The sequence below is a fragment of the Bradysia coprophila genome, unplaced genomic scaffold (genome assembly GCF_014529535.1).
Source record: "Bradysia coprophila strain Holo2 unplaced genomic scaffold, BU_Bcop_v1 contig_193, whole genome shotgun sequence".
In the NCBI taxonomy this organism is placed as follows: Eukaryota; Metazoa; Arthropoda; class Insecta; order Diptera; family Sciaridae; genus Bradysia; species Bradysia coprophila.
This window is the reverse complement of record NW_023503456.1, coordinates 1130311-1202399: the sequence shown is the minus strand read 5'-3', so window position 1 is coordinate 1202399 and position 72089 is coordinate 1130311. Positions and strand designations below refer to the sequence as shown.

The following is a 72089-nucleotide window of genomic DNA, read 5'->3' as shown; positions in this document are numbered from 1 at the left end:
TTTTTGAATATGCCAGAACCTATAAATAAGAAGTCTGGATTTGAATTCAGGCGAGAAAAAGATCGCAGAGACAAGGCACATGAAGAAGCCGTGTAAAAAACTGCGAAAATCAACACATTTTTTAAACGAGCCATCAGAACAGTCGGAGCGTTTGCTGCGACTGAGCCCCGTACAAACCCGTATATCTATTGCGTACGTGACCCTAGTGCGTCTGTCACCCTACTTTGACCGTAAGCCTATTGCGCCGGTTAATGTAGTTATAGTTAAAGTTAAATTATTGTGTAATGTGTATACATCTTAGAAATCATTATTTTCTTGTGACCAATGTTGTTGCATCCAAAGTATATAAACATACTGAAGGTAATGCAAATGCTCAGCGGATCACAAATATAAGACTTGTTATAAAAATGCCAAACGTCAGCATTTTAATGTTGGTAGAAATGTGTTGTTCTCCATACAATTTGTTGTGTTGAGTAATGCTTAGTTTCCTCTTACCAAAAAAAGTACTCCGTGTGAGAGACAAAATTGAATTTTTTCAATTTTTCTTTGTTTATTTGACAGTTTGCTCTCTCACGGCGCTCTAACGGCTCTCTCACGGCGTACTTTTTATAAGTGGAATGGGCACTTAACAAAGTGAATGTAACTAGTAGCCAACATTGTAAAAATTATATTCACCCGAAAGTATGGTTCCGTGAGTTTTTGTGGATTTGCATTACCTTCAGTATGTTTATATACTTTGGTTGCATCTGCTAAAGCCAAGTATAAAGTCAGTTGGTGAAATGAAATTTTTTACACAAAATGTATGAGCTATCTGTCAAAATTGTCATATGCTACAAAACGAAAATAAATTCACCTGAAGTATGATGGACCTGAGCGACCTGAAGTATATAAACACTGAAGGCGCTGAAGAATGAACGAATGCAAATTTGTTATGTTGCATCAGTGACGTTTGACGTAATAATGTTGTTGGAACTGCGTCGGTTAGTATTGGCTAGTTTTGACATGCTGTACAATCTAACAAATTCGATTAGACTTGTGGTCAACGTTATACAAATTATATCACCCGAAACTAGGGTTCCGTGAGTTTTTGTGGATTTGCGAAGCCTTCAGTGTTTGAATACTTCGTAAGAATGTACGACTGACCTATGAAGTAGATCAAATCTTTTTGCATGTTCCTCTCAGATTTAGGTGCGGGAAAAAAAAGGAAAGTAGGAAAATATGCAGTTTTTCTTGCTTTCTCGCCAATAGCTACTGATTTTTTTGTCGTATCGTCAATATCTTTCGACACTATTTTCGAGTGAAAAACATCCGGAGATATGCTTTAAAAACTATTGAAAAACAGGCAAAACGAAAAAAAAACACGCTGTTCCAGGGACCTGTCTCCAAACTTCTGTTGCTATTTCGCAGCACTTACTGTTGAGTCTCAACAACGTTTATACGCTAGAAAGTTAGGTGGACACACAAAACAGAGGTAAACAACGCAAAACTCGAAACAGTCGGCATATTTCCCTATACCCAGTTGAAAAGCATTTATCCAAATCGAGTTTGTCGATCAGTAGCTATTGGCGACAAAGCATGCAAAACTGCACATTTCCCTTATTTGTCATTTTCCCGAACCTCTCTAGCGAATCATAAACGAAATGGAAAATAAATTGTTTCTGATCATCTCATTCTTCTTCTTCTTTTTCAGCCTGTTTCTATCCACTGCTGGATGTACGCCTCTCCAACTTCTTTCCACTTCGTACGATCCATTGCCATTTGCTGCCTGCAATATTCTTAATTCCGTTTGTCCATCTCTCTGGTGGTCTACCTATAGCTCGTCTTTTATCTGGTCGCCAGTTCATGATCTTTTTGATCCAACGTTCGTCTGTCCTTCTTGCAATATGTCCCGCCCAGCTCCATTTCAGAGATGCTATTCTTTCCATGACATCAACGACCCTGGTTTGTTGTCGAATCCATTGATTCGTCATTCTGTCTGAGTGTTATTCCAAGCATACCTACTCCGTTCCATGGCTCTTTGTGTCACTCTCAATTTATCTTCGGATGCTTTCGTTAAAGTTAACGTTTCCGCTCCATAAGTGAGCACTGGAAGGACACAAGTGTCGAAAACTTTGCGTTTCACAAGACCAATCCTACGTCTTATTTCTGCAGTCTGGTTGTCCAGACCTAACTTCAGTTTATGTCCTAGCTATACGTAGCTGTCGACTCGTTCAATGACAGTGTCACCAATTTTGATTTCTCTATCGTCCCCGATGTTGGTCATGACTTTTGTTTTCGATAAGTTCATCTTGAGGCCAACTTTGCTTGCCTCTTCACTTAACTGTTGTAGCATAAGCTGAGCCTGACCTAGATTCGCTGCTATCGGTACAATGTCATCAGCGAAGCGGAGATTGCTCAGGTACTCTCCATTTATCTTTATTCCCATTTTACTCCAGTTTAACTTCCTAAAAACACTCTGCAGAATCGCCGTGAATAATTTCGGTGAAATGGTGTCACCCTGCCTTACAATTCAGCCGATTCTGAATTTCTCCGTGCTCTTATGAAGTTTTACACATGAAGTAGCATTGTTGTGCACATATCGAATTGTGTTGGAGTACCTTGAGTCTACTCTACATTCGTCTAATGCGTCCAATATCGACCATGTTTCCACTGAATCGAAAGCTTTTTCGAAGTCTATGAATAGCAAGACTATGTCGATGTTGTATTCACGACACTTCTCAATAAGCGTTCTCATCACCTGCAAATGGTCGTTTGTGCTGAAACCAGATCTGAAAGCAGCTTGTTCAACAGGTTGGTAGAAGTCGAACTTGTTAGTGTTCCTCTTCGTAATGATTTTCATAAACAACTTGTAGAGTGTTGACAATAGGCTTATGGGTCGGTAATTTTCCAGCCTTGTTATGTCTCCTTTTTTATACAGCAATGTAATTACCGCATTTTCCCAGGCTTCTGGTACTTCTTCCCATTGGAGACATTGATTAAACAAAGCGGTGATTGCCTTTAATAAGGAGTCTCTACCCAGTTTAATGGCTTCCACTGGAACACCATCTTCTCCGGGAGACTTTTTGTTTTTCATCTCGGTTACTGCGGCCTTGACTTCATCAACAGTTATGTCGGGCATATCCTCCGATCCCACGTTTCTTATTATTGGTCTATCTTCGGTTTCTTCCGTTGGACTCTGTCTTGCTGAAGAAAACAAATTCTCATAAAATTCTGTTGCAATGTTTAATATCGCATTTCGATCCGTTTGGATCGTTCCTGTTTTGCCTCGTAATTTGAAGATTTCTTTTTTGACGTTTGTCATTTTTCTCCGTAGGACTTTCATATTGCAGTTAGCTTCAATTATGTTTTGAGCCAATTGGACATTATATTTTCTTTCATCTGATCTCCTTGCTTTGTTGATACTTTTAGACAAGTTCCGGTATTCCACCGAATCTCGTCCTCCGTTTTTTACCAGCTCTGCTCTGCTTGCGATCAGGTCTAATGTTTCTCTGCTGAGTTTTGATTCCTTCCCTTGGACGGATTTGCATTTGGATTTCATGAAACCCATTATTGTATCGACGATTTTGGTATTCAATTCTCTCATTGCAAATTTTAAAAAAAATCTGTTAAATTTTCACCCTCATTTTTAGTACCCGTACGTCTGTGGGAAATCATAAGCCAAATGACAATTCTTTAATATTCATGTTATTAAGATGACAGACGATGTGAACATTTAAATTTGTAAATTTCTCTTTAACTGCTCCGATAAACAAGTAAAGCTGTAACTTCAAAAGGAAGCAAATAAAGTTCTTGAGTTATTACTCCTTCTTTTCGTGTATTTACTTCTTTTAGTTATAAAAGCAGCTCCGGTAAACAAACAACCTACACAGCTAATAACATTACTTCACGTAAAACACGACTCGAGATATACCGGGAATTTTTTTTTAAATTTCATTTAATGACGAAAACAAGGTATAAATTCAACAGCCATGAAAGTTCGAGCAAAATATTATCATCATCATCTTGTTTGTCACGATTTCGTGGGTGCGGATGTAACCGCATCAACATCATATCAACATTTATTAAATCTGACATTTTCTCAGCAATTAAATTAAAAGTTATAGCTCTGTGTAGCGAGTATGAATTGAGCGCGAACGAAACAAAGTAATCAGATTTTTGCCAATTAACCATATACCCAGCCACCGCACCGCAACGGATGTTTCGTGTAATTTAATTTTTGTTGCGAAATACAGCTTGTTTCTTGGCGTAAGTTGTAACCTGGAAAAATATCGTTGCAATAGAGAAAATAGTTTCATTCAACGCCTTTTGATGCGGGCGTCTTTCTTAATTCAATAGAAAAATATGTTTTTTTACGTAAAGGGAAAATTCATCGCGAAACGCCTGCAATGTACATTAATTTTCAATATAGCGCATCCAATCATAATTGTATTTCAATAAAGAAAATGCTAAGGAACAACGACTAATAAGATTCAATGTTTTTTTTCGTAAGAAAATCGAATCAACATAGTCTCGGTAGTAAAAAGTTTTTCATCGACCGTTGTGTTTTGCCTTATTTTCTTCCCTCAATAGGCCATGAGAAAATTGCGTTTTCTTGCGAATTTGTCGAATGACATTTCTCGTATGAAAAGTGCACCATTTTCCCTCCTGTGGGGAGAAAATGTATAGTTCGTTGTGGCTTCGTTTGAAAGCTTTACTTTGCTCGCCCCCGGTAATCCCCGAGCTCTGACCCGCACATTTCTGCACGTTCCGGGACCACAGTGCCTATCAAAGTGCACAGTGCCCGACGGGGTAGTGTTACTCTTTTTGAACATTCTTTTCCATAAAGCTTTGCCCATTCTTTTGAACCTATCTGAGCAAAAGGTTATTGGCGTCTTTTAAAGAACGTCCTTCTAAAGCTTAACCTAAGAGCTAATAAGAATTCTGGGATCGTCCTATCCTTGGGCTTCCTGATCGTGTTGTTTCGCCTCAACGTTGGTCCCTTAACCCCAATTCTTTCGGCTTCCAGCTCACGATTCATTCAGCCTTAAGACTGATCTATCTAATCCTATCTTATCTACTGCTACGTCCTCGTTAAACTTCATTCCCTCCACTCTTTTTCAAACTGGCTTGGGACAGTCTTTGGAGGTGTTTAAAGGCAAGCAAAGTTGGCCTCAAGAGAAATCGATTGGGGGCGATAGAGAAATCAAAATTGGTGACACTGTCATTGAACGAGTCGACAGCTACGTATATGTAGGACATAAACTGAAGTTAGGTCTGGACAACCAGACTGCAGAAATAAGACGGAGGATTGGTCTTGCATGGGCAGCGTTCGGAAAACTCAGACTAATTTTCAAAAGCAAAATGAATAATAGTCTGAAACGCAAAGTTTTCGACACTTGTGTCCTTCCAGTGCTCACTTATGGAGCGGAAACGTTAACTTTAACGAAAGCATCCGAAGATAAATTGAGAGTGACACAAAGAGCCATGGAACGGAGTATGCTTGGAATAACACTCAGAGACAGAATGACGAATCAATGGATTCGACAACAGACCAGGGTCGTTGATGTCATGGAAAGAATAGCATCTCTGAAATGGAGCTGGGCGGGACATATTGCAAGAAGGACAGACGAACGTTGGACCATATAAAAGACCAGAGAGATGGACAAACTGGCAGCCAATGGCAATGGATCGTACGAAATGGAAAGAAGTTGGAGAGGCGTACATCCAGCAGTGCATAGAAACAGGCTGAAAAAGAAGAAAAAGAAGAAGGGGAGAAAATAGAAATTTTCTCTTTCAAACTGTCACTTTGTTTATGTTCTCAAAACTGGCATATGTCGAATTAGATGTTTTCGTTTCGTGGAGTAAAACGGCAAAACACAACATGCACGCATGAAAAACGTTGTGTTTACAGAGGGAAGAAATTCCAACTCGAGCGAAATTGCGGAAATTGAAGTAAAGAAATTGTCGTCCACGCTGCAATATTCAAACTTTCAAAACATTGGGAAAGTGTAATTTCCCAAGAAACGTTCCAGTTTTTATCGCTTTGTAGAAATCCCTTTGCCACATCATGGCCCTACGTTAGTGAAGGGCCGTGACGCAAGTCCGTTCACACTGAAAAATTTGACAAAAATTTTTCCGCAGGACTAACACAACTTTTCCGACTTTTCCCCCTTTGCTCCTACTACACCCAAAGTATTTTATTCGTAATCTGGGCGTCCATACGAGTTCAACGAGCTATCACACGCCTCATAAAGTTCAGATTTGGCCGAGATATTAATTTTCAAACTTTGGAAAATCGTATGAAGACATTAATTTTCATACATTTTGAAATTGATGAATTTTACCAACCTTTGTTACTCTGTTATCTGTTACTTTGTTACGGCGAAACTTTTTAATTTACCGGTGGATTTGGCTGAAATTTTCAGGGTATGTTAAGGACGTAATTCTAAGAAACTAATTTGAAGGAATTTTCTTAAAAGCTTATAATTTCGGAGCTATGAGCGTTTTGAGCCATTGAGCTATATGACCCATAACTCAGAAAATATAAAAGATAGAAAGTTCGTTTAAAAGACAATTTTATAGAGTTTTAGATTCTAGTCGATACGTGTTTCATTGTTTCCCTAAAAAGTCGCTTATTTGTGAGCTATGAGCGTTTTAAGCGCGTCAAATTTTCGATTTTCGTCAAATTTTCGATTTTTATCAAATTTTTTATTTTCGTCAAATTTTCGATTTTTGTCAAATGAAAGCTGGAAGATTCAGATCAAAGAGAAAGTTATACAGTTTTATAAGAAGAATATTTTCGTTAAAACTGCACAATATGATTGTCTATTATCTAGGGATGGGAGACGTTCAAAATTATCGATAATATCAATCGAAGGAAATTATCGATAATTGATTAATCATATCGTTATCGATAATTTAATAATTATCGATAATTTAATAATTATCGATAATTATCAAATTATCGATATTTCGATAATTATCGAAATATCTATCGTTTTATAATTATCAAATATAATTGATACTATATTCGTGTCACAGATATTGGACGGGCGAGCGATTTCTTTTCTTCTCAAATTGTTCTCCAACAATCTTGTAATACGGCAAGCTACTCTGTCATAAGAAGGAGGAAAGCACAAGAAATACTCATTCATGTAGACATAAGAATATTGAATAGTTCTAAAGCAGACGTCAGAATAGAATATGGTACTATTGATATTCTGATAATTATCAAAATATCGATATTTTGATAATTGCCAAAATCTCAATAATTATCGATATTTTTTTGATAATTTTCGATAAAAAAAGTCGATAATTATCGATTATCGATAATCGATAATTATCGATTGTCATTTTCATTATCGCCCATGCCTACCAATTTCTAAAAAATCACAACTTACAAAAGAGCTGATATCGCCCAAAACCACTTACAGTGGAGGTGTGACGCAAGTCCTGTTATCCACTTACAAAAGAACTGATATCGGTGTAGGTGACGCTTAAAGATTCGACACGCAAAAAGGTATGCGTCACAAATGGCAGCTGATGAGGAAAGTACGCGAAAGTTTTATCAACAAATCTCTTACCAGACAAATTTTAGGATAATAATAATAATAATAAAAAAGTTTGCGTCAAAAAGTGGCAGATGATTCGGCTTTCTTCCGTTTGAATTCCATTCTTTAAAGGAATATATTTCACAATTATAAAAATTTTCCTTCCTCAACATCTGCCACTTGTGACGCAAACTTTTTTATTATAATTTTCTTCCTAAAATTTGTCTGGTAAGAGATTTGTTGATAAAACTTTCGCGTACTTTGCTCATCAGCTGCCATTTGTGACGCATACCTTTTCGCTTGTCGAATCTGTAAGCGTCACCTCCACCGATATCAGTTCTTTTGTAGTAAGTGGATAACAGGACTTGCGTCCCACCTCCACTGTAAGTGGTTTTGGGCGATTTACTTATTCAACTGAACTGATGAAATTAGCCAAGGTAGTAGCATTCAGTGGAGCTTATATATGAGACATCTGGGATATCCTGTCCATGTATACATTTCAAACGTCTATCAATTCAATCATGTTACGACTGGATCGGCTTCTTTTCGTATGTTCCACTAATTGGGCAAATGTTTTGCTCATTTGCTAACAAACAAACTACTCAAGTCGAAGCTCCGTTTCAGCTTCCATCAAACATGGAATTTGGTAACGAGTGAAAGTAAAACAAACAAAATAATAGCTATTTTCATAATAAGGTAGTAAATGGGATTGTTTTGCGCACTAGATGTGAGATACGAGCGAAGCGAGTTCGGCAACACATCGTGTGCGCAAAACCCCCATTTACTACCGTGTTAGGAACAAGGTTTTATCTCCTGTAATGTCATAATCACCATAAAAAACAAATTTAAAAAAGCAAACTGAAACATAGACACGCCATGACACCGTCACTCATTCATATTCCCCACAAATAAAACACACATCTAGTATACTGTCAAGAATTTGTCAATTTTCAGTGAATAAATGTGAAATTATCGAAGTTAGCCGTGCGCAAATGACCATTTATCGAAATTTTCAGTTAATAAACGTACGTTCTGTGAATGACGTGTTTAAATCTAGCCCATTTTGATTCTAAAAGTGACACTCAAATTGTGAATATTATGACATTACAGGAGATAAAATTCTTTTCCTACGACAATGTCGGTTACGTAATAAGAAAAATATCATCCCACTCAATGTGTATCATCAGTCATTGAAAATGAAAGCTCAAAAACAGTAGAAATGTTATTATTTCCAAATACATTGTAGACAATGTCGTAAAATATTCCGAAAACTTTGAGTATATGAAAGATGCACTTGCACAAACTGCACTGTTTGTTCAAAACTAAAATCCACTCTATTTCCTTTCAGTCCGATTCCATTTCCACAGTTTTCCCGAAGAAGTGTGGTGGTAAAATATTTATATGCGCTCAACCATTCTAGTACGTATACGCTAGCTATATTTTATATATACGTAATGTACGGGGATCACTGTGCATTATTCTCTCCAAAATACATTTATTTTTAATTCGACATAAGAATATGATGTTCGAATGCCACTGTTTGGACAGTTTCACTGTTGGCATTCAAATTAACTTGGTCTACATGTTGGTGTAAAACTTTGAATGGGTAGTGGAGAACTCGACATCAGCACTAACCATATCAATAATTTAAAATTAGCAAATCTGATGCATTTAATATCAATTTTGCATTTTCTGCTCAATAAAATTGGTGTCAAGAAGAAAATGGTCAGTGGTAATAGTTTTGCATGCGTCCAGTGAAAATACTCGTATTCGGACACCGCAAAAGCCGTGAGTGTTACCGGCACTATTCATTCATTCATTCTCTCATTTCTTTCCCGCAAATTAATCTAAATTCTCGCTTCGTCTTTCCAAGGGTCGAAAATAGGAAATTCCAAATATCTGCGAGATAAAACACACATTTGATCATGTCCGGAGCGATAGCGGAGGACTTGACGCAGTCTAACCCCCAAAAAAAGAACGAAGAATTTTTTTTGAGACGCGGCAACTATATATAGCCGAACATTTCAGTTTCTACCCTTTGGTACCACAAAACATATTCTATCATATTCTCGCTTCAAATACGAGCAAAACGAGCTATCACTCGACTATGTAGGTATAAAATTGCCGGAGATACATCGTTTTGACTTTTCATACACTTTTCATACAAAATACACCAAATTGACTTTTTCCAAACAATCAAAATCTTTCAACTTACTCTGTATGTTTCTGTCTATCATGTCCGGAGCGATAGCGGAGGACTTGACGCAGTCTAACTTCCAAAAAAAGAACGAAGAATTTTTTTTGAGACGCGGCAACTATATATAGGCGAGAATTTAAGTTTCTTTCCTTTGACCTGTATCACCACAAATCCTATTCTATCTTATTCGCGCTTCAAATACGAGCAAAACGAGCTATCACTCGACTATGTAACTTTAAAATTGCCGGAGATACATCGTTTTCAAGTTGGTCATTTTGATAGAAAATGCACCAAATTAACGTTTTCCAAACAATCAAAATCTTTCAACTTACTCTGTATGTTTCTATCTGTCTATCTGTCTATCTGTCTATCTATCGACGGTCGATCTCGGAAACTAGTCAGCCAATCTCCATGAAATTTTGCAGGAACCTCAGGGTGGGCATAAAAATGAAAATGTGATACGCCATTACCCCAGGAAAAACCAGAATTTTGTTTTATTGGCCTCGAAGTGGTTTCTGAGTGTGGTTTTCGAGGGTCGGGAACGCGTTTTCGGCTGTAGCTTAGCTGTATTGAAACCTACAGAGGCCATCACACGATTCGAACAAAAAAATAATTAAAAAAATCGGGGCAGATTCGTTTGAGCTAGAGTGATTAGAGTGACCAAATTTTGAGCTACTCGAGCGTAGGATGAAAGGACTAATATTTTTTTGGGTTATGAGAGATCGAGAGTTACTTTCTTCGGCAAAGTCTCAGACTTTTACGAGTAGAACAGAGGGGCGGGCATATGTGAAAAATGTCGAAAGTTGTAAATGGGTGGGTCAATTGGGGTTTTGGAGATATTTCTTGAATGGTGGCAGATAGAGAGTTACTTTCTTCGGCAAAGTCTCACAGTTGTACGAGTAGAGCAGAGGGGCATATGTGAAAAATTTCGAAAGTTGGAAATGGGTGGGTCAATTAGGGTTTTGGAGATATTTCTTGAATGGTGGCAGATAGAGAATTACTTTCTTCGCCAAAAAAGTATGCGTCGCAAAGTGGCAGATGTTCAGGAACAGACCAGCAAGAAAATTTATCTGCCACATGCGACGCAGATTTTTTTGGTAAAATTTTGGTTGTTTCCAGTCAATTTTTTTTTGGTAAAAATTATTTGGCAGATGATGAGAAAACCTAAGCCAGCTTGTTTGAACTAATTGGGTGTAAAATTTAATTTTTGCGTAACGAAGCTGAAAGCGTCAACTCTTGCGATATCATTCATTTTAGAAATTGTACTTCAAAGACTGCGTCACACTTTTCTCGAAGAGATTTTTGTTGGGATCCCAACATTCGCCAGAAAAGGTAAATAGCGAACCCAACTACGGTGAAGTTTTGACCAAAAACAAAACGACCAGAAATCTTTTCCTATACAAAATACAACGCAAGATTGTGGAAATACTTTCGGTTGACACGTTTATTAGAAGGAAAGTGATCGAAGAACTTTCGGCTGCATTTTGTATAATGTAAGGTAATCGATTGAAAGTTGACCTAGTGGAAAAGTGATCTTAAGTTGTCCGTGCAAATTTGTATGGAGAAAAAATTATCGGTCAACTCAACATTCAATAAATCGTGATATGTCCTATGACTTTTGTATAGATAGGACAGCTAACGATTCAATGTGTTTAAATGTGAAATAGGATCACTCACGATTCATATAGGTCAACTCTGCATTTTTATTAATTCATTAACTTTGTTAGACGAAATCGGCAATAATTAATAAAATTTATATTAATTAAGTAAACAAAAGATAAATCTTTAAAATAAAAGTGGTTCCATGTAACATAGTTCCAAAATCGCTGAGAAATTCAAGTTCAAAGTTGAGATTTGTCAAATTAGTAGGCATGGGCGATAATGAAAATGATTATCGATAATTATCAATTATCGATAATCGATAATTATCGACTTTTTTTATCGAAAATTATCAAAAAAATATCGATAATCGATAATTATTGATATTTTGATAATTATCAAGATATCGATAATTCGATATATCGATATTTCGGTCCGAAAATCCGATATTTATCGATATATTCCGATATATCGGTATATTATCATGAATTTTCAGATAAATATCAAAATATCGATATTTTGATAATTATCGCATTTTGATATTTTGATAATTATCGATAATTATTAAATTATCGATAACGATATGATTAATCGATTATCGATAATTTCTTTCGATTGATATTATCGATAATTTTGAACGCCTCCCATCCCTACAAATTAGGTCAACTTTTGTACAAGGAAAAGGTTTCTGGTCGTCTTGTTTTTTTGGTTAAATCTTTACTGTACCCAACCCCCAAATTATAATTTTCGTTTGTATGTTTGTAGACATGAGAACATTCGTTTAATAAAGTATTTAGCCACGGCAGAGTAAATGTAACTTTTACTCTGCCGTGATTTAGCAGATAATCTACTATTATGATGCAAGCATTCTGTCGATACGAATTCAAGTGGGATCAACAAAATTTATTCGGCAGGACGTTGCTGTTGCCGAAACAAAGACCTTTTCTTTTGCATTAGAAATTCTTCCTGAAAAGAATAACCTTACTACAAATCACATTGTTCGCCCATTACTAAATTATTGGCAAATGATTTATCCGTTTTCACGCTTCAAAACAAACGAACTTATTTTCATTTTAACGCCCTCACTTCCGTACAATGTTGAATGCAATATCGAGAGAGCTGCGGGAATCTACAGTCCTTACCAATGAAAATTCTCCAACGACATGACGAGATGACATGAAAAACGGCAAAATTAAGCTACCTTACGTAGATTGATTGCCTAAAATTCAATTTGAAGCAGGCAGCTACAAGCTGAGATTGTTCCGAAAGTTTTCTTCATTTTGCCAAACTATGTTTGCGTGTTTCGAAGCGTTCATATAAAAATACACATCATCACAGTTCGACGGGCACATACATACCATTACGAGAAATTTCATCCACAGAGATGAACATAATCTAAATGTCAACAAATTTCTTTGTAAATTTTTCGTTAAAATTATCGTCAACCTGGAAGTTTAGGTTAAGGCCCGTCATTGGGAAATGACAGGACAGTTTCCCGAAAATGTATGGAAAAATTTATCACAAAAATTCACCGAAAAAATTCAAAGAAACTCACCTCTTATGCTTTCCATTGTATTCGTGCACCATCTCTTTATGTCCCCAAGGCATATTTGAACACTAAAACACTTTTTACTCGATGCAAAAATAAAATTTTGTTTTTTGTTTTGTCGCGACAGAAACACAGAAAATATTTCGACACAACTGTGACACTCCGCTATTATAAGGACTAGAATGATGTATGCTGTGTTCACTTCGGCGGTTCATTCAAAAAAGTGTCCGACACTTCAACGATGGTAGACATTTATTAAAATTGTAACCTCTCCCACTTCTTTAGTAAGCTAACAAGACTTCGCTGAGTCTAATTATGCCAACTCTTTGAATACAAATATCGGCTGAGGTCGAATAATTGTCCGCTGAGCTTTAACAAACCTCCGCTGGGCTCTAATAATTCTCCGCTGAGTTTTGACAAACCTCTCATGAGTTCTAATAATTCTCCGCTAGGTTTCAGTTAGACTCCGTCAGACCTTAGCACGTTGTAGTAAGGAAATGAAGCTAAGCGAACACTCAATAAGCATCAGCGGATACCTAATAATTGTTGCTATGATTTAATAAGACTCCACTTAGCTTTGGCAGATCTCCGCTGAGTGTCCGATTCGCTCCATTAAGCCTTCCTGCAACTTGCTCAGGCCTAACGGACACTTCCTGAAGCCTAGCGGAGAATTATTAGAGCTCAGCGGAGGTTTGTTAAAGCTCAGCGAAGAATTATTAGAGCTTAAGCGGAGAATTATTCGACCTCAGCCGATATTTTTATTCAAAGATGTGGCATAATTAGACTTCGCGAAGTCTTCTTAGCTAACTAAAGAGAAACGAACATTTATTTACGCTCAGCGCAAATTAGGAGAAGCTAAATTTTTAATAAATGCTCTCCCATCGTTGAAAGAATGTCCGCTGAGCTCTCGTAAAGCTTTAAAAAATGGTCGATGAGCATTATTAACTGTATACGCTAGCCTTTGTCAACTGTTTCATGATTTTTATAATATGTCCGACACTTTTTTGAATGAAGATATTTTACCGCCGAAGTGAACACAGCAAACATTCATTCCAGTACTTATAGTAGCAGAGTGTCGCAGTTGTGTCCAAATATTTTCTGTGTTTTTGTTGCGACAAAACAAAAAAAAATGTTTTTGCATCGAGTAAAAAGTGTTTAGTGTTCAAATATGCCTTGGCGACACAAAGAGACTATGCCCGAATACAATGGAAAGCATAAGAGGTGAGTTTCTTTGAATTTTTTCGGTGAATTTTTGTGATAAATTTTTCCATACATTTTCGGGAAACTGTCCTGTCATTTCCCAATGACGGGCCTTAAGTTGCCTTCTGTGGATGAAATTTGACAGTTCAAAATGACCTTGGAACAAACGTCGATGTTACAATTGGTTCAAGTTTTGATTTGTGGCGTTCGTTTAATTTTTGAGGATGAGTCAGAAGTTACGCCGAATTTTATTTCAAAATGTAGTTCATTCAATCTATCCGAAACTGTAATTTCCCGCACTTCCCTGAGAGAGAGAACGACCAAGGAAGAAAAAAAAACAACAGAAAACGAAATTACGTTTATGCCAAATATTTTCTCAATTTCTGATTTATGGAAAGTCATTGAAAGCAGGATGAAAAGAATATTTTTGCCTGAACAGAAAATGAAAATAAAAATAAGAGGAGAACGGAAAAAAAATGCCGAAACGAAAGAAAGGAAATTGGAAAAAAGGTAGATATTTTTTCGTGAAGTGAATTTTAAAATGTATGGATGATTGCTATCCATAAATTTGGTGAAGTGCTATTAATTTATTTAATGTTATCTTATTTTTCATCTTGGAAAATTGATATCAAATTTATTTTCGCAAGATTTTTATTTATTTTATTATATTTTCTTGCGATTTTTTTTGTGTGATTGTTGTTCGTTTCAGGGGAGAGGAGAATATTATACGAAAAATATTGTTTCTAAGTGTGGCACTTTGAATAAATTATTTATTGAAAAGATCTATTTGAGTAATAAAAAACCAATTTATTAAATTGGGGCCTTTAGTGTGCAGACAACGACCCATTAATATATTTCTTTTCTCTTTTTTTTGTTTGTTTTTATCTACACAACGATTTGTGGTGGAAATGAAAAATTAAAAATTCAATTTAAAATTCAACGTTTTGCGTTTACGAGATTCTATGGAAGGAATGGTTGCGGTTATGCATCGTTTTTAAAGTCAATAAAACGTGAAATGGAAATTCTTTAAAGGAAATAAATTAATTTTCTGAGAAAAAATCCTTGTTTTAGTCACATTTGTGGTTCTTGATTTACTGAGCAACCCGCAACGAAAGTGTAAAACAGGTATGGTCTATTGTCCGCCCGGATGACATAAAAATTTGATTTTCGTACTTAAACGCGCTCATTTTCATATTATTTTGACATAAAATGTGAGTGCGTTTAAGACGAATTCGCCGATCGACCATACCTGTTCTAGACTTTCATTGGCAACCCGAGCGGAAAAGCAACATTCACTCCGGCTTGACAAGTTCCGATTTTGTTCCAAAATTGGCATCGAAAACATTTTCTAGTACAAAATACATCAAGTCCGAGTAACTGTAAACTCGCTGTACCGTCTACCATAGATAGCCGTAACCTCAACTCTGTTAAAAAAATGAAATTATTGAGCTGATTTTAATTTTGTTTTTTGTCCGGATCAACAAAAACGTTAAACTGAATGAGGGATTTTTTTGAAAGTGGACCAGGCGCCGTCGGAGATTTTTTTTTAGCGACGCTTTGTTGACTTGCCCAGATAGCTATTGGCTCCAATAGCCTAAAAACGCAGTCGTAAAATTTTAATATTCGTTTATTGGCTAGTAAACTTCCACCAAATGTCGAAAAAGGGCGCTACAGGCTATGGACATACATGTGTGTGGTTCATTGGATAGGTATTGTCCAGTAGGTAAGGGGCAAAGAGAGATATCTTACATGTCCTGCACTATCTACAATAGTACGTGTGATTACCTTTCTAATGATACCCCACACGACCCTGTACGGCTCGCGTAACTGGAGAAATTTGTGTAAGAAAAGTGCAAGTTTTCGGTTTTTGATCACCTTTCACCAGCTACACAAACTTCGAAGAATTTTTTTGAAAATTGTTTTGGCTTCTAGGGTCGAATACCTTTCTAGGCACATTTAAAAAATTCCACTGGAAAATGTGTCCGATTTCGGTAGGCTGTTTTTCAAAAGAATCCCTACCTGTGCTTAATACCAAATTTATTCCATTGACTGAACGTTCCTGGTAACACATGTTAACTTGAGTAAATCTTAACAGATTCCCTAAGCTCAATTTCTGATGATGTGGGCAGCACTGTCACCCTTTGTGGCTAATTAATAATAGGAATCTGACCAATGAAAAATAGCAAAATTGTAACACACATACGAGAGATCAAAAATAGAAAGCACAGATATAAAATAATAATTTACCGATTAAAAATACCGAAATACCGATAAATAATAATAAACTACCGATAGAAAATAATGAACTACCAATAAATAATAATGAATGATCGATAGAAAATAATACATTACCGATAAAAAATTATATGTCATCGATAAAATGAGCAATCTATCGGCATTTTAACACTTTTTATCGGTCAAAACTTATCGGTAGTTTGGAATATTTTTGTCGGTACTCGTGAATTTCGCTATCGGTACTTTATTACATTCTATTCGGCCTTCGATTACCCTTCAAATGTAACAAAAATTACGAAAAATGGATGAAATTTACTCGAGTTATATGCAAGATGCGATAGGGCCCTAGCCTTAGTCCAAGGACCCAATTTTTTTTCCAACAACATTCGGCCTTCGATTACCTTCCAAATCAAATTTGCACAATTGCAATTAAATGCAAAATACACATAGGGCCACACACACTTTAGAGTCACACAATAACACTGAACGGATTGTTGAAGCGTATATACTAAAGGCTAGTACAGAGTTCGTGAAAAATGCATGCAAAATGGACCTCTGCAAAATACTTGCAAAATATGACACAAAATGTATGAGCCATCTGTCAAATATTTTGCAAACTCGGTGTAAACCTGATGTTTACACTGTGCTTGCAAAATATCGCTACATACGACCAAAATGAAAGTCGGCAGTTTGGTGCCACGAATAACTTAACAATGATGAATGTGTAGAGCAAAGAAATATGCAATGAAGAAGGCTTGCAGTTCTTTTCGTATTTGAAGATTAATTGGTTATCACTGACGCAAAAGAAAGACAATTCCACACAATTAAATGAATTGTTTCCATTCTTCTCAAGGTTGACCTCCTCCAACGACTGCGAAATGAATTAATCCTTTTTTGTAACAAAGTTTGAAACAACATCATCTGCAGATATTCAAAGCAACCGCACTATGGCCCTATGTTGTCTTCATTTATTATAGTGGCTGTGCATAGTGTTAAATAACAAACAATTCCATAAATATTTCTGAGTTTTATCCGAATCCGTGTTTGGCTGTGTAATCTGGGAACCATATCCACACACAAAGTGTTTCATGTTCTCCCTAAATAGTTTTAATTGTTTTTGCTCTCGGAAAATAAACGAATTTGAACAAGTAAAACTCGTTCAGACTTTATTTGGTTTAGTGTGCAAACTATTGTTTTTGGAAAATGGATTAAATTTGGCGAGTGTGTTATGCATGAACGGAACATATCAATTTGCGAAATTATAAAACAATCTGTGGGTTTTGTGCGTAATAGCTCTGTTTTGGTATAATAATGATTCAAATTGTTTCGTATAATAGTAAATTTCGTCTGCTATAGTAGTAGATCATGTCCGGAGCGATAGCGGAGGACTTGACGCAGTCTAACCCCAAAAAAAGAACGAAGAATTTTTTTTGAGACGCGTGAACTATAGCCGAACATTTCAGTTTCTACCCTTTGGTTTATATCACCACTAAACCTATTCTATCATATTCTCGCTTCAAATACGAGCAAAACTCGACTATGTATGTTTAAAATTACCGGAGATACATCGTTTTGAAGTTGGTCACTTTTCATAGAAAATGCACCAAATTGACTCTTTCCAAACAATCAAAATCTTTCAACTTACTCTGTATGTTTCTATCTATCTATCGACAGTCGATCTCGGAAACTAGTCAGCCAATCTCCATGAAATTTATCAGGAGCCTCAGGGTGGGCATAAAAATGAAAATGTGATACGTCATTACCCCAGGAAAAACCAGAATTTTGTTTTATTGGCCTCGAAGTGGTTTCTGAGTGTGGTTTTCGAGGGTCGGGAACGCGTTTTCGGCTGTAGCTTAGCTGTATTGAAACTTGCAGAGGCGTGCGAGCCATCAAATGAAAGGTATTCGTAACACGATTCGACGCAGACTTTTTTGGTAAAATTTTGGTTGTTTCCAGTCAAATTTTTTTTTGGTAAAAATTATTTGACAGATGATGAGATAAAACTAGGCCAGCTTGTTTGAACTAATTGGGTGTAAAATTTAATTTGCGCGTAACGAACCTGAAAGCGTCAACTCTAGCGATATCATTCATTTTAGAAATTGTATTTCAAAGACTGCGTCACACTTTGCTCGAAGAGATTTTTGTTGGGATAGTAATCTAGCTAGCACACAAGTGAACGAACTGAAGCCATCGATGTTAAATAAATTTTGAATAACATTCCGTGAAGCGATATGGATCACCATTGGGCGCAAAATGTTTTTTTTTGTGTAGGACTTACGCCCGCTCACTGCCAATCGGTCATGATATAGGCCAAGGTCTTATATTAAGATGTCAGTTGCCAAATACTCACTACCGCGCAAAAACTTTGGCACTTTTGGCCTTGATTCTAGCACTAACACTCATTTTTCCAACGTCCAAAGGCCTCCAAATTTTCAAATATGTATGCGTGTACGATTGCATGTGTGTTTTTATTCACGCCAAGAAATCATGACTCCAATCTTTACGGGAAAATGCAGGGCCAATTTCGATTGCTTAAGAATGAATTTGCAAAAACTTCATCCAGCTTATGTGAAATTGAAATTCAAGCCACATCCGATTCGAATGATCGATTCCTCTATAGAATCGCTAGTCTCCCTTGACAATTTTGTGGAACAATTTTTTACTGGTTGTCTTTTGTTTTTGGCAGTACAGTTGTAAAAGTGAGCTGTGTCTCATGTTGAAAAATATTTATTTGCGAACTAAAAGTTGAATTATTTCGCCAATAAACAGACGATTTATTTGGAAGTGTGCAGGTTTGTAGTGCTTAGAAAGACGCTGCGATACATACCCAAAAAAGGTCGAAAGGTCCGTGTGTGGAAGCGCTAGACATCGAAAATCAGTATATGGTTTTCGGTTTCGGAATCTCTTGGACAGCAGCACTACAAACCTGCACACTTCCAAATAAATCGTCTGTTTATTGGCGAAATAATTCAACTTTTAGTTCGCAAATAAATATTTTTCAACATGAGACACAGCTCACTTTTACAACTGTACTGCCAAAAACAAAAGACAACCAGTAAAAAATTGTTCCACAAAATTGTCAAGGGAGACTAGCGATTCTATAGAGCCATCGATCATTCGAATCGGATGTGGCTTGAATCTTAGTTGTTCGATACCTTGGCAAATTCATTCTTAAACCTCCCAATATTTCTTATGTTCATGCTAGAAGCAGAGCTGTGATTTGTTCCGATTGCAACATCGAAATGATAAACATCATCTGTTTGGCGTTTTAATGGTGGTAGAAATGCGATTTTTCGCTTTGCGGATTGAGTATAAAAAAGATGCAGCCTAACGAAGTGAATTTAACTAGTGGCCAACATTGTACAAATTCACCCGAAAGTAGGGTTCAGTGGGATTTTGTGGATTTGCATTACCTTCAGCATGTTTATATACTTTGGATGTTATGGCACTGTGGATGACGTGCGACAGTAAACTTCACTTTGCATCTGCACTTGATAAAGACTTGTTTGATAAACACTCACTGAAGGTAATGCAAAACCTCAGCAGATCAGAGAAATTTCGGATTCCTACTTTCAGTTGAATTTAGTTTCGTTATGTTGCATACACATTGAATTCGTTTGCCTCAAGTTGTAGCTAGTGGTGAGGTGAATTCGATTACATATACATACTTAGCAGGTGCAACAACATTGGCCCGCAAGAAAATATGATGATGACAACCCGAGTTCTGTTTGTCAATCACAGCAGAACGTTCCAAAATGAAAATTGTGCTAAAATTTTGTTTGAAAATTACAACACGTCAACCGTTGTTGTGAGTTCGAGAGCAGCACCTTATTTAAGTTTTCGTTAAGTTGTCATTGACCTCAATCGATTGACGTCAGAGCCGAACCACATAGAAACTTTCTGTTTCGTAGTGACAGTTTTGACATTTGAAAACTTTCGTCATAACCTCAAACATGGACTGTACACAAAACTTGTCTCCATACAATCAATTTTACTGTGTTATCGTAAACACTACGATAATACTTTAATATTATTAAAGATTGATTGTATGGAGACAAGTTTTGTGTACAGTCCATGTTTGAGGTTATGACGAAATTTTCAAATGTGAAAAATGTCAAAAGTGTCACATCGAAACAAAAAGGGCCGTCAAATAGCATCACTCGAATGGGCTTGCATTGGTTTTTTACTGTCATTTCGTCTAATCCCCTTTTCCCCTTTTATTAACGTCCCCTTTTAGAATGCCGAATTCGTAAAAAGTCTTACTTGACATGTGTACAAACACACGAAAAAAAAATTATGGGAAAATATGCGAAATCCACACATGTATAGGTGGATACACAAACGAGCGACTTTCCAATTTATTTATGTTATATGAAGGATGAACCTTTGCTTTCCTCTGTTGCTATATGGTTTATTTTTTGTGCTGGCTGTGTATATACTCCACATATCCATATATATATATATAACAATAAAAACCGAAAATCACGTTTGACATAACATATGTATGTTAATATTCCACAAACGAATATCAAATAAATTCCGACAAGAGTGTTACAATTTGTATTCGATTTTATTATTTTATTGGCAATAAAAATATGCTTCAAATATTGTTATGGTTTCTATTGCGTGCTAAGCTTAAATTATATTAAATTTTTGCTATTCGAATTTTCGAGTGTTTTCATTTCGATTCGGTGCTCCTTTTTGTAGTTCTGGTTTTTCCCTTTTTTTATGTATACCCTCTCTGGCACATACAAAGTGTAGTTTGAGTGTTCGGCTTTCGATATTTGAATATTTTTTTCAGAGTGATTTTTAGAGTAAATTGGCAAATACTTCAACCCATTCCTGAAAAATGAAATCAAAAAGCAAACTAGTCGAGTGCTTTAAACGGAACTCAATTCTTCCTACGTGCGTTTTATTCGTTCCACTCATTTAATTTCACCGCACAAATACAAAGTATATAAACACTGAATGTAATGCCGACCCTCAACGGATCAGAGAAATTACGAATCCAAACTTTCAGATAAGTTCATTTTCGTATGTTGTCTATAGACTTGTGCAACATGACGGCCCTAAATACTTTCAATTCACCACTAGATTCAACTTGACGCAGACGAATTCAATACGTGTGTAACATGACTGAGCTAAAATTCACCTGAAAGTTTGGATCCGTGTGTAACTGTGGATTTGCATTACCTTCAGGGTTTATATATGTACTTCCCTTTAATCCGAATTTCCATTTTTAATGGCAACTTTTTCAAAATAAAATCGTCAACAACTTGTTCAACGTTGCGACTTTATGCTGTCTTGTGAAGGGTGTTGACATATAGTATAGCAACTGAAGATGGTCAGACCACGCTGGACAGTGACCGATGTCAGTACCTGAGGTCGAAACAGCAATTCTGTCTCAGAATTCACTTAACGTGAGCCGTGGGAGGGAAGAGAATCGATTTCTCTGTTTGTTTTCGTTTGGATTGACAGAAGATGGAGGAGCGTTCTGTCATGTCATTTGTCCACTTCAGCGAAAAATTTTGTATTAAATCTTAAGGCGGCCTCACACTCGTCCGTTTTGCCTTCGTTTAGCTCTCCGTTTACGTGATGTTTCCATTGTTTAGATGACTTTTTAATTCCAACTGTCAACTTCCTTAACTGAAACAGTATTTGGTGTGAAGTGGTATTAATTTGTGCCATGTGACATGAGAAGGTTATGCTGGTCGCCATTTTTTCACTGTATCGTAAAAAAAACATGGCGGCTATCTGTAGCTCTAACTGCATTTCGGTACAAAATTTCAACAATTGATTTTGTATGAAAATTACAGCAAAGTTCAGTTGATTAACGGTCCCAGTAATCAGCTTGCCCTCTTATATATACAACCATGAGAAAGAGAAAGCAAATTTCTTTATATTTTTTTTAAACTGTGAGTATAAGAAGTGAAGTGCACTGACAAAAAAGATAACTTCTGACACGTATAAAGTGTGGTAAGGAAGTTATACACCAGACACGTATGCGTACTTAACTTACACATGTATTTCCATACATTCATTGTATAATATACGATGACTAAGGTAAAAAAACATGACGCTCCTATTTTATACAAGACGTATGTATAACAATACGTGTCGTACGTTAGCACGCTGTCTGGTGTATAACATCCTTACCACACTTTATACGTGTCATACGAAATCCTTTTTTGTTAGTGTGCGGATAGGCAGATAAAGGTAAAGCCAGAATCGCAGTAAAAAGTTCTTTGTTTTCATTCAGTTTACTAAATAGTTCTGTCTCCAATGAACAAACTGTCAACAGAACGGTGAACCCAATACTCTCTCTAGCAGAGAAACTCTCTTAAAAAATCGAATTGAGTGTGTAGAATAAGTACGAGAAACTCTGCTTCTTCATAAAGCTTAAAGTGAAATGCCGAATCGTAAACAAGTAGCACAGTTTCACAAACGTCTTTATCGCCCCAATACATATATGTAGTTTGTTTGCTAAAGAAAGTATTGGTGAACCGGTTTCTAAACGGACGTGACTGCGATTCTAACTTTACCTATTTCTGTCTAAGCCAGGCGTCCCACTAAATTTTGCCTTGTCCGAAATTCGGACATTTCGGACAATTTTATAAATATTTCGGACAATTTTTTTTCAATTTTTAATAAATCTTAAAAGAAAAAGTCTGTAAGTCCATCCCACTAAAAACCCCTGAGGTTTTATATGAGTTGATCAGGAAATACGTAAGTTGAAGTTCTCTAAACTAGAGAATTTTTTCGAAGTTTACTTTGATGTGACCTGCAGCTGTACTGATCAGAAACCTGAATAGAGATTCTGAAATATTTACGAATAAATCTAACCAGGTTTAAAACGGGATGGGTTTCTTCCTTAATACTTTCAGGCGAAACAGTTTTTACCGCATTGGTTCCGTTAGGTAGAGTTTCCATTCCTAAAATTTTATACGAACATTAAACTTGACACACTGACCTCTCAAACATCAGTCGCATGTATTTCATGGAAGCAATAATAGGGAGATTGCGATTTTTACTTTTCGTTACAAGTTAAAATTGTAAGTTGACCCTTCATATACTTTGTATGGAGATGTTACTTATAATTTCTGCTCTCTACGTCAACATTTAAATTTTGATTCCAGCTGTTCGATGCGCCGATGAGGCTTTGTAATTGATTTGAAGTAAATCTATCTGGAATTTATATATACTTTCCTACTCTTGCATTAAAAATTCGAAAGCATACTCGCATCTATTGATGTAATTAAAACTGTTCAGTTGTGCCCATACTGAATAAATGTTTTAAAAAGATATTGGAGTCAGCCAATATGTGATGCAGGGGAGTTAAAGCTTCTTATTGAAATATTTGATCGGATAAAAGCTTAATAACTACTTAATTAGGGACAAAGTATTGATGGAATGAAACTGCAATTAAAAGTACTATGAAGAGCGCCGCAGGCGTTTTTTTATTTAGGGGCATTTATAGTTTCAATATTTAATTCTGATCAAATCTTAAAGAAAATTTCGGACATTTCGGACAAGTGGGACGCCTGGTCTAAGCACCGTCCCAGTTGCCATAATTAGCTTTCCGAATTTTCGTCACAGAAATATAGGTTTGTTCCGAGTAACTGTAAACGCGAATTATCTCTGGCCAAACGAACACGATTTCATCCGCAGAGATCGGTTTTCATACATCTGTTGATGAGGTTCTCTATTGATGAATTTTGACATTTCGTATGGCTTTGGAACAAACCTACTGATAAAAGTCAAACGACCATTGACAAAGGAATGATAATCAGTTGTTTCAACAGCAAATCATTCCTGTCCAAAGTTACAGAGAGGCTTCTGACAGAATCGAAAGACTGCAAACGTTGCGGTTCGATGTTGTTGAATCACAAACAAAAAAGGAAATTTAATATTTTCCATCCGGAAGAAGATACAACATTCCAATCGGAAAACATCCAGCTCGCCAAATATGTCGGTTACGGAGCTATATCGAGCTTCGAGCAACATTATTGCTTATCTTTATGAAACCACAATTTCATTTCGGAACGTTCGTCAAATTCATTGAAAAGCAAATAACTCCAATTAATTGCACGTAATACATTCCCAATCGATACAGCCAAACATCACAAAAGCGATAGATGTTTTTGCTGTGTACACCAACGTAAAAGCCACACTGTTCGGTATCAATATACGTATTTCGTAACCCAAATAAATAACCAATGCAATTCATAAAACCATCGAAATGTAAAGAACGTTTAGTGATGGAGTATAAGGAGCATTTTGTTAAATTTATTTGCCGGTCGATCTACTACATTCATTGTATGGATATATGGCATCGTACCCTTGTATACTTACATCTTTTATATCATCGTCTCTCGAGCTGATGCCGCTCCCACATGGAATGGAAAAAAAAAGGGTAAAGTCCTTCGGTTCCCTGATAACGCAAATTGTCGAAAGTGAGTATTTTGAAGAATAGCGGATCGAATTTGATATGCCCGTTAACAATACGAGACGAGTAGCATTGTGTAATATTTTTGGAGAGGACGGGGCGATTGAAAAAAAAAAGGTTTCAATATTTTTCGGGGGGATTGGATTTTATATGTTATTCACAATTCGTTCTATACACACATTGTATGTTCGTATTGTGCCTTAGAGGTCAACAAATGGAGCCGAAGGTTTTATGTACAGTTTTATGCTTTATATGGATGGAATACTTCGAGATGGGGTGCTTTAGATTTTCGAATACAGATTAGACCAGTGAATTGACTTGAATCCGTATGGAAGTGATATACGGACGGATGAATTTAATGTACTCATTAGATTAATTTACATCTTTTTACACTTGGATCTATACCAAATTAAGTTGGTTGTCCTGGTTTAGTTTCGATTAATTTATTGGCATAAAGAAACGGCGGTGGACGCGTAAGAGAAAAATGAATTGAAAGTATTGTGTGCACTTTGATGATAATTTGTACATTTAAAGATGAGTATACATCTTATTGCACTAAAGTATAGTTTCCACTTAAAAAGAGCACTCCGTTTAGCCTCCGTTTACATGACAGTTGTAAAATAGAACAAAAGAACTGTCACGCAAACGGAGTGGAAATTGAATTTATTTCAATTTTGTACTCCGTTTACGTGACAGTTCCTTTGTTCTATTTTACAACTGTCATGTAAACGGAGGCTAAACGGAGTGCTCATTTTAAGTGGAAACTATACTTAACGCAACAATGGATTCCAAGGCTGTTTTGCACTGAAAACAAAGATGTACAAGATGAACAAAGGAGGTATGTTGATCAAGTAAGTGAGTCATGATTGCCCAAGTTTGAATGTGTGACAGAGTAATTTTCTAAGTATGAATGTTCGTGGAACGAGTGAAGCCGAAGACGCAACTAGTGGAATAACTACTAGGTATCTGTCTCTACATCTACTCCATCGTTATCAATATACAGACTATATGAGGCAAAAATTTATATTTTACGCAAATTTTGAATAGAATTTACATGCACTTTCCATACAGAAATTTTTCCAGATACAAGAGCCACACAGGGTCGTGTGGTGTGTCATTATAAAGGTAATTGCATATAGGGTCTTATTGGGTTTGAAATTCATCCGCACTGAAATATGTGCAGTTGAATTAGTAAGAAAAGTGCATGTCTTCCGCTTTTGATCACCTCCCACTAGCCACACAAGCTTCGAACAAGATTTTTTGAAAATGGTTTCTGTTGGAATTGTAATTCGTACTAGTCATATGGACGTTTGATTTAGGCCTGTTCTGTTGTCTTTATGTAAGTTGAACTTGTCATCGAATAAATCACTCTTGTCTATCACATTGAACTGTAAAGAAGTTTTTATTTACACTGCGAAATATATATGAACAACAGATTATGGTAGCCCAGTTGGCATTAAATAAAAGTAAAAAAGTGAATATAAGAATCGTCTAAATTGATTTTCGTGAATGGATGTTTTGAGATTGCTGGGAAATATTCAGATTGAATTGTGACAACATCGCTGGTCGTCAAAATGTTAGGTGAAGAATCGAGCACGAATCGATCAGTACCGAAGCTGATGGGAAGACACAATTATGATACGTGGAAAGTGTACGCAAAATCGTTTCTAGTCATCAAAGGTTTGTGGACTGGACGTGTACTCAGACAAAACTGGAAGAAAATGCGAGTGCAGTCAACAAAGAAACGGATCTGAAAGCATCTTCTTCTTCTTCTTCTTTTTCAGCCTGTTTCTATCCACTGCTGGATGTAGGCCTCTCCAACTTCTTTCCATTTCGTACGATCCATTGCCATTTGCTGCCAGTTTGTACCTGCAATATTCTTAATTCCGTTTGTCCATCTCTCTGGTGGTTTACCTATAGCTCGTCTTTTATATGGTCGCCAGTTCATGATCTTTTTGGTCCAACGTTCGTCTGTCCTTCTTGCAATATGTCCCGCCCAGCTCCATTTCAGAGATGCTATTCTTTCCATGACATCAACGACCCTGGTTTGTTGTTGAATCCATTGATTCGTCATTTTGTCTCTGAGTGTTATTCTAAGCATACCTACTCCGTTCCATGGTTCTTTGTGTCACTCTCAATTTATCTTCGGATGCTTTCGTTAAAGTTAACGTTTCCGCTCCATAAGTGAGCACTGGAAGGACACAAGTGTCGAAAACTTTGCGTTTCATTTTGCTTTTGAAAATTAGTCTGAGTCATCCGAACGCTGCCCATGCAAGACCAATCCTACGTCTTATTTCCGCAGTTTGGTTGTCCAGCCCTAACTTCAGTTTATGTCCTAGATATACATAGCTGTCGACTCGTTCAATGACAGTGTCACCAATTTTGATCTCTCTATCGTCCCCGATGTTGGTCATGACTTTTGTTTTCGACAAGTTCATCTTGAGGCTAACTTTGCTCGCCTCTTCACTTAACTGTTGTAGCATAAGCTGAGCCTGGCCTAGATTCGCTGCTATCGGTACAATGTCATCAGCGAAGTGGAGATTGCTCAGGTACTCTCCATTTATCTTTATTCCCATTTTACTCCAGTTTAACTTCTTAAAAATACTCTGCAGAATCGCCGTGAATAATTTCGGTGAAATGGTGTCACCCTGCCTTACACCTCGGCACCTCTGAAAGCATGGTCGGCAATAAATTGACTTGTGCATGAGAGTATCTTGTCGTACATCATTGATACCGCAACAGCAAAGGACGCATGGGATAATCTTCAAAAAGCATTCGAAGACAGCGGATTGTGTCGCAAAGTCGAACTACTGAAGGAATTGGTTCACCCATCTTTAGAAGAATGTGACTCAGTGGAGGTTTATATAAATCGATTGACGATGACGTCACTCAAAGTAACAAAAAACCGGATTGAAACTGGACGATGAATTGCTGGCATCACTAATGTTGGCGGGCCTACCGATCGAATGTAAACCGCTAGTAATGGCAATAGAAAAATCAACTGAGAAATTGACGTTGGATTCTGTGAAGACATTGCTTCTACAAGACCCGAAACTAGCTACGAAGAAAAGTCGCGGTGGTGCATTGATGGTGAGATCGTCGAAAAATGGAGCGTTTAGGATTCCGTTGTCATACATGTGGTGAAAGGGGTCACATGGCGAAAGACTGTACGAAGAAACACGAGAACGCGAAACAGAAGAATGGAATTGTTCTACAAGAAAAGAAGTAGAACAGAGAGCGCCGAATTATTCTACAAGAAGAGAAGTAGACTCTAAAGTATCGAAAGGATTTAGAATTATTGAAGACAGTGAAGTAGTTGTCTTACGTAATTTGTCTTGAAATTTTTAACTGAAGCGAATTGACCAGTTTAAGGGAGTTTCCCATTATTGTTTTGATATGACCGTACGTAAATAGTCTCAATACGAACAACACACACTCTACGGATAATAGCGGCAGAGTCGAAATTTTGCTTGATTTTTGCAAGTGGTTCCAGGTGGTTCCGGGTGGTACCTGTGGTCCAATCGAAAAGTGATGTATGGAAGGTGCCCCTTATTTTTGATAATGTACAAGTCGTCCATACATCATTTTGTCCAAAAACTTCAAATTTAGCCGATATAGTTTTGGGTCATTTTGACTCTGCCGCTATTATCCGTAGAGTGTGTGTTGTTCGTATTGAGGCTATTTAACCGTACGCATTAAGGAGGTGTGTTGGAATTGTAATTCGTACTAGTCATATGGACGTTTGATTAAGGCTTGTTCTGTTGTCTTTATGTAAGTTGAACTTGTCATCGAATAAATCACTCTTGTCTATCACTTTGAACTGTAAAGAAGTTTTTATTTACACTGCGAAATATATATGAACAACAGTTTCGGCTTCTAGAGTCGAATACTTTTCTGGGCACATATAAAAAAGTCAAATGCGTCTGATTGCGGTCGGCTGTTTTTCAAAAGAATTCCTCAGATCATTTCAGGGCTTACTTTAGAGAATTTTAATTCTGAAAATTCTGAAAAAGTTCAGAAAAAGTTTCAGAAATTATTTCAGAATTTTTCGGAACTTTTTCGGAATTTTTTCAGAATTTCCAGAATTAAAATTCTCTAAAGTAAGCCCTGGATCATTTCCGTTCCATTATATTATTTAACCGTCTTCCGTTCCACCTTGTCACAAAATGCAACTGATTGATTAGTCGCTTGCATATTCTCAATGCGAACTGTGTGCATTTTGTTGCAACTTTCACAAAAATAATAAATATTTATGAACACAAAAAGGAATGACAATTCAATTGAATTCACATGACGAAATAATGCACAAACTCTACAGCCAAATAGTAAATCCTCTTACTTTAGTATTTTTTGTAGAAAAAAAACCACCACAAAATGAACGTTCGGAAAATTTGAATTTTAAATAAACTTTAAATCAACAATAGATACTGCATTTTAAGGTTCAATTCAAAATCAGTGGTTGGAAATATTCCAAAATATATTTATTTATGTATAACATGTGAACTGTATATGGATATTACGTATACGTACGCTCGTATACAAGTACATGTCATCGCAAAACAGCCACACACACATTCGATATCATAATGCACTGAATGAGAACGATGAGAACAGAACAGTTGAATTTCAGAATAAATGTTGTAGGACTGGTAATGCCCTGTATAACATCAAATATACATACGTACGTACATATATATACGTACAGTCGATAAACATATACAAATTTTCGCTTGTATAAATTTTGCATATGAAATTGTTCAACAATAGGAACGGAAATCTTTGCAAACTCATTTCGAAGTCGTTTGATGCTGGTCGTCTTCTTTCCCTTTTATACATACATACATACATAACACAATGCACAAAACCATGTGGGTAGATAAAATTGAGTTTCCCTTTTAGATTTTCTTCTTCGTCTTTTTTATTATTTTCAAATATTTGGATAAGACTATAAGAAACTCTTACGATGATATAACGGAAAATTGTCTCTTAAATTGAATATTAAGCTGAGTGAAGATTGTATTTAAGAAAAAAGAAGAAGAACGAGAGCAAAGCTAATAGACATTTAGCAGAAGAAGAAGTACCACTTAACGTGAATAAAATGTTATCCTCTTATATGCTGTGCTCTCGTACAAATATTATAACGAATCATTTGATCAGACGAAATGTCTGCGTACTTTTCCACATTTAATCCATATTTATATCAATTTCAACTGATTGTACGTTCACATCAACATTATATCAGTCTGTGGGGACACTAATTTATAAAATAATCGCAATTTGCTACTCTTAATTTCATTAAGCAATCAAGTTAAGAAGAACAATCATCGCAACTGTGGGTTTTGGACAGCTGGCAATTTATGACCAAAATTTCCGGCGATTTCCCGGTGGCGTCAATATGATTTCTCTGGCCTTTTCGGTATTTTACTTTAGTGTGAGTGTAGTAGCTACTTTAATAGAGCATTTAAGTTTGAGTTTAGTTCAATTTTGTCACCGCAGAACTCCATACGAAAAATTGCGTAACTGAACAATTGCCTCCTTTTGTTATGGTGCTTAGACGAGTAAATTAAGATTGGCTCACCTAGTTTGTGTATATTACGTAGGTGGAAGCACGGGGTTTCAGGGGGTTTCGAACATTTAGTTTTTTCATGTTGCAGATATTGCAGTGTCAAATTCTGTCCAAGATGTGACATATTTGCAAGGTATTGGCCTTTTTCACAAAGTATAATCAGCGTAACCTTCGTAAAAAGAATCTTGAATCTGACAAGAGCACGTGTGCCAACGTGTAAAAAACAAATGTTCAAAACCCCCTGCTGAACCGTGGCGATCCTCTTGTCAAACGGACAGTACATAAACAAAGTCCATCATTTTATATATAGACTGGAAATTACGAACAAAATTACGTAAAAATTGTGTCCCCGACATGAAAAACGAAATATTTGATAGTGTGAGAATTGGTGGGCAAATTAGCGCGAAGGTTTCGAAATTTTTTGCTACACAAATCTTTTGAATCAAAAAAAATAATAAAATATTGGAACGATTACCTTGTGGATGAGGTTGGAACCTTTCAGAGATGGAAGTGTACTCTAAGAAGAGTGATTTATTTCAATGGATTAAAATATTTGCAAAAAGTTTCCGTCAAAAATATTTTCGAATTAGCACAATTTTGACACAATTCATAAAAAACACTTGAAAGTTGAGAAGTTTTTTCTTCTCCTAATATAAGCCACTCCCGAAAAAAAGCGTCTACACAATATTTCCACAGTAAATTAAAGATAAATTGTCCCGAATAGTAAATAAAAACAAAAATTTACATTCGCGATACTGGATTTTCAAAATACTAAACTGACAACTACCAAAAATGTCATCGCCTACATGTGTTGGTGTAAAATTCTACGTAAAATCGTACGAAATATTCATCTTATACAAACTGATGTTGGGGACATAATTTACCGTACCACTCTAGGTATGATTACTCTAAGTTATGGTGTCATAAATGTGAACAAAAAACGGAAATGGAAAACACTTTAGAGGCGATAGATTTCATCGATAAACTAGGCAAGAAAATATCACAAGCAACAACGGGAGAAAGAAAATCAAAGATCTTAAAAAACGAATAAGCTTAGCAATTTAAAAAAAACAATACTGCGAGTGTGATGGCTACATTCGATACGTCCGAAAATATGAATAAAATATTTTATATTTTATAAGCTCTTTATTTCTTGTAAAGAAAACACTCTATGTTGACAACATAGTGTTGTAATCCCGGACTAATTTTGATTTTTGAACTTGCACTCTTCAATCGCGAGACAAAAAAGAACTTAAAAGTTCTGCCCTTATTCACCTAAATGTTAATTAAGGGAAATGTCCATTCGCGAGCGGAACGAGCGAGATTTTTGACAAATGGTTTTTGATGATGTAAAAATAGTATACCTATTTGAAACTGCACAAACGTCAATCGATTTAAGAGACTTTTAGTGCACCATGTAAAAGAAAGTTACCCGATTTGAAGAAGGGAAGAAGAATAATGAACAATAAGGATAATGACTTAAATAAACGCACTTCAAGCATGAGTAGTCCTCTATTTAGGGTACTGAAACTGGACAGTGTTTCGAACAAATTTTGGCACTGTAAAAAAATCTGTAAATTTTTACATACAAATTAGTACTCTATTAGGCAGCTGTCATTAACAGCACTTCTGCTTGAAGCGCGTTGCTTAAATAATTAAATGAAATGAATGTGTACCCAGCATAAATTTTTGATCCAATCAACGTAACATTAATCAACATATAACAAAAAAATATATAACGAAACCCAAGTTTCGGTTGAATTCAAGTGCAGCGTCACATTTTGTCTCGCACAACAAACTTGTCACGCGCCTACATAAAAATGTTCCAAAACATTATAGGTTCCAAATAACTGTAAGCCCGAATTTTGACAACACGAACGGCAACGAATTCATTTACAGCAACATAACCTCATGTCTGATAACCTATGCTGATTATTTGGAAACAAGTCTTGTGTACTACAAATTTTCTCAGTTGCGAGGTTATGACGAAATTTTTTCAATGTCAAAAATGACAACGTCAAAAGTGTCAATGTCAAAACTGTCATTTCGAAACAGAAAGTTTGTAGAGATCATGGGCGCGCTTTAGCATAGCGCCCGTGAGGCAAGTCCTATTACTAGAAAAAATTTCAAAAAGAAAATGTTTTGTCGTAGACTGCAGAACCATATATACAGCAAATATTGAAGTTCTACAAATCAAATCCAAATGACTCCAAATTAGTTTTAAAAAAAAGCTAGGAGCCCGTACGAGTTCAACGAGCTATCACGAGCTTAAAATTTGGCCAGGCAAACTTCCAAGAAGCCATATTTCCATAAATTTTGGTCTAATACTGTACTTTAAACGAAATGAAAAAATCCTACGTTACTTTGTGGTTCCGTCCGTCCGTCCGTGTTTCCTATCTTCTAAAGTCTTCTTTAAAATAGCTCCTTTGAATTGTTAATATTAGCATACTGGAGCTATGCGGTTTTTTATGTTTGGATTTTTTTTTTGTTAAATAAAGAAGTAAAATTCTAAGACATTCCACAAAAATTTTTTTGGAAGGAACGGGCCTCCTTTGGTAGCTAGGGCTTCCGGAAGTTTCCTTCCCTATAACAGCGTGTTTTATATGTGTGCCAGAAGAAATAATTTTTTTTCAGCTAGTAATTATGAACAGTGATTGGTAAATGTTGGAAAAAGTGTTTTGATGAATTTGGGTTATTTTCGACAAGAGTTATGTGTTCCAAGGTTGGTTCCTAAATTTGGGATGAGAGACGATTTCTCTGGCATTTCTCAACTTCCATCGGATTTTTCGATGGATTTGGGTTGTTTTCGATATAAGCAAGATGTTCCAACGATGGATCCTAACTTTTGGGATGAGAGATGATTCCTCTGGCACTTCCTAACTTCCGACGGATTTTTCGATGGATTTGGGTTGTTTTCGACATGAGTGATGTGTTCCAAGGCTGGTTCTTAAATTTTGGGATGACAGATGATTCCTCTGGCACTTCCTAACTTCCATCGGATTTTTCGATGCATTTTGGTTATTTTCGATATAAGTGAGGTGTTACAAGGTTGGTTCCTAAATTTTTTATTGCAGATTCGAATAGAGTATCGTCTGAAACGTCGAGAAAACACTTTTTTGGAAAAAGTATGTTCGCGAAATTTTGCGGTTTTCGCGTTTTCGGATGGAAGATATCTTCTTGCAACCAAATAACATAACAGAAAATCAAACCAAACTTCCAAAACAACTGATATCAGTCAAAAACACTCAAAGAGTAAAAGTGGCGCGAGTCCCTGTGCATACTTCCAAAACAACTGATATCGCTGTGGGTGACGCATTCTGCACTTGTAGGCAAAAATTGTTAGAGCAAAAATTAGGCCGCAAAAATTCTAGAAGAAAAATTTACCAAAAAAATTTTGCGTCACAAGTGGTTTTCAGTTGTTTTGGAAGTATGCACACTTTTACTCTTTGAGTGTTTTTGACTGACTGTTATGACCATAGCTAGAGTTCCGGATGCCAGTTAGTTATAACTCGCCTTGGAGTGCTTGTCATTGCATATTTTCATATTTAAAACATATTTAAGACAAAAATACCCCCAGCTGGTCTCCAACATATTTCCTTCTCTCTCATTATAAGTCTCTGTGGCTCGGTTTCGAACAAAAGATTTGACGTTTAAAACGAATATATAGACACCCTCATGTTAAGTGCGACATTAGCTTATGTCAGAAAGGTACTCAGATACGGTCCTGCGAGACACGCACATGCCGTCATATTGCATCAGTTTGATTGAGTACAATTTCCCACGACCACGGCAAACTTTTCTGAGTTCTTTTTTCCATTGTTTGTTCGTATATGCAATGGATTAAAACCATCGCCCAATTGAGACTGGCTCTATAATGAAGCAATTTACCGTGAACAACAACAACAACTCGCATAATCGAATATCCGGGAAAATTGTTTCAAAAATAACTCCATCGGTCCATTATACGTATGCAGTGAAACTCAATAATTTTCTCACAATGCATTAAGTGCACTTACACCGAACTACAGACATAATATACAGAACGTAAAATATAACATACTGAATATCCTAAGGGTTAATTAAGTTGAAAATAAAGCAAAAATAATGAGTTTATAATTCGAATTTAATGAAAGGTATGTTGTGTTAATAGGAGAGAAAATTATTTCATTTTATCTGCATAAAGAGATGAAGGGTTTTACGGATTCATTATTCGACGACGTGAAGGAATGATGTTTAGTTTTCGTATTTAACTTTTTTGTTATCTGCTGTTGAATTTCGGGCAAACGAAATGAATTGAAGAAGACAATCATATATTATGTTACAGGAACAAAAATGTGTGGTTTTCTCCACCGTGGTCATGGTCAAAAACAAACTTTTTCGTTCCGAGTGACATACTATTTCATTCAGGCTGACCAAAAACTCACATTCCGAGCTCTATGGGGGCTTTTTTCGACATTCTCTTTTAACAGTCTATAGCCCTTGATCAAAACGTGAGAGGCATCGATGCTCAGCCCGTTTTTCATTTTTGATGATATCTTTCCATCTAGAACCCTTTCTGAAAAATGTACGACCGCAATAACGACCATGAAACGAATGTGTTCGCTTTAATAATAATTATTTATCTACCAAGGCAGGTATGAAGGTATTTTTTCGCACTAGATGTCGATGAGGCGAAGCCGAGGTCGACAAGACGTCGTGTGCGAAAAAATACCGGCATACCTACCGTGGTAGATACAACGTTTTTCGCAATTTCGGGCCATAATCACCTTTCCAATGCAAAATATGTCCTACATTTTGTTCCAAAATTCTTTTGTATAAATTCATTTGAACGATCAAGAAGGCTGCATTATGATACAAATTGCTATGTGATGTGAAGAGATGCGTTGAATGAAATCGAGTAGTTAATGCTTAGTATATACGCTTCAACAATACGTTCGGTATAATTGTGTGACTCTATAGCCGAATGGCTATAGTCGCTGCTTTGTGTTCAAAAACCTTTTGGTGTCGGGGGTTCGATTTCTGGTCAATGCAAGATTTTTATTTATAAAAATTTAGCCTTCGTTAAAGGTAATAGGTTCGTTGATATCGCACTGTGTCCAGAAATACAGTGAAATAAATACCTTCAAAACGACATTAAATGGATGCATGGAAAGGTGATGATTATGGACCGGAATTGCGAAAAAATTAGTAAACGTGTGCACTTTAACGAAATTTTCATAAACTGCTCCGTTTTCTCAGAGCTGATCAAACTGCTACAACCAAATCTCTTTTCTGTTGAAAGCTAATACATTGATGGTCTTGTTATTGCGGTCGTACATTTGCTGCCAGTTTGTACCTGCAATATTCTTAATTCCGTTTGTCCATCTCTCTGGTGGTCTACCTATAGCTCGTCTTTTATATGGTCGCCAGTTCATGGTCTTTTTGGTCCAACGTTCATCTGTCCTTCTTGCAATATGTCCCGCCCAGCTCCATTTCAGAGATGCTATTCTTTCCATGACATCAACGACCCTGGTTTGTTGTTGAATCCATTGATTCGTCATTCTGTCTCTGAGTGTTATTCTAAGCATACCTACTCCGTTCCATGGCTCTTTGTGTCACTCTCAATTTATCTTCGGATGCTTTCGTTAAAGTTAACGTTTCCGCTCCATAAGTGAGCACAGGAAGGACACAAGTGTCGAAAACTTTGCGTTTCAGACAATTATTCATTTTGCTTTTGAAAATTAGTCTGAGTTTTCCGAACGCTGCCCATGCAAGACCAATCCTACGTCTTATTTCTGCAGTTTGGTTGTCCAGACCTAACTTCAGTTTATGTCCTAGATATACGTAGCTGTCGACTCGTTCAATGACAGTGTCACCAATTTTGATTTCTCTATCGTCCCCGATGTTGGTCATGACTTTTGTTTTCGATAAGTTCATCTTGAGGCCAACTTTGCTTGCCTCTTCACTTAACTGTTGTAGCATAAGCTGAGCCTGACCTAGACTCGCTGCTATCGGTACAATGTCATCAGCGAAGCGGAGATTGCTCAGGTACTCTCCATTTATCTTTATTCCCATTTTACTCCAGTTTAACTTCCTAAAAACACTCTGCAGAATCGCCGTGAATAATTTCGGTGAAATGGTGTCACCCTGCCTTACACCTCGGCCAATTCTGAATTTCTCCGTGCTCTTATGAAGTAGCATTTCTGTACACATATCGAATTGTGTTGGAGTACCTTGAGTCTACTCTACATTCGTCTAATGCGTCCAATATCGACCATGTTTCCACTGAATCGAAAGCTTTTTCGAAGTCTATGAATAGCAAGACTATGTCGATGTTCAATAAGCGTTCTCATCACCTGCAAATGGTCGTTTGTGCTGAAACCAGATCTGAAAGCAGCTTGTTCAACAGGTTGGTAGAAGTCGAACTTGTTAGTGTTCCTCTTCGTAATGATTTTCATAAACAACTTGTAGAGTGTTGACAATAGGCTTATGGGTCGATAGTTTTCCAACTTTGTTATGTCTCCTTTTTTATGCAGCAATGTAATTACCGCATTTTCCCAGGCTTCTGGTACTTCTTCCCATTGGAGACATTGATTAAACAAAGATTGCCTTTAATAAGGAGTCTCCACCTAGTTTAATGTCTTCCACTGGAACACCATCTTCTCCGGGAGACTTTTTGTTTTTCATCTCGGCTACTGCGGCCTTGACTTCATCAACAGTTTTGTCGGGCATATCCTCCGATCCCACGTTTCTTATTATTGGTCTATCTTCGGTTTCTTCCGTTGGACTCTGTCTTGCTGAAGAATATTTAATATCGCATTTCGATCCGTTTGGATCGTTCCTGTTTTGTCTCGTAATTTGAAGATCGATGCCTCTAAGCACGAATCGCACTGCAATCCATTAATGAATCAGTTCATCCGTTTACATGACAAAAGCCAGTGAATCAAAATGGATTTTTGAGAGGAAACTGTGTACTAAGCGGTGACATAATTGAATCGTGTTCAAATTTTCTGCATATTTGGAGGCAAAACGGCCAACTTATTCGTAAAAGGAGTTCTAACCGTTTACGCTACCAAGGACAGACAGAGAGAAAGAGCATCAGTATTCGTTGTGTGTGTTTTTTTAAACCGTGAGTAAACGCAATGAATAGATCAGTGTCAAATAGCGGTTTCTTCTCTCAAAAAGTGTCAAATGAGTTGTCAATTTCACAAAGCTAACCTCAAAAGAAGCTTCGTTCACAGAGCCGCCCCTTGAAATGTATGAAAATTTGTGCGGCGTCTCACCATCCAATACTTTTTTTGTTCGATTTGAGGTTAGCTTTGTGAAAATGACAACTTATTTGACAGCTCAAACGACATTGACAATGATCTATTTCAGATTAATTTTCTCTTACCAAAAAAGAACTCTGAGTGAAACACAAAATTGAATTTTTTCAATTTTTGCTTTGTTTATTTGACAGCCTGCTCGCTAACGGAGTACTTTTTGTTGAGTGGAATGCAGCTTGACGAACCCATTCTTCTCTATAATATTGTGGCGGTTCCAAACTGAACCACAATTCGAACTGATGATGGATCAAAACTAACATTTTATTCATCTGCATAACGGAAAATGGATTCAACATAGTGAATAATCTGGATGTGAAAGATTCGAACAAATTATTGAAATTTGTCAACTAAACAAACTTTCAAAGTCATATCAAATGAGGCGCACATTATGTATTTATTGCACGCTACAGAATTACACTAGTTAGAGGGACTTGTCACGTACCGTACATGACGGTTTTTTTTTATTATTATAAATTTCCTCCGATGATGTTACACACCATACGGCCATGTATAACGTTGATTGTAAATGTTTTTCGTCACATACGTATAAGTACACATAAATGGGAAACTGGCTGGTAGTTAGACATGTTTCAAAGTTTTAGCGCTTGTATATGACAGAATGATTACAGTTTGAGCAAATGTTTTTAGGAAGTGGAATACGTTGTATGTACACACAGAAAACGTGATCGTGCAAAGAAGTTTCCGAGTTGTTAATGTTACGTGGATTCGCTGATTTTATTATGTACAATGTCGTAGGCTGATTATAATTTTGTCGTTACTCTATCGAGAAACATGAATTTTTAATCTGACGAATCGAGACGGAAAATTTAATGTGGGAAGCAGATTGAAAACGTATCGAGGACTAACCAAAACATGGTGAATAGCTAACCTAATTTGCCATCAACGATTATACCTTAGTTTCCTGGTGGTTGTTGGGGTTGTTGTCAGTGCCTTCTTTTGCTTTATGGAAATTGGAAACTTCGGTTGGCTGTAGAGGCGCCACAATTTTTTTTCAATACTTCATTCTTCGCGCTCTATAGGCTACTTCGCCGAATGGAACGCACTCACTAGCCGCGGGGTAAACAACCATTTGACTGAGTGAGTGCGAAGCAACAGAGATATATCAAAATATATGTCATGCTGTTTCTTCGCACTCACGTAGTCAAATGGTTGTTTACCCCTACCCCACGGCTAGTTATTGCGTTCTATTCGGCGAAGTAGCATATTGTCAGGTGAAATACCTTCACTCATGTCCTTGATGGTGTTTCTGTTCATGGTGTATTTTTTGAATGGTCAATATCCATGAAATGTCATAGTAGTGAAGTTGGTTCACAAACAAAAACATAGAGCGCTGTCATCAGTAATTTTATGACGAAATGTACTAGAAATGTAATAGAAATTTACGAAAATATGTTACATTCGAGCTTTGGTTTCTAAACATCATTTTCCTATGTTGTTTAGAAACGACAAATCAAATTTTGACAACTGATGTCAGCGCTCCACTTCTCTGTGAGCCAACTTCACTGCTATGATATTTCACTGGAAAATAGCAATGAACGTCAACACAAGGTATGGTCGAATGTCAAACTTTGTATGGAGCGGAGGACATAGCGATTTCATAAAAAGAAACTCACCTGAACAGACCATAACTGGTTTATACTTTCATTGGTAAATAGAGGACCACGAATGAATGAAATTGTGACGACTCTACAGGCGTATAGACCTTTTACGTTCGACAAAAGACTAGATGGTCTGGAGTTACGAACTGACAGATGACAGCCTTAATCGGTTCGTTTTTGATGACTTTCGTTCACTTTTCACTTTTTGTTCAACGAACTGTCAGCTGTCAATTCATAGCTTCAGACTATCTAGTCTTTTAAGGAACTTAAAAGGTCTATTGCTCGTGGCACAAGCAATTAGTCACCGAATTGAATGTAATCTGTTACTAGCGATTGTGAAATGATGGCATAGTAAAGTAAGTTAGGCAGAATGGGCGGATTGACTCACGTAAAATTCATTGTTTTCCCTTGAATAAAGTCAACGGCTTCTATCTAGGTTCCTAGGTTGACGTCGGAAAAATGAATCGTTTCTGCCTGATTAGTAGTGAAATGTATGTTCATTGTCAATGTCGTTTGAGACGTTAAATAAGCTGTCAGTTTTATAAAGCCAACTTTCATTGACAGCTTATTTAAGAGCATCATTATCATCAAACCATTCTGACAAAAGAAGAGCTGGGGTGTCTATAAAGACCATCTACAAAAAGAGAACTGACCTAAAATCACTTAGTACTAAAGTTGAGCAAAGTAAAATTTTCAATGAATTTTGATGGCTATCTTCAAACGCACACCCCCACTTGCCTAACACTTAAAGACGGAACTGATATTCACCGAAATATATTATATTTACCTTTGAACAGACATTTTATTAAAATTGTAACTCATGTAGAACGGTTTTAGTGGCACGATAATTATATATGTGAGCATAAGCACACACGAATATTCAATGTTATTAGAGGCATACCATTCAGTTCAATCGTCTGATTCTATTTAATTTTAGGGATTATGTTGAACATTAAATTAAATATTAATATTTTGAGCTAAATACTTCCATAATATATGTTGCGGCACAATTTATTTTCAATTGAGTGTGTGTGTATTCATTCAAATAGATATTAAGTTGGTATCTAGTCACTGTAATAATTATCATCATCATTAGATGATTATCAAAACCAATCCAAAACAAAATTCTATTTTTAATAAGCAAAAAATACATTTTCATCCATGCAGCGTCGATAACCTTATTTTCTCCACTTAAATGCGGTAAGAAAATTGTATTTTGTTGCTCCCTCTGATGACAGTTCAGGTGAGTTCGTACCAGCTATAAACAATTTATTTTTTTATTATCCATAAAGCTTATTGAGAAGTGTCGTGAATACAACATCGACATAGTCTTGCTATTCATATTTGAAGACTTCGAAAAAGCTTTCGATTCAGTGAAACATGGTCGATATTGGACGCATTAGACGAATGTAGAGTAGACTCAAGGTACTCAACACAATTCGATATGTGTACAAAAATGCTACTTCATAAGAGCACGGAGAAATTCAGAATTGGCCGAGGTGTAAGGCAGGGTGACACCATTTCACCGAAATTATTCACTGATGACATTGTACCGACAGCAGCGAATCTAGGTCAGGCTCAGCTTATGCTACAACAGTTAAGTGAAGAGGCAAGCAAAGTTGGCCTCAAGATGAACTTATCGAAAACAAAAGTCATGACCAACATCATCGGGGACGATAGAGAAATCAAAATTGATGACACTGTCATTGAACGAGTCGACAGCTACGTATATCTAGGACATAAACTGAAGTTAGGTCTGGACAACCAAACTGCAGAAATAAGACGTAGGATTGGTCTTGCATGGGCAGCGTTCGGAAAACTCAGACTCATTGACAAAAGCAAAATGAATAATTGTCTGAAACGCAAAGTTTTCGACACTTGTGTCCTTCCAGTGCTCACTTATGGAGCGGAAACGTTAACTTTAACGAAAGCATCCGAAGATAAATTGAGAGTGACACAAAGAGCCATGGAACGGAGTATGCTTAGAATAACACTCAGAGACAGAATGACGAATCAATGGATTCAACAACAAACCAGGGTCGTTGATGTCATGGAAAGAATAGCATCTCTGAAATGGAGCTGGGCGGGACATATTGCAAGAAGGACAGACGAACGTTGGACCAAAAAGATCATGAACTGGCGAATATACAAAAGACGAGCTATAGGTAGACCACCAGAGCGATGGACAAACGGAATTAAGAATATTGCAGGTACAAACTGGCAGCAAATGGCAATGGATCGTACGTAATGGAAAGAAGTTGGAGAGGCCTACATCCAGCAGTGGATAGAAACAGGCTGAAAAAGAAGAAGAAGAAGAAGATACGCTGTTTTCGCCCAATCTTCTGTTTCAGTCCGTATTTATAGATTGAATATTTTCACAATCTTCTGCTGCTGCTTGCTGTCAGGTTGTTCCTGATATTCACGCTATTCACTGAGAGAACACACGCTTCAAACATTTTACACTTCAGACGAATTAAGCTTTTTTGAAATGTTTTTCGATTCAATAATTAAAATGTATGCTACGCCTAAGCTAGGAAACTGAATTCGAAATTATTTCCTTTATCTGTAGCGTCAAGTTCTTAGTTTTATGTCTTTATGTCTTTTAAAATTTACCTCCTTGAATGATGGTAAAAGTCTTTTCGTATTACGATTGCAGCCCATCTAGTCGAATTCTTCGTTTCACTTCAGCTGTGGTACGCGTTCGGTCCTGTGGTGACACAGATCATAGTAATCCATTGAAATGTATCGAGTCACAGCAACCCTTGTAGCAGCCTATAAATACACAACTCAGTATTTCATTTGTGGAAGTACACCCTTCCCACAAATTGGTGACCCCGACTAGGGGCATGCTACTTTTCTCAATACAAAATACATTTTCACTGGTCAATTGCCAGAAAATGTTATTCCAATCTAGTTACTCGTTTTTTCCCCATAAATACGAGCGACTCTTCACAAAATTATTCATTCTTTCTCGGACAGCCGTTGTATCAACAACTCCGACACATAACGACTAAGGATACGATTTCTACTAGTCGCACAACAACCAACCCGACAACATTTCAATTGTGTCCTGCACGTCTGCACTCACACAATTTCAACTCACGTAAAAAACAAATTTACTTTTAAGCCAAAAATATTTGAGCTACCAAAGTAAAAATTCTTAAATTTAGTTTTACGAACATTTTCGATCAAAATGTTGTCGGAACGCACAAAATCTAGTAACATTCACCAGTTACTACAAACAGACCAACCTCTCGAACACTAGAATTGATTCCACAATCAAATTGTCAAAATTATCGTTCAAACGTAAATTTTCTACAACTACTACAACAGTACCTTCACCTCGAAATTACAAGAATGTCTCCCAATAGAATTGTACCCTTAATGTACGTTCCGCCCGTCCAGGTAACACTGTGCACAATGTAAAATACAAGGAAATGGTTCTATATAATATACTGAGGCCACGGTGGGGCTAAACGAATTTGCTAGTAGGCCGACCTCGATGCAAAATCTTTTTCGTAAATAGTTCTTGCTGAGAAACATATATGGCATGTTTGGTATCATTGGAAAGCTTAGACTTCAGGCTATATTTAACAAGGTATGTTGTGTTGAAATATGTCAACTGGCAAGTTATGGAAGTAGCCCAAGTTCACCGAGGTTAGCAAAAAAGTGACTTTTTTGAAAATGTACCAAACGAGACCACTTTCTGCTATTGCAGTGCTACGTTGGGCGCTTTGTCGTGGAGTCATCACCCCTTGAAGTAGGTAAAATTGCGACTTTCAGCTTATATTGCTCTGCGATCAAGTTACCGAGAGAAATAATTTTTACATGGTTGATCCCAGAATTTGTCTCCCTACCGATTCCAGTTTCATCCACTGGTCCAGCAACTTCCACGGGACCAGCCGACGATATTCCTAGTTCTCAGAAATGGCTCAGCGGTTGCGCCTGAAACATGTGCCGTTGGATAGTACATGCCTACCCTAACTCAGCTATGAAAAGAACCGAGATGGAAGTTGACATGTTTATTTAAAATTCGTTTAACCCCACCGTGAGGGGCTTTCAATCTAACGTTACGTATTTAAAGGTTCAGTGGAACACAATGTAGATAAGAAGAGAAATGTTTTGATTCTTTGTCTTTCACAAACAGTTAAATAGCTCATTTTGTTAAATAACAAATTCATTTCATGCTAGCTCAACATTATCATTTACAATAAGAGCTAGAATTGCATCAGTGGCTGCTGAGAGTATAATGAATCTTAGGACAGCCAAAGATAAGATATTCAAGCTGTGCGGGTCGTATTAAGTTCAAATTTGTTCGTTTATGTGGTTACAACACATTGAGCCATGCAAGCATGAGCTCCACCTCAAGATGTTTCACCACCCACATGCTCTACGATTGCTTCAACAAGCAGCCACTGAGAAACTAGCTGCTAGCTCACATTTAAAACAATCGAGACCGGAAACTCGAATGTGTTTACAAATAGTCTTTAAATACTGTTGTGGCAGACGGTTGTTTCTCCTTTAAATTCGACTAAGCTCGAAGTAAGTAGACCGTTCAGAGAGAACCACTGACATAAATTGAAGTCACGAACTAACCGGAAATTGGTTTAGTGGTGAATTTATTTACTCGTCTTTAATGACTTCATAGTTTGAAAAACAGCTTTCATGACTTCCAGTACTTTAACCTCTAGTATTTTTCTAGTCTAATTACGAAGGAGTATGCAGGCGCCGCTGGCAACATTTTCGGATTTAGTAGTGTCATCGTTCGTTCAAAATTTTATTAGATTCAATATATCACAACTCTAAGAAACTTTGTTATTATTAGAATTCTCGGATTTGATCGTTGGGTGCATTGACGCAGGTTATCACTGAAAGTCGGCGTGTATGAATTGTAAACATTTTGATAATCCCGTTGGGGGCTACGCCATTTCGTCGGGCGCTACCCGGCTACCGGTGGAAGTCGGCGCGCCTGCCTAGCATTAACTTAACATATACTTCCCGAGAAGCTAATTCTAAGGTCGAGGTACTAACGCAATGTAGGCCAACAAACCGCTAACAATTATTTTCATGTTTGTCCCATTCGACGTGAAAGTATCCGTGCGTTTCTTTTAATTTCCATATCGCGTTAATTTGAACGGTAATCGAGTCAATTCATTATCTACGTCAATTATCTCAATCGTTTCTAACGAACTTTCACATCAATATTAACGCGAATGAAGTGTTCTCACTAATGACTTACCTGTTGAATCCACATTTTTCATCACATACCAGAAAATCCATACAGAGAATTGGATCAGCGGCATTTTTTTTATATACCAGACGAGGCATCAACACTGTGCCTCCTGATTCATTCAACTTTTTCATGTTCTTCTCTCATTTTCTACAGTCTGTAAACCAAAGTCCACCCCATAGTCGGTGCCATTCATCACAACTATGTGTCTTTTGTGTCATCCAACATACGTATCGATATTCTCACGTTTTAAACAAAAAAAAAGAAGAAAATTTTTGTTACCATTCCGCACACTGCGAAATACACGTTTCTTTATTGAAACTAGAAACCCATTATTCGTCTCAAATCCTACCTTGTGATGCGAGAAAGCGGATATAATCGTTACTTTTTATGGTTTTCTCGTCGTTTAAAAGGCATTAGTTATCTGATTATATTCACTATCTGGTTACAAATAGTAGCATTATTATTATAAATGGATGAATTTCAACCATTTTTCTGACTTCATTTTCCGAAAGCATTTTTTCCCCACTCATTCTCAGTGTATGCCAGAGTGTGATGATGTGGGGTGCTCCACTTCCACTTGTAGTATTGAAACGATATGAGCTGTGAAAGGGAATGAAGAGTTTTCCAATTTTTTTTTTTTAGAAAAAAAACGTTTTGGATTTTTGAGATCAATTTCTCTGTTCGGTTTTATTTGAGTGAAGGGAATCGGTGAAAGGTATAAATGTTTTGGCTGGAATATGAATACAAAATGTGAGAGGCTGTTTTGGTTCTGTGTACTTTCACTCGCTTCATTTAGTGCCCGATGGGCCTCGAAATAAGCGTGTGACATTGTCGCATTTTGTCCTGACTGGTCTCGAAACCAATACATTCTGACCAAGTGAACCAGGTGTAGACAAACTTCACAATTCCATACAAAACACGGGAGAGTAAAATAAACCAGGCAGGAGCGGTTCATTTTCTAAACGTCCAAATAATAAGGGACCTAATACACTGTATGAAAATGAACTCAAATGAACACTGACATAAATTGAAAAATTTTGGGCTACTAGATTATTCAGGTCCCTAGTCAAATCAGCGCTCCTGCCTGGTTAACTTTACTCTGCCGTGATACAAAATTGAAATGTACCCGTCGTAGCCTTATCCTTCTAGGCACAGACACATTGTCGAGAGAAAGACCAAATGCCTCTGATTTTGTTCAATTCTGTCAAGGAGTAGTCAAAAATACGGTAACTGCAGATGCATATATCTCTGTGAAAGAGACCTAATTCAAATTTTTCCTTTTGTTCATCTGTCAAGTTTGATAGTAAAAGACACAAAATATATTTGAATTAGGCCTCTTTCGCGTCGCTATATAGGTAGAATGAGACAAAGAATTTGCCAGTTGGAAAAAGACGAGCCTCGAGTCTGCAGCTCAATTACCATCAAGGCGAGTATACAGCTTACGGTAATGTTTGAAAAAGAGATTAGTGCTACGTAGACCACTATCTAAAAATCGCAATTTCTGAACTTCAATGAGTCTTCAGCAGCTATCTTTGCATCCACGAATCCAATTTCTTGTACCATGCTATAAGAATAAATTGCAATAAGAATTGTTGAAATTCAAAGTAATTTTTATCCACATCACATGCTTGATTTAAAGTCCATTCAAGCCAGGGCCTTTTATAAGGAACAAGCGCGTGGGAAAAATCCCCCCAGGCCCACCTGATTCCCCCCACTTTTTATAAATCCCCCCAGTGCCCCCCACTTTTAAAAAATACTCCACAGTCTCTCACTTGCAGTCAGTTACTAAAATTATAAGAAGTTGTTATTCTTTAAAAACGAGCCATCAGAACAGTCGGAGCGTTTGCTGCGACTGAGCCCCGTACAAACCCGTATATCTATTGCGTACGTGACCCTAGTGCGTCTGTCACCCTACTTTGACCGTAAGCCTATGCGCCGGTTAAAGTAGTTAAAGTAAAATTATTATGTAATGTGTACATCTTAGAAATTGCGCATAGCAATGAAACAAAAATTACGAAAAACGAATGAAATTTGCTCGAGTTATATATAAAATACACATATGGCCCTAGTAGCGGCCTTAGTCCAAGGACCCAAATTTAATTTTTTTTTTTCAACAACATTCTATTCGGTGTTCGATTATCTTTCAAATGAAACAAAAATTACGAAAAACGGATGAAATTTACTCGAGTTGTATGTAAAATACGCATACGGCCCTAGTAGCGGCCTTAGTCCGAGGACCCAAATTTAATTTTTTTTTCAACAACATTCTATTCGGCCTTTGATTACCTTCCAAATCAAACAAAAATTACGAAAAACGAATGAAATTTACTCGAGTTCAATGTAAAATACACATAGGGCCATAGTAGTGGCCTGAGTCCAACGACCCAAATTTAATTTTTTTTCAACAACATTCTATTCGGCCTTTGATTACCTTCCAAATGAAACAAAAATTACGAAAAACGGATGAAATTTGCTCGAGGTATATGTAAAATACGCATAGGGCCCTAGTAGCGGCCTTAGTCCGAGGACCCAAATTTAATTTTTTTTCAACAACATTCTATTCGGCCTTTGATTACCTTCCAAATGAAACAAAAATTAGGAAAAACGAATGAAATTTACTTGAGGTCTATGTGAAATACACACATGGCCCTCGTAGCTTTTCACTTCTAAGGCCCTAACTCACGGTCCACTCACCCGATTTTAAAAAACTTTTTTTTCCTGGATTGGTATTGACAATACCTATCATTTGCCGTGTCATTTACATTTCCATCGTTTATTTTGCCATAAATATCACCAAAAGACCTTAAATCACTTAGGTGGCCCTAACTCACGAAGGGCCGACCCGAATATGCCCATCTTTGAACTTAGCCTCACTATTTTGACTATCTTTCAGGGAAAAAAAAATTTTGAAATCGGATTTGATTTGCCCTTACCGTCTGCTTCGAATTCCATCAATTACACACGGCATCGTAATCCTATAAGCCCCTTCGTACTTCGTACGGGGCTAAAAAAATCGCTGCGCGGCAGCTCATTATTAGTCAACTGCGAAGTATCACAATAAAACTTTCGTCCGTATGTTAAGAGAATTTGACTAAATGTTATTCGGCTCTCTTTTTAGCCCCGTACGAAGTACGAAGGGGCTTATAGGATTACGATGCCGTGTGTAATTGATGGAATTCGAAGCAGACGGTAAGGGCAAAGTGTTTGCCTATGTTCATAGATAACGAATCCGCAATAAAAATTTTGTCCGTCCGTCCGTCCGTCCGTCTGTCCGTCCGTGTGTCACGTCGATATCTTGAGTAAATCAAATCCGATTTCAATTTTTTTTTTTCCCTGAAAGATAGTCAAAATAGTGAGGCTAAGTTCGAAGATGGGCGATTTTGGGTCGACCCTTCCGGAGCTGGTGCCCAATAAGTGCCTAACTGTTTTTCGACGATATCTCCAGACATTTAAGCACTACACTTGTAAGTGATACGTCAAATGAAAGGTATTTACAATACCGATCGACAAAAAAAAGTTTATGAAAATTGGACCGACTCGTGAGTTAGACCCCTTGGTGTGAACTAGGTACAGGGCGGTAAGCCGTTTTTGCTTGTAGGTTGGCCAAATTTGAACGTATTTAGATGGATTTTGCTTTATTAGATAGGTATTGATCGTACCAATCAGGGAAAAAAAAAGTTTATGAAATTCGATTCACCGGAGCGTGAGCTAGGTCTCTTGGAGTGAGCTTATATGTGGCAGGCTACTCGGCCGTACAGTGAAGGTGGTGTTTTTTGTTAATATCTCGAGTAAAATTTGACCGAATTTCATGAATTTTTTTTTGTTTGAAAGATACTAACGAATGTAAAGCAGCCGTTCTATTCCACCTCCTAACAAAATGGCCGTCGGCCGCCATTTTGGATTTTTGTAAAAACAATATAAATCGATGAAAATGATAATTGCAAAGTCACTGATCAGTGAGAAGTGTAGTTTGTGTTACATTTGAAAGGAACGTCGTACGGGGCTTCGTAATTGCGCTATGCGCAATTTTTAAGACGTACACATTTCATAAGAATTTTACTTTACCGACGTTTACGGGCGCAGTAGGCTTACGGTAAGAGTAGGGCGACGGACGAACTAGGGCCACGTACGCAATAGATGTACGGGTTTGTACGGGGCTCTGTCGCAGCAAACGCTCCGACTGTTCTGACGGCTCGTTTTTGCTGAAAGCTATTGACAAGACGCGTAGTTTGACACCAATATGTCATTGTAAAATGTGGTCTCGGGGAGATATGACCAAAAAGTGTTCGTTTGTATTCGACATTCCGAGATATTCTCAATAAATCTCAAATGATTTTTGTAAATTTGCTTTCCTGTAGATGTGAACGCTATAATTCCACATTTGCTCCAAATGACACGAAATTAATTTTTTTGAAGTTTTTTGATTCATTCTGCTTTGAAGTAACGTAAAATCACTTCGACCCAAGCGTTGCCGAAATTACATTTTTTCAAATAAAAACTGAAAATCGGTGTCATTCAAAAGCTACAGCATATGACTTCACGAGAAAAATAACTTTGAGTCAATCAGGTTAGTTGGGTGACTAAAGTAGGTGAAAACAGCTTTCCAGCGGTGATCCTCGAATTTTAACTCGTCGAGGTTATCTCGAAAAATTTTGTAACAACTTTTTTTAACCGGTTTTGAGCCAAAGCAATATTTTCTGTTGGGTAACAACCACCAATTGCAAAAAAAATCCTGGCTGTTAATGACCTCCGAAAAATATCACTTTTATAGACATATCTACCCCAAATTTTGGGCTACCAACGTCATATTGAGCTTAAACTGTGCTTTCAGGGAAAAAAAAGTTTACCGAAATCAGTTTTTATTTGGAGAAAATATTTTGAAAAGTCACAAACGTGTAACGCAACTAACCGCCGACTTTTGCGATCACACAAGTCACACTTCGCAGGCTAAAAATTCCAATTCTTGTTGGTATGAAAGCCCTATGTCTCCTGAGTATTAGAAAATTTATAGACTGATTTGTTACCCCAAAACATAGCCAACACAATTAACTTTATGACTCACAGATAACGAAATTTGTAACGCAACTAACCATGGAATTACCCAAATGCGTTTTTGTGGCCATCAACATACAAAATTACATTTCTTTGAAATAAATCAATAAATCATGCATGCTCTGAGTGAGAGTACACAAGTTACCGGCGTCAGAGTTAGCAGAGAAAGAATGGAGAGGTCGTTTCGTTTGTTATGAAAATTAATGCAATTTTCTTTTGCTGAATCTTTGACTTTGTCCGCAAGTTTGACTTAGACCGCTCCGAGTGGCAGATATTCATAAAGAATCCCTTGGCTGAAATCCTTAGAAAATCCTCCATAATTTTTCGAAAGACATTCCTCAATTTGGAAGAAAATCCTCAAGAAAATCCACAAAAACATAGAAAATCCTTTATAAGGCCCAAAAAAATCAAATAAAAGTACTTGAAAATTGAAAAAAAAAAATCTCCTCAGAGGATTGCCTTTTTGAAAATCATTTGTCAACGAAATTTATAAATATCTGGCCCTCGAACCGAAATCGACAATGTTCGGAACTCTGTTATTTATTTTCAACGATTACTTTACTATATCGGCTGCGACTATCTGTGAAAAACTTCTCTTTTTAAGCAACCAAACTCACACTCAAAGATTTCGTTCAGGGGACCTGAAAATATAGTCAATATTTCAATTTGTTCTGAAGATATAGGACGAAAGCTGTAAAAGCTGATAACTAGAATTCAAAGAAAACATACTTATAATGTTGACCATATTTATTTTTCAGTCGACACAACCGACACAAAAATACCGAACGGGTACAAATTTTCTACTACAAAATGTTCTTTTAAAGATCATAGACACAATGGCATATGCCATCATCGCAGTTTGAAGACGAAATAGAACCAAGATTGAGTAAATCCAGATCCACGCATATCCCACTACACGCTGTAGATGTAAGGGTATCATTGGCATTGCATTCGATATTGACTATAAGTAAAGTAGTTATAGCTATTTAGAGTAGGTTACACTAAAAAAAACTAAGCAGATTTACCATTCAACTCGCTCTGAGCAGTGCAAATACATCTGCCATCACCATCGCATTCATACGGGAATGAAGTGCAAGCTAGGAAACAACCTAGTGGTACGCCTAATACTTCAGTGCATAATAGACCTTGTTTGGAAACCATGTATATAGTGAATGTTAGGAAAGTTTTTTTTTAATTAACTTACTCCCAGATGTGCGCATAACTGCTAACGACAGTAGAATAAGTCCGAGCGCAATAGTCTTCATTTTGATTTAAAAAAAATCGTATTCCTTTCCACCAACTTATTATATTAGCGATAATTCTCTTGTAACTGGAAAATGAACTATTTTAGGCTTTTTATAGTGGAACGATGTGTGACGCAAACACGTTTCTGCAATTTGTTTTCGCATCTGAAATAACAGTAGTCTTTAAGTACATAATGTGGAATTTTATTTAAATATTTTTTCAGCATTTATACTCGACATTTTCAAGTCGTGCAATTTTTAGACCCGTACGAAGTACTGGGGTCTTATAGGTTTACGCATACGTTTGTAACACGTCGAATTGGACTCCCTGAGTAAGGGGAAACCTATTGTGGTTGTCTAGAGATGCCAAATCCGCGAAAAAAAAATGTCCGTCTGTCCGTCTGTCTGTCTGCACGATAACTTGAGTAAAACGCATCCGATTTTGAAAATTCTTTTTTTTCCCGTTTGGTAATGTCAAAAGACAGGCTAAGTTCGAAGATGAGTGATTTTGGATCGACCCCTCCCGAGCTGTGGCCCAATAAGTGCTTTACGGTTTTTCGAAGATATCTCCGGACATTTAAACGTTAAACTTGTGATACGTCAAATAATAAATATTATGCACGTATGACAAAGCGGTCGAGGCTTGCCGAGACGGCTTGTCATACGTGCATATTCTTTTTTATCGCATAAGCGAAAACGAGACAACAAGATATGCGAATGACACTTTGACAATTTAAAGAAGTATAATGTTTGTTTATATATCCTAGGTGAATAATTTTTTCGGGGAATCACACCGAGTATGCGATAAAAGGTATTTACAATACCGATCGACAAAAAAAAAGTTTATGGAAATCGGATGACCGACTCGTGAGTTAGACCCCTTGGTGTGGAACAGGCACAGGGCGGCAAGCAGTTTTTGCTCGTAGGTCGGCCACATTTGAACATATTTCGTCTGTTTTAGCTTTATTAGATAGGTATTGACCGTACCAATCAGGGAAATTTTATGAAATTATGTTCTCCGGAGCGTGAGCTAGGTCTCTTGGAGTGAGCTCTTATCTGGCTACTCGGAAGTACAGTGAACGTGGTGTATTTTGACAATATCTCGAGTAAATTTTGACCGAATTTCATGATTTTTTTTTTGTTTGAAAGGTATTAACGAATGTAAAGCGTCGGTACTATTTCCGGTCTCCTAACAAAATGGCTGCCGGCGGCCATATTGGATTTTATTAAAAGTGATATAAAGTGGGAAAAATGATGCTTAGAGAGTTTCTGTTAACATGGAAATAATGTGTTAAGTGTGAGGGGTTTCAGGGATTCCATATATGGACATATATATACCTATATACAGCTATATTGAGCTATATACAGGCATATAGAGCTATATAATAGCATATATTTATCTGTGAAATATTTATAGTGAAATATAGTTAAATATAGCGGTATATAGCTGTTTAAATAGGAATTTATGAAATTTGACTTCGTACGGGGCTGTCTATATTGCCTCCGGCAATTTAATTGTATATGATAACAAGGCAAAGAGTGGATAATGTAAGTGATTTTAAAGGGAGAATAGTTTTTCAGCAGAGAAGAAAATGAAGTAAGAGAAATGAAGAGTTTCACATTAAAGGCTTTTGATACGAATAGGTGTTTCGTACGGGTCGGCGTTAGCTATGTTTTTTTGTTTGCATTTCAACAAAAACAAATAAATTTCCATTCTGTCGTGCTATTTTTCCGTTGAAAACAACTTGTCCAAATAATAATTTTCGTTCTTGATTTCACCTTGACGAGTGAATCACCTTGATCGTTTTGATTTACGAAGAGCTTTTCCATCCGTGCTCCCTATGATTTTCCATCAGCGTCCTTTTTCCCGCATTGATATAACGAAATGAAAGGTGAGGTAAAAGGCTTGGTCTTGCGTTTCTAAGATTCATGCAGATTAAATTTCATACGATTCTATTGACTTACATTACATGCTCCTATTCCCATTACAGCTTTCTTGCACACATGACCGTCAATTACGACATCGCCCACAACCGTTTTTTTTACATTGACAAACTACTGATATAGTAAGTATCTGTGAGATACTTTAAGTAACCAGACTCACGTTCAAAGAATTTGTACAGGTGAAGGTATGGGACAAAAATTGCATACTTATAATTTTGACTATTTTTATTCTTCGACACAATCAAGACAAAATTTTCTCTTAAAGACCATAGACACAATGGCATATGCCACCATCACAATTTGAAGTCGAAATAATGCCAAGATTGAGTGTATTCAGTCCTACACATAACAGTCCACACTGTGAAGCAGTAGCCAAATCATCGTTTTCACATGTGAGATCAACCTTTGTGTCTACGTAACGTAGTTTTAAACGTTTTTAGAAGGTGCACTAACAAAAACCAACTAAAGTAAATTTACCATTCACTTCGGTCTGACCAGTGCAAATACATATGCCATCAGTAGGGCATTCATAGGGGAATGTACCACACGCTGCCAGACAACCTACTGGTTCGTTGACTATTTCAGTACATAAATTATCTTGTTTGGAAACCATACATTAATGTCACGGAAATCGTTGAAGAAGATTATATAAGATTATGCACGTCGCGCCAAAATTGCTGGTCGAGCCGAAGGCGAGAACCGTAATGACCACACGTCTAGATAACAATTTTGGCAAGAGGTGCATACAATTTTTTATCTGCCGAGAACATATATGCCGAGAGATAAACAAAAATGCTCTAGAGTGATAAGTGGGAAATTATTGTTACGGGCAGATAAAAAGCTTAACTTACTTCCGGATGTGCGTATAACGGCTAACGACGATAGAATAAGTGCGAATGCAATAGTTTTCATTTTGATTTAAAAAAAATCGAATTTCCTTCCACCAACCTTGTTATTATCAGAAACGATAAATTACTTGTCACTAAAAAATTTGATTTTCTTGAGGCTTTTTATAGTGTGACTGTGACACGGCAACAAGTTTCTGAAATTTGTTTTCAAACAACGCACTTCAAGCATGAGTGGGACTTTAAATACTATAATTGAAACTGGACAGCGCAGTGTATGTGTATCAAACACATGTTGACACTGTAATTTTTTTTTTGGAAAAACGTTTCATACAAATCTCTTTTTGGCAGCTGTCATTAGAGGCAATTTTTCTTGAAGTCTGATCATTAATTATTTTTAAGTTAAACTTTTGGAGTATGACACCACATAATTCTGACGACGAATAAACAGATGATAAATACGCTGGCACTGCCAAATCCTCAACCCTCCTAATACCTATACCACCACAAGACAAGGGGAAAGATGCCTGATCCCACGACAAACCTTCTATTCTCGTATTCGCAATAGCCTCCAATGTCGACCGAAACATCTCATCAACAGATCTAAGATGATCGGGTAACAAGTACGCTCTAGAAGTACGCATCAAGTAATTAAATCTACAACCACTCAACGACTTCTTAAAAACACACAAAGCAGGATGGACATCCATCAGTTTAAGTCGGTCACACATCAACTTAACTGATTTGGTCTTAGAAGAAAACATCCTCTCTAAACCTGTCTCAAATATCGGCGTACCTAACAGTTCTAAGGAAGATTCATCAACCTTCTTAATACCTGGTAACAAAGCTGATATATCAGCATACATATGAGCTTCTTCATCAGGGGTCGCATTGATAAAGAAAACTTCACATTTCTTCGTATTCAGGCGTAGTCCTGAAACGTCATAAAACGACAATACTTTCTGAATATCAACTAAAACAGTCGATAATTCATCACCTATAGTACCATCGTCTAAATACCTGCCATTAAATCGAGACAAAAGGGAATGCGTCATTCGCATTATACCTATACAGAAACCTGTAGGACCCAACGGGTCTCCCTGCTGATAGCCTCTTTGAGACAACAAGAGATTATCAGCGAAATAAAGATTCGAAACAAGCCGATATGCTTGTTGCAACAAGGGAAACAACTCCGGGCAAATATCTTTAACCTCTCCTAACATAAACTTCCTAAAAAGCATATTAAATGCATTCTCAAAGTCAAACTTAACAAGAGCCATTGGCTTATTATGCTTCATTTCACAAAATTCACGCACAGCGTGAACTAAAGCTTCAGCTCCTCCTTTAATCCCAAATCCAAACTGAAACTAACTGTTCCCTAATCTTATAATTCGAAATCTTCCCTGCAATACGCCTCCAAACTAAGCCCACAGCAATTGGTCTTACATCGTTCTCTCCTTTATTAAGAGCAGTTAACGATGCACCAAAGAAAACCTTTAAAACATCCTTTTGTACTCGACCTGATCTAATAATATCTATCAACGAAGACACGGCTTTAAGCAATTCATTAGCTGAATCACCACAAGTAAAAGATGTCAAATCTTTCAAGTGCCTTGGTCTCAAGCCCCCTATCCCTCCTGACGAACTCAAAGGGAAACTCCTAATAGCCTTAACTACATCTCCTACCTCAGTGAAGTGCTTTGTTTCGAATCTTATATCGGTAGTTGTTACCTATGTGGAATTTAATTAAAATATGTTTTCCAACTCTAAAGTTACTCGACACGTGCAGTTTTTTTTATATATTTCAACTCGTGCTAGTTTTTTATTGAAAACAACTTGTTCAAATAATAATATTCGTTTTTTTAACCTTGATAACAGTTGAATAGATTTTTTAAGAATTTCCTACAATGCAATGTTCGGATTCTTTTGGTTCTTGAAGAGCTTTTGAATCCGTTCATTCAACTATCTTTAACACCTATTTCCAATTTCAATTCTTTATTCCACATTGATATATGTAGGCAAGGTAGAGCAACAAGGAAGAAACGAGCATCTCGGTCTTGTGTTTCAAAGTTTAATGAAGATTTAATTCAATTACTAATGGATTCAATATGGAGTTTAATTTAAGAACGCTCGGCTTCTGTTTTCCATATTTTATTTCCGACGCTGCGCCATGTTATAATTTGATCAATTTTCAAGAGATCTTGACATGAAAATATGTATAAACGTTCGTAGCGAGTATTTGAACCATTGGTATACCATTCATGCTTAATCGAGCTTAAGTGTACGAGCCGTTTACAGTGTAAACTTTACACTCATTTAACTTTATCGGGTTTATCAGGCGTGCCATGAAAGCTTTTAAGTACTTCCAAAAAGAAAAACGAACATCTAAGTTATATTACCGATTTTATTGGTCTAAGACTGATCAACATAGGCAAAAGATGAATTTGGTGCAGCAATCAGATGTAAGGAGCTACTTTCATAAATTATTAATTCCTTCCGTTCCAAGAACTGTTGCTGTGGTGTGGTTAGATTTGCGAGTTTTTCTTAATCCAATCAAAATAATAGGAAACTTTAGAGTACACATCGGGGTTTCCAATCCCGCATCTACATGTGGGTCACAAATATTTTGAGCGAACAATCAAAAACTCCCACATTATCAAAAAACTATCGTTCAGAATATTACTTACGGAATTCCGAAGCTCACGATTCCAACAAGTTTTTTACCATAAGTGAGTGGACCTCCCGAATCGCCCTTTTTAACGGTAAGTGATCAGATTTAAAATTTTTAAAGTTCAATGACTTACTTTGCATGCTCCTATTCCCATTACACCCGTTGTGCACATATGGCCGTCAATTAGGACATCGCCCACGACCGTTTTTTTACATTCATCGAAAGCCAGAACAGTTAAATCAACACCTTGTAATTTATTGGGTGTAGTACCTCTAGCCTAGAAAAAATTTCTGTTTAGAAGAAACGTTCTCCTACAGTCTGTTATTAGATAATGATTAGCAGGAATGTGGTGACATATAATTAAAGCCGACGTGAGTTGAAGAATCCGAGGGCACACTGTCAAGTTTCAGTACCCTATTTAGAGTACCACTGATGCTTGAAGTCCGTTGAAGAGCTCTCTAGCATCGACACAACACAATAATTTAATAAAAAGTCATTAACTGCCTCAGATTATTATTTATAGAGGAGATAAATAGTAAATAAATTATTGACTGTATCAATGAATCGAGAAAAATAGGTTGAATGTTGCAGTTGCAATCTTTTATATACGTTAAAACGAATAATTCAAAAATTACACTTCAGCTCTATGTTGTTGTCTCGTTTTCGCTGATGTGATAAAATAGAGTACACACCTGTCACCTCGCCTGTCACTATCAGTCTCGGCAAGCATCGACTTCTTCGTGACAAGTGTGTAATATATATTTCATAACGATTTTCAAATCTGTGCTATCACTCAACAATGGACGTGCGTAAATGAATGAAGTAGACTTGCAACATTGTTGTATTATATACCGACTGCCTTGCCGACTGCATCATCATCTACATGGAGGAGTGATTTACGATCCATATTGAATGCTGCCTAATTCCAAACTGCATAAGTCGTGAATTACTCCACATAATATAAACGGCGAAACAACAACAATGATTTGGAACGGACGGTTGTGTAATATTCACCGATATGATCAATCATCATAATCAATTTAAGGGTTTTGTGTGTTTGTTCAAAAGTTCAATTAATCAATGAACGATTTCATACATCGAACTTTTGATATTTTGTTTGAAGTATTTGGCGGAGCGGTTAGCGCAATTACGTATTTCCATTTCATATGTTGGAATGCATCTTAAAATATGTTTCCGCTGAAATGAATAGCGCTGCTGGTGTTTTGTAGCAATCATTTAAATGTGTATAATAAACTAGGTCCCACCTGTTGGGTGGGTCAGATCCCTTCACTGTCTGAACTTCTCAATAGTATTTTTTTGGTAATGATTTATTGATTTATTTCAATGAAATGCAATTTTGGTGGCCACAAAAACATATTTAAAAAAAGAAGTACGAGAATGGTCTAAATCTCTCTCTCATTAATAATTCTGTTTAGTTTCAATGAAAATCTTTGAAACGTTATCTGTAAAATACCCCGGTAAAAATTGTGTGAATTGCGGCCAACTAACCTCAGGAATTTCCTTCTCCAACAAACGTTTGAGATTTACTCCAGTTATCGTGTTGACAAGATTGGAAAAGTCTTTTTTACAGAACACTACTAAACAATGAACGTCAACACAATGTATGGTCGAAAGTCAAACTTTGTATGTAAAAAGAAACTCACCTCTCATGAGGAGGTGAGTTTGTTTATATGAAATCGCTATGTCCTCCGGTTTGTTTGAACAAAGACGAGATTCGGTGGAATACCGGAACTTGTCTAAAAGTATCAACAAAGCAAGGAGATCAGATGAAAGAAAATATAAAGTCCAATTGGCTCAAAACATAATTGAAGCGAACTGCAATATGAAAGTCCTACGGAGAAAAATGAGAAACGCCAAAAAAGAAATCTTCAAATTACGAGACAAAACCGGAACGATCCAAACGGATCGAAATGCGATATGCCCGATATGGGATCGGATGATATGCCCGACATAACTGTTGATGAAGTCAAGGCCGCAGTAGCCGAGATGAAAAACAAAAAGTCTCCCGGAGAAGATATTGTTCCAGTGGAAGCCATTAAACTAGGTGGAGACTCCTTATTAAAGGCAATCACGGCTTTGTTTAATCAATGTCTCCAATGGGAAGAAGTACCAGAAGCCTGGGAAAATGCGGTAATTACATTGCTGCATAAAAAAGGAGACATAACAAAGCTGGAAAATTACCGGCCCAAAAGCCTATTGTCAACACTCTGCAAGTTGTTTATGAAAATCATTACGAAGAGGAACACTAACAAGTTCGACTACTACCAACCTGTTGAACAAGCTGCTTTCAGATCTGGTTTCAGCACAAACGACCATTTGCAGGTGATGAGAACGCTTATTGAGAAGTGTCGTGAATACAACATCGACATAGTCTTGCTATTCATAGACTTCGAAAAAGCTTTCGATTCAGTGGAAACATGGTCGATATTGGACGCATTAGACGAATGTAGAGTAGACTCAAGGTACTCCAACACAATTCGATATGTGCACAACAATGCTACTTCATGTGTAAAACTTCATAAGAGCACGGAGAAATTCAGAATTGGCCGAGGTGTAAGGCAGGGTGACACCATTTCACCGAAATTATTCACGGCGATTCTGCAGAGTATTTTTAGGAAGTTAAACTGGAGAAAAATGGGAATCAAGATAAATGGAGAGTACCTGAGCAATCTCCGCTTCGCTGATGATATTGTACCGATAGCAGCGAATCTAGGTCAGGCTCAGCTTATGCTACAACAGTTAAGTGAAGATGCAAGCAAAGTTGGCCTCAAGATGAACTTATCGAAAACAAAAGTCATGACCAACATCGGGAGCGATAGAGAAATCAAAATTGGTGACACTGTCATTGAACGAGTCGACAGCTATGTATATCTCGGACATAAACTGAAGTTAGGTCTGGACAACCAAACTGCAGAAATAAGACGTAGGATTGGTCTTGCATGGGCAGCGTTCGGAAAACTCAGACTCATTTTCAAAAGCAAAATGAAACGCCAAGTTTTCGACACTTGTGCTCACTTATGGAGCGGAAACGTTAACTTTAACGAAAGCATCCGAAGATAAATTGAGAGTGACACAAAGAGCCATGGAACGGAGTATGCTTGGAATAACACTCAGAGACAGAATGACGAATCAATGGATTCGACAACAAACCAGGGTCGTTGATGTCATGGAAAGAATAGCATCTCTGAAATGGAGCTGGGCGGGACATATTGCAAGAAGGACAGACGAACGTTGGACCAAAAAGATCATGAACTGGCGACCATATAAAAGACGAGCTATAGGTAGACCACCAGAGAGATGGACAAACGGAATTAAGAATATTGCAGGTACAAACTGGCAGCAAATGGCAATGGATCGTACGAAATGGAAAGAAGTTGGAGAGGCCTACATCCAGCAGTGGATAGAAACAGGCTGAAAAAGAAGAAGAAGAAGATGATGATGAACCCATACCACCCTTTTTCGAACTTGATCTGAGAATTTCAATACTTCATCGAATCAAAACGAGCCACTAGAACAGTCGGAGCGTTTGCGACATGACTTGCTAACTATTTCGTGGTGAAAGTTTGGTAATTGTCCGTTTGATATTGGCGTTGGAATCAGTGAGGTAATTTCTTTTTCTTCAGCACACGACTCAATTTTCCATGGAAAACTTGGATCTAGTGCTGACAAAATCAACATTGCAATACTTGTCTTGTAACACAACATACTATTTTACAACGCAGGCGAGAAAATAGTCGTTGTCTCCCCTCCGCTGAAACGTTGTAAGCCTTTGTTGTGAAAAACGTTCTGCTTAACTAGGGAAAAAGTCGGAAATTGTATTTAAGCTCCGGTGAGCTGTTGCCTTTGTAGGCGAATCGATATTTTTGTTTCGTTTAGAAGAAATAGTTTAGGAGAAATAGTAAATTCCAACTAGAGCGAAATCATTCTTATTAGAATTTTCAATTTTCTCCTTCGGCTTTGGTAAGCAAATAACTATAAATACCCGTCAGCCAAGTCTCTTTGAAATGACTATGCATCATTATGCTTTGAGACTTTGTTTTTCGAGAAAATCGAAAAAAGTTTCCAAAATTCGAGAATAACAAAAAATTGAAGAAAATTTTGAGAGATCAAGGAAATACAGAAATTGTTCGAATTTTCTTGGAATCTAACCTCGGATGGGACTTTCAACATTGCTTTAAGCTATTTTCAGTGTAGATTATAAAGACCATGGAAAGATGTAAAGATGCAGTGTTGTAATGTTGACACCATACTGATCCCTTCTCGACGAGAAGTTCTTCTGTTTTTTTCTTGCTTTCTTTCAAACTTCTTTTCCATTTCGTACCATCCTACATTCACATGTTATGGCATTAGTTTCATCTCATTACATACGCCAAGAATCAAGTCGGAAAACATCATTTCTTTTTACTTTCTACCACAACATAACGAAATTGACATTGGTGGCATAAAGTACGTATTCTAATGCACGTTATAACACGGGGGGCGAAAAAAGAAAACCAACAACCATACATTGAAATATGCTGACATGTATGCATGCAGATGATAGTTTATTATGTTAGGATGCCATATTGCCATATCTTCAGTTATGAAAATATTATAAATTCTGCGATATGTTGCTATTGTGGTGCGGTGAAATATTTTTATTTTTCGGTGTACTATTTGTAACAGAAGAACGAAAATATGGGAAAACGTTGTGTGGTGTATGTACACCTTTCATGAGTTTCTTGTTTATTTTCGATGAAAAATATTTTTTCCATAAAACTTTCCGAAAAGGGCTTATGCGAAAAATCTGCTTGCAAACATATTTATGAAGATTTTGGTGATTCTTTTGCGCTGGCAAAATAATATAAAATATGTTGCAGATTTTCGGTGAGATACGATCGGATTTGCATCTGAATGTGTTTGTGTGTGTGTGAAAGAGTGTGATAGAATTGTTGTTCGAAGAGCATTGTTACTGTGGTGGCTTTTCAGAATTATTGCAATGATTTATAATGCAACTACCGATCCGCATATATTGAAAGTTTTTTTTTTCCTTTTACATTTATGATATTGGAAGGATGTCATCCGCTAAAAAAGTGCACTATACATTCCACCTCTGATGTATTCAAAGTAGTTTTTGGTATTCGCTCGAACATAGATTATTCCGGGGATAGTGGTGTGCGCCGCCGAGTGAAACTGTCCTCAGCCGAAAAATGTATGGTATTGCTCAAATATTTGGTTAAGGAGAGGCTAAAGAGATTGGCCTCGGTTTGTGTCTATGATATTCTGACCATACGCCCCATCTATCGGACGGTGGCGGCACTTGGTTAGGGTTTTCGCTAAATTTGGCTAGTTAGCGCCACCTACAGTTTGTTTTGGAATATTCATGAAATTCGAGACAAATAGCACTCCCGCACAAGATTTGACCACAAATTTCTACACAGAATTTCTACACAAATATCCTGGGGAATAGACAAACCTTTAATAGCCTCGGTTACAGGTCTTCCAGGTCTTTACAGTTGAAAAAATCTATCCAGATGAGCTATATGGCACAACAGTTGCCAACACTTTGCCAACACTTTGCCTAACAATATCACGATATTACCAGTAAATTCGCTTGGATCCACATTTTTTTCTCATGAGTATCATAATAATGTAGCACTAGTCGGTCGAACAACATGACTTCGACCCGACGAAACTCGCACTGCATCAATTACATTTCCATTTTTATTTACTTTCATTTTTCACGCGTTCGCGATACACCGAATAAAACTAATACTAGACATGCCATGTGAAACGTCTACTTGGTTTCTTGTACTAAAATAAGTAGCGCCTTCAAGTTGTTTTTACAAGGTTGTGTAGGCGCTACGCATAAAAAAAACTAGAATTTTGGACACAGCCGTTTTCACATTGTGGAATATTTTCCGCGAGAGATGTGAAGAAAACATACCGTAGAGCAGAAAATTTGTTTTGCCTTGAGTACGGAAACGATTTTATAAATTCATAAGATGTCAACAAATTACGTTTATGGACGCAACACCTACAACACAAAAGTTATGTAGCGATCAAATTGTTTTATTCAATCGTCTGAATGCACAGTTTTTTCACTAAAATGAAACCATCTGCCCATTCATACTTCTGTTTATGTACATTGCATGAATGGTTATGTTCGATTCTGAGTGTTTTTACTTCGCGTCAATGAGATGTAAACATTACCAGCTATTGCTGTACTGAAGTAAATAAGCAGATCAATGGAGACACATGAATGTTTCATCGGCAGAGTTGTTCAATTTATAATTTTTATCATACCCGCGCCATGTTGTGGTGTCACAATTACGCTCGTATGATAAAATATAATATTGATACATGAGAGGCAATTTCGGCAAGCCTCGACTGGCGGTCTCATGTATCGATAATCTTATATTACCATTTTGTATTTGTATTTGTATGAAATATCAAATACATAGTGCTAGTGCAGATCATGAATGAATCTATCAATGAAATTGCACTAACATTGATAAAGTGCATAACAAACACTAAAAATCAGCACGCGCTCTATTTCCAAATACTTGATTACTGTGTAATGCGTGACTTTTCGTTTGGTTTTTATTTGTTTATCGTCGTTCAACATGACAAATTTTATATTACGGAGAATAATTTTATGCGGCGTACTATTTACAAATAAAATAAACTAAAATAAAAAAAAATAAAAATAAAATTAAAAAATCGAATTGAACTGCGTAATTTACAGTGCGACTAAAAGAGAGAAACATACTCTCAAAATTTATCTATCTATATGTTGAAGTCCCCACGGCCGAACCAGTTAGAGCGCCGGCTTGCAAGTAAAAATATACACATGCTGCGCGGGTTCGATTCTCATCGTTGGCGTGATACTCATGAGTGTCATGCTAATGTAGATTGGCCGTGGGGCAATTTTTTTTTTTTAATCTAATTTTTACAATGTTTGACAGAATAGTATTATGTTTAGGAATTATACAGATTCTTTCATGAAACTGGTTTGGTTTCACGTTAGAATGGGCCAAAAAATTCTGTTTCGACCTTTTTTGCTGAAAAATAAATTGGGATTCAAGGGTTGAAAGTCTTATTATGTAAATATAAATTTGAATTACGTCCTTATGATCAGAAGCACGTTGCACAATACACCTCAAATATTTTTGAAAAGTTCTAAAAATGTCTTAGCGCAATACTAATACTAAAATTGAGAAATCTAAAATAAATCATTCTTTACTGTCAAAAATATTGATTACAGAGCGCAATAATTTCGCGAATAATTTATCCCTCAAAAATCAAAAACTCAAACTTTAAAAATTTATTTACTGTGGTAAGTATGCACATATTTCTAGCTTCTTTTATTAGTGTACTGATCAAGCAAATCTTGACCGCCGTTTGATGCTAAAAAAAAAAAAAATTAGAAGAAATTTTTTAGCAATTTCAGCCAAAAACATTTTTTTTATTATAGCTCCATTTTTAGGTGGTTTCTTATTACACAAAAACTATCACACATGGAGACCGCGATCAATGATAAGGTATGAAGTTTTCTTATGTGCAATGCCTGAAACTCACAACAACAAACATATGTTCGAGTTTACTTTATTTTGCCTTTCAACTCACTTCGCCGGTGAAGATGGATACCTGTATTGAGATGGAACTGAATGTGTTGGTGTGAATTTCAGTGCACGCCTCAGCAAAAAATTTATGCTAGAGGAGGAAGCCTCCAATATTCGCGTAGGGAAGCTAGAACTTTTTTTTATCCTCTAGAGCTAATTCATTCCGACCGTAAATCAAGCAATGGTCAAGTTACTGACATTTTTCTATTTCTGAAGGAAGTTTATTCAGTTTGCTAGAACAAAGTCCAGTGGAAATGTTCGCGTAGGGAAGCTAGAAATTTGTTCTCCTCTGGAGCTAATGCATACCGACTGTAAATGTAGCAGTGGTCAAGGTACTGCCATGTTTTTATTTCTAGGGAAGCTGCAAATTATTTCTCCTCGGGGCTAATTCATGCAGACCGTAAATGTAGCGGTGGTCGCGTTACTGACATATTTTTTTTTGTATTTCTGAAGAAATTATCTTCAGTTTGCTAGAACAAAGTTCAGTGGAAATGTTTGCATAGGAATGCTAGAAATTATTTCTTCGCAGGAGCTTCGCGACGCGAAACTGAAACTGTCTTTAGAAATAAAAATCCGTCAGTACCATCACTTCATTTGCAAGAATCTTGTATTATTTATTTTGAACTATTTCCAATAATATTTCGTTTATTTTCATCACAACAGTTGAAGATTGGTTGTGGTCTAATTAACATCGGAAATAGCTGTTTCTTTAACGCAACTCTCCAGGCCCTATTTCATATGCCGTGTTTAACCGACAGTTTGAGCCAAGTGACTTCAAAAAACTGTAAAATAAATCGCATTTTATAGGATGTTATAGAGTACGTATTGAATTGTATTTTATTCTCGTAGGCAAATGCATAATTTGTGCTGTACAGGCTTTATACTGCAGGACGAAACGCAGTCGAATGTCTATTTACCCTACCAAAGTCTACACAACACTTCAGAAATCGCCTTGTCTATCCAAGATCTTGAATGGCAGTCAACAAGATGCACATGAATTTTTCAAGAATATGATCGAAGCGATGGAAAAAATTCCAGATCACCCCCACGTTAACTTCGGGAATTTTTTTATGGCACAAGTCAACACTGAAGTGAAATGTTTCCACTGCAACGTATCATACAATAAGAGAAGTAGTGTTGGCGACTTCATTATCAATATTATTGGCATGCGATCAGTGAAGCAAGCGTTAGAACTTTTCTTCGATAGCGAGATCGTTGATGATTACAATTGCGTAACCTGCAAGAAATCGGTTTTGGCGTTAAAAAAATATACACTGCTGACCACACCTAAATGTTTGTGTGTAATACTAAATCGAATTCCAAGCCAGGGTGCAAAGGTTAACACAAACATTGAAATCAATCAAGATTTGATCTTGAAATGTATTGATGGCGAGAAACTCCGACATGTCCAGTACAAAATGGTGTCCGTCGTTAATCACATTGGCCCAAGTTATACTGAAGGGCATTACACTACTACCATACGACATGAAGACACGACATACACATTAGATGATTCTAATGTAACCGCCGGAAGTGGCATTTCTGGACGCGATGCGTATTTATTATTTTATGAATGTATCGGGGTAATCGTCTCAAACATAATTTATTTTTAATGACATCCACATATTGTTTCGGAATTTTAATCGTTTATCTTTGTTTTCACGTATTCCTTATCCTTTAAATACCTCAGTTTGTCAACCCCTCCTTCGTATGTAGACGTCATTATTACATGACCCTGTAGTAAATATTTCTTGTTTCCAGGAAATATTTATTGAGGAATCAGATGAATGGACTCCGACTGAAAAGCCTGCTGATGAACCCAAATGTACTCCGATTGAAACGAATAGCGATGAACCAGAATGGATTGAAGTCGAAATTGCAGATGAAAATGAGGAATTGGCGGGTAGTATTGAAACAAACAGCAAATTTACTGAAGATGGTGTAGTGAGCGACAATCATCAGGACACAAAAAATGTAAATACCGCCTATTTCAAAGCGTTTGTCTGTAGTAAACATCACGTCCGAGGTTCCAAATTTTTATTTTGACGAGTGGTGACGTTATGGCCCGACACGAAGGGGATGGCTGTGTTCACACTAGTCAAAATAAAAATTTGAAACCTTGTATGTACACTTACAGTGCTTTACATGAATAGCTTCTTGTTACCTTCACGCATTACGATGACTTTAAAAAGCTAGCGTTGTCTGGAAGCGACTGTAACATAGAAGTTGCTATGAGTGATGTATAAGCTACAGCTTATGAGTGGTAATCGTAAAATATCGCCAAAACGTTTTTCTACTACTACTATCTTCTCGAAGCTCGGAACAGGTCTGGAAGACCTGAAACCTGAAGTTCTCATTATCTGAATCTGATTAGAGCTGAACTTGAATGACAATTTTTCATCTGACCTGGTGAATTTACCTGAAATCTGAATATCAATTTTATTTTTGTATGGGATACCGGTATCAACACTGAGATACAAACATTTTTGTATGGGATACCGGCATCACCACTGAGAAACAAACATTTTTGTATGAGATACCGGCATCACCACTGAGATACAAACATTTTTGTATGGGATACCGGCATCACCACTGAGATACAAACATTTTTTGTATGAGATACCGGCATCACCACTGAGATACAAACATTTTTGTATGAGATACCGGCATCACCACTGATATACAAACATTTTTGTATGGGATACCGGCATCACCACTGAGATACAAACATTTTTGTATGAGATACCGGCATCACCACTGAGATACAAACATTTTTGTATGAGATACCGGCATCACCACTGATATACAAACATTTTTGTATGGGATACCGGCATCACCACTGAGAAACAAACATTTTTGTATGAGATACCGGCATCACCACTGAGATACAAACATTTTTGTATGGGATACCGGCATCACCACTGAGAAACAAACATTTTTGTATGAGATACCGGCATCACCACTGAGATACAAACATTTTTGTATGGGATACCGGCATCACCACTGAGATACAAACATTTTTTGTATGAGATACCGGCATCACCACTGAGATACAAACATTTTTGTATGAGATACCGGCATCACCACTGATATACAAACATTTTTGTATGGGATACCGGCATCACCACTGAGAAACAAACATTTTTGTATGAGATACCGGCATCACCACTGAGATACAAACATTTTTTGTATGAGATACCGGCATCACCACTGAGATACAAACATTTTTTGTATGAGATACCGGCATCACCACTGAGATACAAACATTTTTGTATGGGATACCGGCATCACCACTGAGATACAAACATTTTTTGTATGAGATACCGACATCACCACTGAGAAACAAACATTTTTGTATGAGATACCGGCATCACCACTGAGATACAAACATTTTTTGTATGAGATACCGGCATCACCACTGAGATACAAACATTTTTTGTATGAGATACCGGCATCACCACTGAGATACAAACATTTTTGTATGGGATACCGGCATCACCACTGAGATACAAACATTTTTTGTATGAGATACCGACATCACCACTGAGAAACAAACATTTTTGTATGAGATACCGGCATAACCACTGAGATACAAACATTTTTTGTATGAGATACCGGCATCACCACTGAGATACAAACATTTTTTGTATGAGATACCGGCATCACCACTGAGATACAAACATTTTTGTATGGGATACCGGCATCACCACTGAGATACAAACATTTTTGTATGGGATACCGGCATCACCACTGAGATACAAACATTTTTTGTATGAGATACCGGCATCACCACTGAGATACAAACATTTTTGTATGAGATACCGGCATCACCACTGAGATACAAACATTTTTTGTATGAGATACCGGCATCACCACTGAGATACAAACATTTTTGTATGGGATACCGGCATCACCACTGAGATACAAACATTTTTTGTATGAGATACCAGCATCACCACTGAGATACAAACATTTTTTGTATGAGATACCGGCATCACCACTGAGATACAAACATTTTTGTATGGGATACCGGCATCACCACTGAGATACAAACATTTTTTGTATGAGATACCGGCATCACCACTGAGATACAAACATTTATGTATTAGATACCGGCATCACCACTGAAATACAAAAACTTTTTATCTGACTGGCGGTCGATTTTAACTGAATGGCGGTCGAGTATCTGAATGGCGGTCGAGTATCTGAATGGCGGTCGATTATATCTGACTGGCGATTGATATTAACTGATTGGCGGTCGATTAAAACTGACTGGCGGTCGATTATAACTGACTGGCGGTCGATTAAAACTGACTGGCGGTCGATTAAAACTGACTGGCGGTCGATTATAACTGACTGGCTGTCGATTATAACTGACTGGCGGTCGATTAAAACTGACTGTCGGTCGATCATAACTGGCTGGCGGTCGTTCATAACTGACTGGCGGTCGATTATAACTGACTGGCGGTCGATCATAACTGACTGGCGGTCGATCATAACTGACTGGCGGTCGATCATAACTGACTGGCGGTCGATCATAACTGACTGGCGGTCGATTAAAACTGACTGGCGGTCGATTATAACTGACTGGCTGTCGATTATAACTGACTGGCGGTCGATTAAAACTGACTGTCGGTCGATCATAACTGACTGTCGGTCGATCATAACTGGCTGGCGGTCGTTCATAACTGACTGGCGGTCGATTATAACTGACTGGCGGTCGATCATAACTGACTGGCGGTCGATCATAACTGACTGGCGGTCGATCATAACTGACTGGCGGTCTATCATAACTGACTGGCGGTCGATTATAACTGAATGGCGATTGTAATTAACTGTCTGGCGGTCGATTATAACTGACTGGCGATTGTAATTAACTGTCTGGCGGTCGATTAAAACTGACTGGCGGTCGATTATAACTGACTGGCGGTCGATTATAACTGACTGGCTGTCGATTATAACTGACTGGCGGTCGATTAAAATTGACTGGCGGTCGATTAAAACTGACTGGCGGTCGATTAAAACTGACTGGCGGTCGATTAAAACTGACTGGCGGTCGATCATAACTGGCTGGCGGTCGTTCATAACTGACTGGCGGTCGATTATAACTGACTGGCGGTCGATCATAACTGACTGGCGGTCGATCATAACTGACTGGCGGTCGATCATAACTGACTGGCGATCGATTATAACTGACTGGCGGTCGATTATAACTGAATGGCGATTGTAATTAACTGTCTGGCGGTCGATTATAACTGACTGGCGGTCGATTATAACTGACTGGCGATTGTAATTAACTGTCTGGCGGTCGATTATAACTGACTGGCGGTCGATTATAACTGACTGGCGGTCGATCATAACTGACTGACGGTCGATCATAACTGACTGGCGGTCGATCAAAACTGACTGGCGGTCGATTATAACTGACTGGCGGTCGATTATAACTGACTGGCGGTCGATTATTCCTATTTCTCCGCTTTTTTTACAACATATTGGACCTGTTCACTAACATTTTAGACTAAACTCCCAACGCACTTCATGGTAGCCAGTCCGACCCTGGTGCTATAGCTGCAGCTTGTGACAACTATTATAAATTGTAAATAAGCTTGAGCCAAAGTTACCTGCTACAGGTGAAACTTACAGTTTCTTTTTTTGTTAGCGCGAGAACGTATAAAAATTTGGATCAGTTTGGAGGATTACCATTGAAACAATTTTATGTTTAGAAACCATTTCATGTTGATTTGTCATCTGAGCTGAATTTACCTGAAATCTGAATATCAATAAAATCTCAGGTAAATGAGAGCATGTTTCAGGTATGCATGAAATCTGACATGTTTTACCTGAATTCTTTTGATTTTCAAATTTCAGAATAATTTAGGTCATTTCAGACTCAGATACTTTCAGGTAGAGTTGATCTGATCTGTTCCGAGTATTATCTGGAAAATCTTCAAAGTATAACTTTGTCGATCTTATGACTTCCAGCTGCATTTCGTATAATGAACAGGGAAAATATTTATTGGCGATATTTCACAAGAATCTAATAATTGTCAGTTTATGGAGTGCTAGTTGAGGAGAGTTATGCACTAACCGTCACGAAAAGACATTTCCCAAATAAAGTTTTTTCGGTTCATGCATATCTATCCTCAGTTAATTTATTAGAACCCAATTATGTGTGGTAACTCATAATAAGTATAGAGTTTCTCTCAACTCCCGTAAAGTCGTTCTCAGTATTATGAATCTAAGGAAATGACTGAATATATTTTCAGGAATCTGAAGAATGGATACCTGTTGAAATCATCGACGATAACGAAACTGATGCGAATTTTAACTTTGACGAGGTAGTGTCAATATTTTCCTCATCTATAAATTAGAATTTGAAAGTATTTTTCGAAAATGTTTTTTTTATTCAGCTAACACGTTATACGGTTATTTATGTGGGGTAACAGTGCGATTACAACTTTTACTCATAATTATAAGTTGATGTACAAGACTTGAAAATCTCCATAAAAAGTATATGGAGTGGAGTCAACTTATAATTTTAAGTATCACATCAAATTATAGGTGAAAATCGTAATTATATTATGTCCAGTCGAATTATATTATGTCTAAAATTTTCAGAATTTGGTTTTTTCTATTTAATAACTCACCAGCATGTAGTAAAATGAACTTTACTTCACGGCGACGAGACTTTACTTCAAGTTTTTGAGTAGAATATCTCACTTGGAAATAGGATAAATGATGGAAAAGGCTTGATGTGTGTTTACCGGCCTCGGATTGAATTTGACACAAGAAGTACCATTTCCATCGTCAGTCCTAATTATTATTATTTGCATTATTGATGACGAGATTCTAATAATTTAGTGATCTATGTAGGAATCAATAAATTTCTAGTAGAAGACTGTAATAGGTTTTTGGATTTGTCCTTGTAGCTGTAGATATTGATTTACTTGCTCAGACATAAATAGTCTATCTATTATCTTCACTTAGAATTCAAGAATGGTTGACGATTCCACTAAAGAAGCATCATTCGAGGATAAGGTAACAAAATGTCTTGTTCTATTGAATTTACGTGATACGGTAAAGTAACTGGCGTTTCCCTCATATGAAATATGCATTTACATTTCCAATTCACGTGAAGCATTGTACGTCCGAGGTTCCAAATTTTCATTTTGACGAGTGGGAATACTGCCGTCCTCATCGGGTCGGACTATAAAATTTGGAACCTCGGACGTTATGTACTATTCCAACGGAGTTATAAAAAATATGACTGGCAAGTGTTACTAAAATAAACAATTGTTTTCTATTTTAATATTTCCACAACGTTGGGTACTGCAATTTTATCTTTTAAAAAACATGGCACCTTACTTGGCCTAACTCATAGTACTCACATTTACATACTTTCATTTTACAATACGGCTGGGAAGTACTAAATAATTTGTCATAATTTCTCTAGAAACAAGATAGCAGCCGTCGAATAGTTGACATCGATCACGTCTTTACTCAAATTCAAAACGCATTCAATGTATCATGTAAGAAATGTAATGGTGAAATGGTTTTTTCAAAGGAAACTCGAAGAGGCTTAATTTCGAAGTTTCGCTTTACATGTTCATCATGCAATCGCATAAAGGACATTGATTCATGTCCGAAAGTCAAGAGCCAAGCAAATAACAATGAGGCAGCTGTGAATGGTATTATATCTATCGGGCTTGGATACTATCACCTTCAAGAATTTCTTATGCACTTCAATATACCCATCATGAGCTACCAAACGTTTTACAATGTCGAAAAACTGTTACAAGCAGATTGGTGGAAACTATCCAAAAAATTAGAAGCGGAAGTCCTGGAGGAGGAAAAAATGTTGGCGAAGGGACACAATGAAATTGACTCGGCAGGAAATGCGCTAATCGCAGTAAAAGTTGATGGAAGTTGGCCAACACGATCGTACAACAAAAATTTCAGGTCGTTAGCTGGGTGTGCTGCCATAGTTGGCGTAAGGACAAACAAAGTTATATACTCCCATGTCAAGAACAAGTATTGTCACACATGCAAAATTGCCGAATCGAAAAATGTATCTCCACACTTACATCAATGCAATGCCAATTGGACCGGACCATCAACTGGGATGGAAAATGCTATCATTGTGGAAGGTTTCAAACACTGCGCTGAAAAGGGTGCTCGTTTTCATAAATTCGTTGGAGACGGTGATTCATCTACGTATAAGGCCCTAAGGG

At 37.1% G+C, this 72089-nt stretch overlaps 1 protein-coding gene and 2 long non-coding RNA genes across 3 annotated transcripts; all 3 read right to left on the bottom strand.

The window, feature by feature from the left end:
- Positions 1-50270: 50270 nt before the first annotated feature.
- LOC119075267 lies at positions 50271-50887 on the bottom strand. Its single transcript, XR_005087352.1, has 3 exons — positions 50734-50887; positions 50555-50674; positions 50271-50490 (listed from the first exon to the last, which is right to left on the bottom strand). It is a non-coding gene; the product is annotated as an uncharacterized LOC119075267 (long non-coding RNA).
- Positions 50888-56051: 5164 nt separating this feature from the next.
- On the bottom strand, positions 56052-56506 carry LOC119075269. Its single transcript, XR_005087353.1, has 3 exons — positions 56367-56506; positions 56250-56314; positions 56052-56166 (listed from the first exon to the last, which is right to left on the bottom strand). It is a non-coding gene; the product is annotated as an uncharacterized LOC119075269 (long non-coding RNA).
- Positions 56507-68101: 11595 nt separating this feature from the next.
- On the bottom strand, positions 68102-69398 carry LOC119075254 (extensin-1-like). The gene is made up of 4 exons (XM_037181651.1): positions 69394-69398; positions 69157-69323; positions 68737-69054; positions 68102-68655 (listed from the first exon to the last, which is right to left on the bottom strand). The coding sequence occupies exons 1-4, from the start codon at positions 69396-69398 to the stop codon at positions 68102-68104; spliced, it is 1044 nt and encodes a 347-aa protein (XP_037037546.1).
- Positions 69399-72089: the final 2691 nt, after the last annotated feature.

What these genes read in the sequence shown, in the direction of transcription:
- LOC119075254 (XM_037181651.1), bottom strand. An exon ending in TTATAATCGACCGCCAGACA is followed by an intron (nt 69,055 to 69,156) that starts GTTAATTACAAT and finishes ATCGACCGCCAG; the next exon opens with TCAGTTATAATCGATCGCCA. An exon ending in TTTTAATCGACCGCCAGACA is followed by an intron (nt 68,656 to 68,736) that starts GTTAATTACAAT and finishes ATCGACCGCCAG; the next exon opens with TCAGTTATGATAGACCGCCA.